Source organism: Wolffia australiana, chromosome 16, assembly GCF_029677425.1.
Source record: "Wolffia australiana isolate 7733 chromosome 16, ASM2967742v1".
In the NCBI taxonomy this organism is placed as follows: Eukaryota; Viridiplantae; Streptophyta; class Magnoliopsida; order Alismatales; family Araceae; genus Wolffia; species Wolffia australiana.
In genome coordinates, this window is record NC_135850.1 from 1,710,000 (window position 1) to 1,763,785 (window position 53,786).

Here is a 53,786-nt window from a genome sequence, read left to right on the forward strand (position 1 = left end):
ATTTGGAGAGAGAGATGGGTGGATACAGATATGGATAGTTCGAGAAAGGTTCAGCGCAATGGTAACTCATAGTCTAGAGAGAGACATGGTTGGATACAGATGGGTGTTTAGAGAAACGGTTAGCACAATAATACTTTATAGTCTAGAGAGAGACATGCTTGGATAGTAGATGGGTGGTTAGAGAAATGGTCTGCACAATGACACTTTATGATCTAGAGAGAGAGATGGGGGGATTCATATATGGGTGGCTAGAGAAACGGTCTAGAGGGAGATGGGTGAATATCGATATGGGTGATTAGTGAAATGACCCACACCGTATCGAGAACCCCAATAGCAGATGCTGATTGAATGACGCGTTCTTTTGTCGAGTTACATATGGGTAATATAGTTTAGAGAGAGAGAGATACATGTCTAGAGAGAGAAATACTTTGCAGCGAACTGAGACTCGAGACCCACAAGAGAAGATAAAAACGAATAAGAGAAGATACAAACATATGCGTATTATAATCTAGAAAGAGAGAGAGAGACTACAATAAATATGAGACTCACTCCAGTAATAGTCTAGAGAGAGAGAGAGAGTTTGCACCATATCGAGACCCGCAAGGGCAGATACTGTTACAATGACACGCCCCAGTGTCGGGTCCGACATCACACCGGCAGCACAATCTAGAGAGAGAGATAAGCGGGAGGAGAGAGAGATGGGTTATCTTGGAGGGGGGGGGTTTACCACATCTTACGCATTTCACCCAAGCCAATATAGTTAATGGATTTCACTATAATGACACGCCCCAGTGTCGGATCCGACATGACACGGCAGCACAATCTAGAGAGAGAGATAAGCGGGAGGAGAGAGAGATGGGTTATCTCGGGTGGGAGGGGTGGGTTTACCACGGCTTACGGATTTCACCCAAACCAATATAGTTTATAGATTTCATTACAATGACACGCCCCAGTGTCGGGTCCGACATCACACGGGCAGCACAATCTAGAGAGAGAGATAAGCGGGAGGAGAGAGAGATGGGTTTTCTGGGGGGTTTACCACGGGTTACGGATTTCACCCAAGGCAATATAGTTTACGGATTTCATTACAATGACACGCCCCAGTGTCGGGTCCGACATCACAGGGGCAGCACAATCTACAGAGAGAGATAAAGGGGGAGGAGAGAGAGACGGGCTATCTTATGGGGGGGGGGGGGGTTAACCAGGGCTTACGGATTTCACCCAGGCCAATATAGTTTATAGATTTCCGCAGAGACAGGGGCAGGGGGAACAGCAGCTTAGACAGGAGCAGCTCTCCTTCTTCCTCGAGCTCTGGCACCGCCTCTGCCGCCGCCTGCGACTGGCTCATAATAATAAGAGCAGACGGTGTTCAGGTGGCAGTATCACCTGCACTAGCTGACATCTGACACTTGCTAGTATATAACACTGTCCAGTCTTCATCTCTCTCTCTACTCTCTACTCTCTACTCTCTGCCCATCTCTCTCTCTACCCGTCTCTGGCAGAAGATTCCGCAGCTCTCTATTGACTGGCCCCTCTCTGCACGGAAACTTTTAAAATACAGGATAAGTACTCTCCAGTCTCCACTATATAATATATGCGGAGGGCTTCTTCGCTTATCTCCTACTCTTCTTCTAAGTGGGTCGGCTTTCTGCGTAGAGAGTAGAGAATAGAGAGTAGAGAGATGATGGGCCCGTTCACGGTGAGTCAGTGGCAGGAGTTGGAGAACCAGGCGCTTATTTTCAAGTACATGGCGGCCGGCGCTGCCATCCCCGCCGAGCTTATCCTCCCTCTCCGGCGGAGCTTCTTCCTTGAACCTCCCCCTCCTTCTCAGATCTTCCCCCACCACCCCTCAAGTAAGCTCACTTCTTCTTGCTTCTCCTGACCTCTATTCAATCAGCTTCTGTGTTTTCTTCCTTCTTCTTCCTGATTCTTCTAGCTTTTTCTAAGCTTCTTTTAATGCAGATTCTCTATTTTTTTCCTGGTTTTTCTAGCTTCTTCTTGCTCTCTGTAGCTTCATTTTCTGCGGCTCCTTCTAAGTTCTTGGTTACTTCAGGTTTTTCTAAATTCTTTTAGTTTATTCAAACTTTCTCAAGCTTCTTCTTACTCTCTGTAGCTTCTTTCTCTGCGGCTCCTTTCTCCAGGTTCTTCTAACTTCTTTTAGTTTTATTCTAACTTTCTCTGGCTTGTTCTTACTCTCTGTAGCTTCTTTTTCAGCGGTTCCTTCTGAGCTCTAGGTTTCTCCAGCTTCTTCAGACTTCTTCTAGTTCATTCTAACTTTCTCTGGCTTCTTCTTGCTCTCTGTAGCTTCTTTTTCTGCGGCTCCTTTCTCCAGCTTCTTCAAACTTCTTCTAGTTTATTCCAATTTTCTCTGGCTTCTTCTTGCTCTTTGTAGCTTCTTTTTCTGTGGCTCCTTCTAAGTTCTAGGTTTCTGCAGCTTCTTCAAACTTCTTCTAGTTTATTCTAACTTTCTCTCGCTTCTTCTTACTCTCTGTAGCTTCTTTTTCTGCGGTCCCTCTAACTTCTACGTTTCTCCACCTTCTTCTATCTTCATCTAGTTTATTCTAACTTTCTCTAGCTTCTTCTTACTCTCCGTAGCTTCTTTTTCTGCGGCTTTGTTTAAGTTCTAGGTTTCTCCAGCGTCTTCAAACTTCTTCTAGTTTATTCCAACTTTCTCTGGCTTCGTCTTATGGAGTTTCTTATAACTTGTTGCTTTCTCTCAGCTTCTTCTGCAGCTTCATCTTTCTTGTCTCTGTCTCTTAAGTTCTCCTTCTACAGTTTCTTCTAACTTTTTGCTTTCTCGAGGTTCTTCATTTGCAGATTCTTCGAACTTCTAACTTTGGACTTTCTCGAGCTCCTTCATTTACAGATTCTTTGAACTTCTAACTTTGTACTTTCTCTAGCTTCTTCATTTATTGATTCTTCGAACTTCTAACTAAATCTTGCGTCTTCTAACATCTTCTAGCGTCTTAGAACTGACTCTTTCTTCTACTTCCTCCACATTCATCTAATTTATATAGCTTCTTAACTTATTGCATACTCTTCTTCTTCTTCTCGCAAACTGTGGTCTCTACTTCTCCTTATTCTTCTACACCATCTTCTGGTTTATTCACCATACAGATTTCTCTAGCTTCATCTTTACTTTCTTTGTCTCCCTTATCTTTCCGCCAAGTAACTCTATTTTCATAGTTTTCCTCTTCTTCTTCTTCTTCAGCTCCCCTCTTATATATCTTCATCATTCTTGTTCTTCCCATGGGTCTAAAATCCAACTAGTGCCTTGACAGTGCTGGGACATGCTCTGGTTTCTACTTCTTCATTCTCTTCTACGCCATCTTCTGCTTTATTCTCCTTCCAGCTTTCTCTAGCTTCTTCTTTACTTTCTTTATCTCCCTTATCTTTCTGCAAAGTAACTCTATTTTCATCTTTTTCCTCACTTTCTTCCGCTCCCCTCTCGTATTTCTTCGTCATGCTTGTTTTTCTCATGTGTCTTAAAACCAACATGTCACTTGGCAGTGCCGGGACATGCTCTGCTTTCTACTTCTTCACTCACCATCTCCTTCTTTGTCTCCCTTATCTTTCTGCCAAGTAACTCTATTTAAATCTTTTTCCTTTGCTTCTTCTTCTATGTCTAAAAACCAACATGTCTCTTGGCAGTGCTGGGATGGGGTTGCTTTCAGATGGGCCTGGGGAGGAAGACGGAGGACCCAGAGCCAGGTAGATGCCGCAGGACTGACGGCAAGAAATGGCGCTGTTCCAAAGAAGCTTTCCCAGAGTCTAAGTACTGCGAGAGACATATGCACAGAGGCAAAAACCGTTCAAGAAAGCCCGCGGACACCGTCGCCGTGGCGAAAACATCTCCTCCTCCTCTTCAAGCTTTTAAGGACGAGAGCATACGAGGCGGCCCGTGGAGGTTCACTCCCTTGGGCACTAGCTCTCTTGGCGGCGAAGACGTCGCCAAGGAGGAGAAGAGAAAGCACTGCTTCGTTCTAGGCGCAGATCTCAAAGAGGAGAGATTTCCCATGGCTGCCGTCTCGCATTCTCGCGGCAGTCTCCCTTTCTCTCTCTAACCCTCCTCTTTTTCTCTCTCTTTGACCCCCCTCTGAAGCTGAGATAGAGATAGAGATAGAGATGGAGAGAGTTGTTCGCCGTTCAGGCTTTATTTTCTCTTCGGTTGGCTGCGGGTGGTCTTCTGGGTGGTGTGAACTTTCCTCCACCGTTCTTCTGCCAACTTTGAAATCCAAGTTTTCTGGCTCAGCATTCAAAGGACTTTCTCTCTCTAACTATCATGTTCTGTCTCCTTTGATCCCCCATTGAGACTGCATCCCGAGCCATGTACTGTTCTTTCCTGCTTGGGCTTCACGAGATAGATAGATAGATACATTGGGAGATAGCTAAATATATGCATAGAGAGGAGATATGTACAAATGGGTAGATACATAGAGACATCAAAATAGAGAGAGACATAGATACATGGAGAGATAATTACAAATAGATACGTTGGGAGATAGATAGATAGATGGAGAGATTGAGGCAGAAAGATACAGATAGATTCTTAGAGTGATAGGTACAGAGAGATCGAGAGAGATGGATAAAATACATGGAGAGGTGTACAAAGAGATAGATAGATATGCATTGAGATAGAGAGATTGAAGCAGGGAGATACAGATAGATTCTTAGAGAAATAGGTACAGAGAGATAGGGAGAGATGGATAGATACATGGAGAGAGGTACAAAGAGATAGATAGATAGATTGGGAGATAGATAGATAGAGAGATTGAGGCAGAAAGATACAGATAGATTCTTAGAGAGATAGGTACAGAGAGATGGAGTGAGATGGATAGATACATGGAGAGAGGTACAAAGGGATATTACATAGATATATACATTGGGAGATAGATAGATAGAGAGATTGAGGGAGGAAAATACAGAGAGATTCTTAGAGAGATAGGTACATAGAGATAGAAAGAGAAGGATAGATACATGGAGAGAGGTGCACAGAGATAGACATATAGATAGATAGATAGGTACGCAGCGAGCTAGAGAGATAGATTGAGGCAGGGAGATGTATAGATTCTTCGAGAGATAGGTACAGAGAGATAGAGATAGATGGATAGATAGATACATGGAGAGATAGATACAGAGTAAGAGAGAGATAAAAAGAGAGAAATAGAAAGAGATCGATAGATAGAGGGATGTATAGAGAGAGAGGTAGAGATAAATAGATAGATGAAGAGAGAAAGACAAAGCTGTTCGGCTCTCAGTCTTACTTTCCTCTTCAGTTCGCTGCGGGTGGTCTTCTGGGTCGAGTGAACTTTCTTCTCTGTTCGTAATCTAAAGTATGTAGCAGTCAGCGAGTACGTGAGATTCGTTTTGGGAAACTTGGACCGTCTACTACACTGAAACTCCTTTGCAACTCTCTCTCTCTCTCTCTCTCTAGATTCTGATGCGGACATGGAGATGAATCTCCGAAGGGAGCTGTCGAAACCCAGAAGCTCTGACTGCGTTCTGTCTTCCCTATGATGGTGCTGTACTTATGAAGCATCTCGACTCCGGACCCTTAGAGAGAGAAAGAGACAACACATCTTTACTCTTCTCCCCACGCCGTAGCTCGTCTCGAGGTATCTCTCGGCCTGAATGAATTGGTCTTAACGTAAGTAATACTGAAACAATGTTAAAGATGATCGTGGGTGGTTCATGAATATGATATATAGTTGTGGAACGGAAATGGGCTGTACGCTGGTATATACTGTATATCCTGTACAAGCCCTGTCAGAAGTATACTGTATATTCAGCGATTTTTGACTGTAGGAGACGCGGAATCAGTTTGTGCATCCTCCTTTCGGTCATATGGTGGGTCGGCTGGCATCTAAAACTAAATCAGTTCTATGTAAAGGCAGAAACTAACTGCCCTGACAAGAGACTGATGTTTGAGGAAGGACACAAGTGACACAGTAATGCTCATTCTCTTCGGTTGAACAATCGGTATCCAAAGGTTTTGAGAGGACCATTTCGATCTTTTGAAGTTTTTGCTTAATTGGAATTACAAAATTGTGTCCAATAGGTGACATTATCTTAGAGCAACAGGATGTATTCAGTGAATTATTATTAGAAATTGCTCAATGAGCATCTCTACTTTGCCAAATTAGTATTTCCTGAAAGTAATGTCTTAAATTTACATTATGGATTCAGTATGATATTCTTTGAATGATCACTATTCTACACTAAACACTATAATTTTTTTTTTCAAAGCACCTGCTCCTACTTTCAGTCTGCGTCTCGCATTTCTTCTTTCAAAGAAGCCGCACAATCCTGAATCATCAGACCCCCTTTAAACCTCCCCATTCTAGATGTCACTTACTTAAATCTTGATCCCAACTCGACTTGACCAGACACCAAGGCATAGTCTTATCATACGATGGATACTTTTCAAAGGGATGTTTGAAAACTAGGAGCATAAGATACAACCGTAACTCATAAGATGCTTCCAGAAGATACATGTTGGAATGTTTTGCACTCCACTTTATCCTTAGGTTGATATAGTTTTATGAATGTGTGTTTTTAGGGATATATTCTTTCTATAAATTTAATTTTCTTAGGGTAAGTGCATAACCAATAATTCTTAGTACATTTAAAACTGGCTCATATGATGATTAAAAATTGTTTGATAAAGCTCCAAACTTCATACCCATTTTATTATACTCAAGATGATAAGAAAATAAAAAATTTAGAGATTAAGTTTGGATACTTTGGTGTTAAATTGAATATATAATGGTTGAAAAAATCTAGAAATAGCTTCAAACATGTATGCATAACAGAGATGATCGATGATTACAAAGGAGTACTTCACTCCCTAAATAATCTGCGGACAGCTAAATTTCAAATTTACCCATTCTGACCAAAAGTGTGTATATATATTGTGATTCATATGAAGCATTCAATCATCCAATCATAAATCAAGTAAAATAATGTCAAAAAAATTTTATAGATAAAAAGGAAAATAGAGAAGAAATCTTTTGGTCTCCATGCCCTTAATATGTATCATACAATTATCTTTAGAGGATTGCACGACTAGTAAAAAAAATGTTGGATATAGCATAATAAGAGATTATGAAAGATTTGAGAAATATTATCTAACTCATTTGATTGATACCATGTGTGAAACACAATAATGTTGTATATAATAAGTAGAGAGTTACAATGATAATTTCAAAGTATGGGCGTGGATTCATTGATATCATTCATGCAAATAAAAAATACATTTATTTTTCACATTAAATACACCGTTATAAGATATTATGAATAAATGGTAATGGATTGAACCACATGGAGGTGGGAATATATTTTACTTAATTAGTTTGATGTGAAAAATAAATGAACTTTCTCATAAGGAACAAAGCAAATTTGGAGGATTTTGTGGCATGGCTTCACAATTCATGCATTAGTTAACTGATAGCTGGCACACATATAGTTCTACAAATCGTTAATAAATTGCATAATACCTCCAGAAGTTGTAGCATGGATGGGCCCATGTGCCGTAATGTCTGGTTGGTTTTCATGAGAAAAATGACAATGTCGAGGGGACAGTGAACATATGTGCAACATGGGAGGGTGAGATTTTCAAACAATGACGCACAATGGAGATGGTGAATTATGGAAGTCGAGGATGGATGGTTCTAATTGGATATGTTTGAGGTAAGTAGTGGGGAATTAAATTATGTTTTATAGAGCTGATTTAGATTTTAAAAGGTAAAAAAAGGGAAGATGGAGTATAAGTTATGAAAGTGGATAGTGAGATGATGGAAGTTGTGAAGATAAATTATATCGATAGATTTTTTTAATCTATGTTATGTTTTTAGCTAAAAGATCTCCTTGTTCAGAAATCATGCCCAAGTGTATAAATATTTTCCTCCTCTCTCACACCCCATTATGAACCTGCTGTAGAACAGGATGGCTAGCAAAAAAAAGCAATTAGCAGGATCATTGTTGATAAGCTTGGTTTTGTTGGTTCTAGGGGTCTTGATCTAGATGAAAGCTTACAATGATTCATAACAGAATACCTAAAATGAATCCTAATGATATCAACAAAAACATAAAACAAACCACCTCAACATGGATCGTATCCATGACTCTTTCAATCCTCCTGCAAGTCATGCAAAGGTCCTCATGTGTGCCGCCTCTAAAAGTATCCACATGATCTTCAGCGTGTCAAATTTCCTCTTTTGCCTTGAGAAGCTATGTTCACCCTTTGTCATCATCGTTATGCCGTCCCGATAGCATAGAGAATGGAGAGGAGCTAATTGGAGAAAATAGAAGAAGGGTAAGGGCTCTGAATAATTTTGAACTAGGCGAACTTTGTTTAGGGCCACCCCTATTTACATGGATATTTTTGCTAAAACTCCCAAACTTTAAGTATATCTTCTGACATCCAAAATACCATTTATCTATGACTCTCTAGGCCCATGTATCAGTTTAGTAAACAACTCTAGTGGCCTAATAATCTTTATTGGCCTTCCAAATAAATTAACTATATCATCATAAAAATTAACTAATCTTGGATTGATTTTATCCAATCAATAGGTTGAGTTTCTCGCACGTGGGGTACCAAGCTACACCATGTGCTCTAGACGATATAAAGGACTGTGTATCAACGCACTCATGGAACTTTTCTATCATCGGCTAACATGTATGTATAGTCCCACATGCATTTGATGCTCTGAGGATGATTTAGGTTATGGTCAACTGTCAAACCTTAATTTGTCATCCGAGTTAGTACTGATGCATTTGGGAGTAATTGGTGAATATTCTACTTGTTATTATCATTAATATTGTCATCCCCTTTCTTCTTCACTCTTCTTCTTATATCTGACTAAAAAAAATTACATTTCTCTACCTACTTATCATAATATATCCCTTCTTTATGATACTATAAATGAATTTCATTATCCACTTGCTCACTATCTCTAACATCTACTCTTCTATGATATTTCACAACTCTTCTCCAACATTTGGAAAGGACTTCATCGCATCATTTTCTTTGACCTGACTCCTCTTATACCAAGGCTAGATGATCCCTTATTGACCACTCAATTGTTCTTGTGAACCTCTTGATGCACCCAAACTAAGATTGTTTAGAATCCCATGATTACGAACTCATAGGTCATAGTTATAGTACAATCTTCCATCCACAAGATGTCTTTGGTGTCTCAGATCTAAGGACCACTTACATAACCTTTACATGAATCAAAATGATTGAAAATTTGATATTATACCATTCAGGGATTCATATGGATCAGTTTAGTGAACTCTTTCTGCTAAAGAGTCCCCACTATCTTTTCTTTGTGTCTCCATACTAATGGCTACATGACCGATCCTACTCATCATATGAGTGAGGCTAGACATTGTTATTCTATTCCGATGCTTGGATTTCCTTCTTGAGTATCCTTCAAATAGGAATATTTAGAACACATGCTTAAAGACTACTGATCTTCATATCATGATCTCATCATAGTTCACTAAGTCAGATCACGTATTCATGGTCTTCATTATAAGCATCGTACATGCATTATAATGAACACATCATATTAATGAATAGTGAACCAGTTGTGGAATGAGTGATTGGCTTGCCGGTCACATATATTTTCATCATTTATATTGTTATCTTCTTCTGAATATCCATCCATATCAATATATCTAATACTATTCATTCATATCCATGAATCAAAAATCATATTCATATCATTCACCATCATCATCATCTTCTACCCTTGCTTATTCCTTGTATATAAACATTTCATTAAGTAATACATGTATATATCCTTATCACCTCCTCATCTCACCATATTACTTATCTCAGAATAATTAAAATTTAATTAATGACTTGAAAATTTTAAAGGTTTTTGTTGTATAATATCTGTTTCCAGTAGAGATATTTTGTTCTCAACACTATGAAATCATCTTATCTAGAGTCAACGTCTTATACATTTTTTTGATGAAATCCATTATCAGTAAAAAACTAAAACCAAAACTTTGAGCTTCTTATCTGTCCAACATCAAGTTGGCAAAATGTAGACTGGCATCTAGACATGGCTGTTCTGTTATGTTCATCTAAAACTAACAACAAATTCACACAAAAAATTTGCACACGGGTCAGTGAGATATTCTGTTCGAATTTGTTTTTGTTATGTTCGGAAAAACGAACAAAACAAAAAATTTGCGCAAATTTGCACAAAGAGAAACGAACGAACATGTCTACTGACATCCAATATCTGCCACAATAGTATCATTTGGACTGATATCTAACAATGATGTGAGGCCCTAGATAACTTGCAAAATAACTTTGAAAACTAATGCATATTACATAAATATATGCGTCCTAATGTCCATATTTGCATGTTATCATGGTTAAACGGGCCAAAATAGTCTTTACTATGCTTTTACAATTTTTCCATATTTTAAAATACTTTTTACTTAATTTTTTGACCTTAGTTCTTTGAGGAATTAATTTTTCCATGTCAGAAAGTAATTCTTAAGAAGTTATACAGGTAGTTACTAATTTTTATGGAATTTCCCATATTTTTAAAAGAATTTTATGATCAGTGTTTAGTTAAGAAAATATCTTTTAGAATTAAGGGAGCATATTTATGATTATTAAATGCATTTGACAAGTATTTTTTTAAGGGTTTTAAACTTACCACCACATGTTATATTTACGTTCCCAATCTCTCGACACTTACCACCATAGAATAACTATGGCATTTCGATTCACAATGCCATAATTATCCAATTAACTCTAGCTTTTTGTTCAGGTGGCGCCTACCTCAAGATTGACATTTATTTTTTTATAATAAATGCAATCATGATGCGAACATGGCCCAATGAAAAAAAATCCTTGCTGTTTTTAGCAATAAATGCATACAGTAGAATGATGATTTTTTATAGTGAATTTGGAAGTACCTTTTTGCATTAATTATGACACAATGCCGACGCGGATTGAAACATGTGGCGCACTCTCAGGCGTCCAACTGGTATATTTTCTTTATCATTTAACGGTCCATGATTGCGTTGCTTTTAGAGCTCAAGACAGGTGGCTACACATGATCCGATGGTGGAGAAAATGAGGAAATGTACTGGGGAATCAGAATGCATTTTTTATCCGAGTGGCGCTGCGTGGCAGATAAAAAATGCATCTAACCATTGAGATTAAACTATTTTAAAATCACGATATCTAGAGATCTAACAGTCAGATTGGGCCCAAATTTTTATCTCATGTTTGTCTTTTCACTCTCTTTGATCCATATGCTTGGATCATAAAACAAACACTGGGAAGATGGGGAACATATCGAGGAAGCTCTCCCCAACTTTGTTGGCCAGGAAGGACACATCAGCTACTTTTGATGTCAAATTTGCTTGATTCTTAAGTTGATATTATAAGTTTCTGAATGAAAAATTAGGTTTCTTGTTCTCTTGATTTGACTACGTACACGTTTAGGTAATAAATAAAGAATAGAGAGAGAGATAGAGAGAGAGTGGGTAGAGCCAACTTACATAGGCCCACTTTCGGCCTTATTTGTCTCTACCCCGCAAGCTGGAGCATACAAATCAAACATGCCCAGCTTGGTGTTGATCACGTCATAGGAGATGCCCAAGAAGCTCTTGGTGAAGACATCTGCAAGCTGCTGAGACGATGTGACAAATGAGGTTGATATGATCCATGCCATTACTTTGTCATGAATATAATGGCTGTCTCCTTCAATATGCTTGTTTCGCTCGTGGAACACTTCATTTTTAGCGATGAAGATAGCAGCTTGGTTCTCATAATACATCGGCCTAGGTGTTGGAACCTCTACGTCGAGCTCTTGGAATAGAAACTGAAGCCATACCATCTCTGGCGCTGTGGAGGCCATGGCGCGATACTTCAGACTCTGCACTGGAGTAGGCGACCTTCTTTTGCTTTCTAGAGCGCCATGTAACCAGATTACCACCAATGTATGTGCAATAGCCAATCGTGGACTTGCGATCCCCTGGGTCAGCTACATATGATGCATCTGAATAAACTTCGATGCAGAGGTGATGATGTCTTCGATAAAGAAGCCCTCGTCCAGGTGCACTCTTATGTAAGCAAGTACCCGTAAAGCTCTTGCCCAATGAACTTGATGTGGTTCCTGCATGAAATGGCTGAGAACACTAATCTCATATGCAATGTCGGGACGCGTCACTGTCAGATAGATGAGCTTTCCAATGAGTCGCCGACACTGGTCAACATGAGGTAGGAGTGGTGAAGACGTGGCCCACAATGAGGGATGTGCCTTGATTTGAGAGGATGCGGGATTGCACCTCAGAAGTCCCATCTCCTGAAGTATATCTAGAGCATATTTGCGCTGGGAGAGGGAGAGTTTATCGCCCTGACAAGCAAACTCAATGCCAAGAAAATACCGAGGAGTTCCCAAGTCACGAAGACTGAGGTGCTACTGGAGATAAGCCTTGGTGGTCTGAATGCCCGTTGTGTCATTAGTTGTAATAATCATATCATCCACATAGACGACATGAATGATAATACCTGTGTTTTGTGAGCATGGTGGGATCGGCCTGACACAGAATGAAACCAAAGATTTTGAGAAGACCCCGAATTTGGCAAACCATGCTCGAGGACTCTATTTGAGACCATAAATAGCTTTTCGTAAATGACACACCTTAGATGACTCACCCGGAGCAACATATCCCAGAGGTTGCTCCATGATCACATGATCCTCCAAATCACCATAGAGGAAAGCATTAGATACATCCAGCTGATGCATACTCCATGTCTGATTGACCATCAAAGAGAGGATCACACGAGTAGAATACAGATGGACCATCGGAGAGAAAGTCTATGTGTAGTCAATCCCATAGACCTGTGTGAAGCTGGGAGTGACCAACTGAGCTTTGTGTCTGGCAATGGACCCGTCGGGGTTGTGTTTCATTGTGAACACCCACTTGCAAGTGATGATATTGACATCTTGATGGTGAGGGACTAAGGTCCATGTGCCCCAAGAGACGAGTGCATGTACTTCAAGATCCATGATGGCTTTCCACACAGGTACATGTGCAGCTTCATCATACGTATTGGGCAATGACTCAGAGGCCACAACCAAGGCAAAGGTGCGAAAGGAAGCAGAAAGGTGATCATATGCAAGGAAATTAGATGCGGGGTGATGAGTGCACGCACATATACCTTTGCGCAGGGCAATGGGAAGGTGAAGGTCATCAGCAGGAGGAGATGGATCTAAGGCTGAAGAGACAGGCACTAGGGCTGGAGAGGCCATGGTCAAGTCACCATTGAAGGTTAGAGGATCTGCATCTGGCATGGTGAAGGGGGCTGGGGCGAGAATGAACGAGAAGAAGCCGATGAAGTATAATCTGGACAGATGAGAAGAGAAGGAGTATTCGTAACATCAAATAGAGGAGAGAAGCTCAGTGGAGATGTTACGCGAATACGAGGAGGAGCCATTTGTGGAGAAAATAAGGGAGACTCCTCATGGAATGTAACATCGGTTGAAATAACTGAGGTCCAGGTATCTATCTGGGAAGAAGACCCAATACCGATGAAAATCCCCTTTTTTGCACGAGGGGCAAGATTAGAGAGAAAGGGTGAGTGATCTTGGACGAAGGCAACACATCCAAACACTCGCGGAGGTAAAGGGAAAAGAGTGGAGGTAGGATGAAGACGACAAAGTGGAATGTCACCATTGAGTGTTGAAGAGGGAAGGCAATAGATGGAGTGCAGGAAGGACCCCAGACATCGAAGTGGACAAGATCAAATGGAGAGGAGGTAGGTGGTCTGTCACAACGTGGATAGGAAGAACGATGATGTTTCCCTAGTTGGCATGACTCGCACAAGAATTTAGTGAGAGAAGGAAATATTTTTTATAATTTTCCAAAGGATGGATGTCCCAAACGTTGATGCCACAAAAGAGAAGATAACTTGGAAGAAGGGGTAGACACAAGGGCCCGAGGGCTAGAGTGAATGTCATCGGTGACGAGCTCGTATGCAGATCCTCCACACATTCTCATGGCCCAATCCAATCCTCCGCCCGGTATGCAGATCCTGTAAAGTGCAATAGGTAGATTAAAATGTGATGAAGCATTGGGGGCACAGGTGATGGTGCTAAAGGAGAGAAGATTGGTCTCAAAACTGAGAACATGAAGTATGTGGGTAAGGGGTAGACTTGATGAGGCCAGGGTATCACCATGACCTTTGATCGGGCATGTCCCACCGTCAGCAATGGTGACAGAGGGAGAGAAAGAGGTAGGAGTATAGGAGGCAAGAATAGAGGATGTACCAGACATGTATTTTGAGGCCCCTGAGTCAATAATCCATGACGATGATGAAGATGCAAGAAAGGCGTGTGTACCTAAAGTGGAGGGGGCAAATGTCTCCGAGGGAAGAGAAGATTCGGAGAGTCCTCAATATTGTTGAACTACATCCATCTCGCCTGGTGTGTGTTACTTGAAAAGCAAGTGAGGGGAGGCTTGATGCTGGATGTGCGACTAGAGCGGTTGGAGTCTCCAATGTTGCATGAGCGGATTGAGGTCACCCAAATTGCTTCCAACACTTGTTGGAAGGATGATTTTGTTTGTCGCAATTAGAACATGGTGGAAAGGAGTTGCGTCCCTCTCCACGAGGTGGTCGACTGCCATCAGTCCTTGAAGTAGACAGTGTAGACACGACCATTGCATATGGAGCAGAAGAAGTTCTTGGCGAGACTCGTGGTGCTCCGGTAGACACTTGAAGTGCAGCCGAGAAGATCTCAGTGGTATCGGAGACGCGTTCTCCAGAGATAATAGTTCCTCTGATCTGTGAGGCGATAGATGGATTTAGTCCGCCACCATACGCACCTGCAATCAAATCCTGGCGATAACGCTTCAATGTTCATACGTCTGTCGTGATTAGCTGATAGCCAAATCCTGGATTATCGCCTGAATGCATCCGAAGGGGTATTGGAGTGTCGAATTGCCCTGCTTTAATGATATGCGTGCTTTGAGGATCTCCACTATGTGACCAAAGTTACTCCGATTTGCGTACATACTCTCCAGTGTCGCCCAAAGTCGTTTGGCGGGGTGGATTTGAGCAAGGGGTTCAGAGATTGGCTGCTCAATACTCTGGAATATCCACGATAAGATAACTGAATCCAGCTGCTTCCACGCTATGTGTTCTGGTGATGTCGGACTGGGAGGCTCCATCGTCAGGTGGTGACTCAAGTTGTGAGGCATCAAGAAATGCTCAAACCCTAACACCCATGACCCGTAGTTTTTGCCACTAAAGATGTACGCTGGTCGGGTAAGTTGCACCGTGATGGGGTGTCTCGAAGCAGCTTGTCCGAGTGGAAATAGTTCATGTCAAGGGAATTGAGTCGCTCAAGTTGTCTATGCTTCAAGGCAGAAAGCTGATAAGTTAGTTGGGCCACCTTAGAGCGACGTTAAGGGATGGTAGTGCCGAGAAGGTGATTGTTAAGCAGCACCAAGGAGGGCAACCCTGAGGAGATGGCGGCGTCGAGGAGAGAGTGACGGAAGCAAATTGCGTAATTAATTTTTAATTGTCGTTGTTATTAATTTGCCTTCAATCAAATAAATTTATAAAAATAGAAACTTACTCAAAGATGTATAAGTAGGAGTAAGGTCGTCTCCACAGGGACTGGCCTTTAGGTGTAGATTTGATAATTGAGTTATTAGTTAATAATATGTAATAATAATACTAAAGATAATATTAGTAAGAAGAGATATCTAGTTAATAGGTAGAGAGGATTATACTTTAATAAGATATGTATAAAAATGGAATATTAGTTATATGGATATATCTTTAATCGCTACTAAGAATAAGAAGGAATTAAGATGCTAGGTAGCTAGTGAAGAAATATGAAGTACTTAATAAGAGTAATTAGTAATAAGAGGGTAGAGGAAAGAAAAGAGTTATATAGATGGGTATATATATGCTGAGAGAGAACAGATGGGATAGAGAAGTATTTATATATTAATAAGACAGATGGGAAGATAATAAGTGAGTATCTAACTATAATATGATAAGTAAGAACTTCTGTGTGTAGAGAGATATAAGGAGGATGTAGAGGATAATAATAGAAGTGAAAAGGTTGTTTATGATTTCTATAGTTTTTTTTGACGGAATTTTTATAATTATTTTATGAAATACAGGTAGATTTAGTCGAACACCTGAGAGGTGTTTGACCAAATGCCCTAAGGAGGGATAGAAGAGAAGCTGTTTATATAAGATTTACTTAGTAGAAAGTTTTTTTATACGTTTTTATGGATTTTATAAAGGGAGGCGGGTATTTCTGTCGAACGCCCGCAAGGTGTTCGACAGAATGCTCAAAAGAAATCGAGATATATTATTGATGTTTTATAAGATTTAATGACATAGAACTTGGGTAAATCGAATATTGTTCATCGAACACACTAGGTGTTCGATGATATGCCCCTAAGAAATCACCGAATCAAAATGAATCGAAAACACAATTATATGATGAAAATTTGAATAAAATTTCCCGTTAAGCTCAAAACGGATATATGGGGATAATCTACGAAGCTCAAACCTCACTGAACACCCTGATTCAGAGAGCAGTCGTGGCGGTGCCGGTCGTCGCCGCCTAGCTCGATTTTCTGACTCTCCTCCTCCGTCCGGGTGCGATTCGATGAAGGTAGGACCTCCGAGATCTTCTCGAGAGTCCTCTGAGCCTTAGAGGTGTGTCACGGCACCTCGCCGGCTATTGGGTCACCTGTGAGAGCTCTCCGCCGTCCCTCTATTCTTGCAGCCAGAGATGGCGAAATTGGGGCTCTCAGCCCCTTTCTAACGGCTTGGGAGGGAGCCTCGACGCCGTCTGATGGAAGGAGGCTGCTCTGGGGGGTCCTCTCGGGCCGTTGGATCGCCAAGCGGTCCCCCCCATCGGCCGAGAATCGCCTCCGGCCGGCGGAGTCTACGGCCAGGGGCTAAATTGGACGGAAATGCCCTCGCAGCCGTGGACCCCTGTATGATGTACCCCAATCTTCGCCATGTCAGCACTCCATCACCGTCCACGTGAGCAGTCCACGTTGCCTTTGCCGTCTACGATTCGTTCGCCATCAGGCCCCGCATCCTTGTCAGCTACCCTGACCAATCAAGGGCCTGCAAAATGTAAAATGAAAATGTTATATAACAAGAGGCTGATCTCGTCGTCCGATCTTCCTTGAGAAGATCGGACGGCTGAGATCTAGACCTCTTATTTTAAAAAAGCCCGAAATGATACGGGCTTCAGGCCGGGTTAGCTCGAAGCCAGGAATCAATTTCTTCTTGTTTTCTTTAAGATCGTGGCCCGTCGGGCCGCGATCATGTTTTTACTTTGCAGCCCGGCCCACAGCGGTTTAGAGATTCGCAAACCCATATGGACAATTTTAAAAATTTACATTAGTATATTTTTATTGGAGCCAATTTACTACTCATATGATATCCATACCACTTAATGTGACTTCTTCGGGCTTGCGTTCGACATGGCCTTGGATCTGTTCTCTTTGGGCTCCTCGTCCATTGTCCTCGCCAGCGGCTGGACCGGCTTTCGACCTGGCTGCTGGTATGTGGCCTGATTCTTGGGTGTGCCTCCTTAGCCGGCCTGTACAAAACCCCATTTTTATCTTTATATATATATTTTTCTCTTTTTTTCAATAGTATTTCTCTATCACTTTATGCAGATTAAATAATGATTTTTAACTGCGATTTCGTAGACAAGATGCTAAATAGAACATGAGAAAATTAAATAGGTCTTAAATTTATATTTCAACTAAAAAATATTTAAATTGTATAATGTGCATAAAATTGATATTAAAATGCATCATTTTCATCATTTGTTCTATTTAGCGCCTAACATGCAATATTTCATAAAATAGGGTGAAATACACATGAATGGATCCCAAAATGCCTTTAAAATATGAATAATTACATGACTCATTTGGGACTTATCAGGGAGCAACACCTAAGATAGTGTTGCTTGGACGTTGCTGATTGGTACTCGGCGGGCAGCACTTGGAGTAAGTGAGACGCCAAGGAGAAGTGGCGTCGAGGGAGGACAACACCCGATGGACGGTGCTTAGCGGCACTTACGCGAGGGCATTGCCTAGGCGAGTGCGATGCTGAGAAGAGAATGAGCCTAGGTAGCGCCTGGGTGAGTTCGTGAGAGTCTAGGCGATGCCCGGGCGAGTCCTAGGCAAGGGCGGTGCCTTGGACAAGACTTGGGCGGCGCCCAGGCAAGTCTGGGTGAGCTTAGGCGGCGCCTGGGCAAGCCAAGGTGAGGGTGGTGCCTTAGGCAAGACTTGGATGGCGCCTGGGCGAGTTCGGGCGAGCCTAGGCAGCATCGGGGTGAGTCCTAGGTGAGGGCAGTGCCTTGGACAAGACTGATGTCGGACGGCGTCTAGGATGTCGTCCGGTCGACACCGAATATGATGGTTTGGTGTCGATAAATGATGATGGTATCGAACATCGACGGTGTTGTCGTCCGACGGATCAAAACCCTAACGGGTTGATGTAGCTACGATGCGCAAAATGAGTGCCCTACGTGTCGTACATGCAGGCTCTGACTCGAGGGAGGTGCCGAGCTCCAAGCTGGGATGAGGTCAGCATGTGACGACGACGGTGGCCTCGCGAACCTCGTCGGAGCGACGTAGGCGACTACGATAGAACGGACTCTGTCCGTTGGGCTCGCATGTAACGGACGATCTCGTCCGTACCGGTAAGACACTCACAGAGTCGTAGTTTTCTCTCAATTCTTTCCTCTCTCACCTACCTAGCCTGAGCGCGGTGGAATCAAGACGAAAGTATACTGCATAAGGTAAAATAACAAGCGGTGGGAAGAGGGTATACCTCGTCGTCGGGCGGATCATCGTGCAAGTTGTTCATCGATGCGGCGGTCAAAGTGAGTGCGATGGAGAGGAGCCGGAGAGCGGTCGGCGGAGAGTGAAGCAGGGACCAAGGAGGAAGGCGCGAGACGAAGCTTCAGCTCAAGAGGTGAGGGACCCAGTTAGCACGTCCCTATGGACCGATGCGGACGGGGCCCGATGGTGGCCGCGAGCGATGGAAGGTCTTAATGGTGGAACGCGGGCCAAGGCGAGGACATGGCGAGGCCACCGGCACGGGGAAAACTGGCGTTAATTTGACAGCATCAATCAGACCGTCGTCGGCAGGTCGGCATCTACGGATTGGAGTTGAGTTGTCCGTTGGTGGCTGAATGGCGCAGGCTGAGAGCAGCAGATCGCTGGCGAGGTTGATGGGCTTGGCTTGGCCAGGCTTTGGCGATTGCTAGTCGAACAGAGGCCCAGATTGAGCAATTTAACCTACCGTGATTGGGCAGGAGCCTTGCCCGATACAGGTTGGCCAGGTGAGAGCCTTGCACTTATGGGGGAGTTTGTCGTGGACTCACGAGAGTCGCCGGTCGTCTTGTGCAGATTCTGTAGCTCCAAGCAATATTCCCGCCCAATCCTTGGGCAACGGAAAGAAATCCTTCACCAGAGATGATTCACTGATCCAATGGACAAGAGAAAGAACGGAAATGTCGGGATCGGAGATCAATCGAGGAGAATTAGCTCGAATGCAGTGGTTCAGCAAGAATCAATGCCCCAAATCGTGCGATGGGCAATTCCTCCGTCTGATAGAGGACATTATGTCCGCCAGACTCAACCAATAGATGCACAGCGAATCGGTGGATGCAGTCGCGAATTAGCAGGTCTATGACCAGATTCAATCGGCCTCCTCGTGCAGTCGACGGTGAATGGAGGGGTGAGGGAGAACGGCGGCTGCGGCACCTTCACCAGCGTCGCCAAAGAAATCACCCCGATCCCTCTCACTTTCTTCTCCTTCCGCCCTCCTCTTCCCTTCTTCGCCCTCCCTTCTTCCTTTGCGGGAGGGGGAGACCTGTCTTTCCTTAAGCAAAATTCCAATTTCACAAAAAAAACAAGTCTGAGCACTTAGGGCGCCCCCCTCTTCCCTTGTAATGGGGAAGAGGTCAAATCGGCCCCCTAAGTGGGTCAACAAGCGGGAAAGTCTGATCCTTTAGGGGGCCGTTATAGAATGGGCCCCATTACAAAGACAAAGGGGAAAGTGAAAATACAAAAACAAAATGGAAAGGACTAGGGGCCCCTTCCTATAACGACGAAGACGGCCATATGTGACTCGTCGTGAATGCGACAAAAACAAAACGATGCGAAAGGGAAAACACAAAATCACAAGAAAAAGAAAGATGAAAACAAAAGTGATGATCGAGCGTCTTTCACCCAGTCTTTGACGTCGATGGCGAGCGGCGCGGATGACGTCGATGACGATCCTTGATGGCATGAGCCATCAAAGACCTGGGTGATGCATGGTTGGGGAATAATACTTGGGCGAGCCTGGGCGGCACCTAGGCAAGCATGGTCGGTGCCTAGGTGTGAAGTGGCTCCTGGGCGAGCCTGGGCAGTGCCTGGGCAAGCCTGGGAGAGGAACAACGCTTGGGCAAGGCTGGGAGGTGCCTCGGCAAGCCTGGGTGGCAAAGGATGGCAACGACGAGGAGATCGGACGGAGTCAAGGCCTGATCGGAGAAGAAGGGTGGTGGAGCATATCGGGCGGAGCCTGGGAGGGGTGAGTCGGGTCGGTGGAGGAGATCGACGCTGAGGAGATGGCGACATCGAGGAGTTCCGCCAAGAACAGCATCAAGAACAGAGTTCCGCCAAGGAGATCTGGTGATCTTGTTTTGTGGAAGAGATCAGCGCTGAGAAGAACCCGCTCTGATACCATGTGAATGAAAAATTAGGTTTCTTGTTCTCTTGATTTGACTACGTACACGTCGGGGGGAATAAATAGAGAATATATATATATATATATATATATATATATATATAGAGAGAGAGAGAGAGAGAGAGAGAGAGAGAGAGAGAGTGGGTAGAGCCCACTTATATAGGCTCACTTTAGGCCTTATTTGACAAAGTTTCTTCTTCACCTTTGAATGCTTTTTGGAATGTTTCCAAAACGCCATTGCATGGGTGAGATATGCATGCCCTTGGAGGTTTTTTGAATGGTGAAGAGCATTGCATATTGATTCTGGTTCAAGATTTGAGTACAAAAATATCTTCCTATTCTATTTCTCATCTCATCTGCTATCTTAGATTCGTAGATCCAATTTTAATTAGACCTAAAACTCATTTTCTCCAATTTTATTCACTTTCTCTCTCTAGGTTATTCTCTCTATTTTCTCTCTCTTGATTTGGAAATTAATTGTTGAAAAATTCAGTTCCATATTTACTCTATCTAATCCTCAAATTTCACAAGAAAACTCATCCATCTTGATTACCAATTGTAAATTATATTGTTTCGCTTAATATTTCTCAATTAAATACCATAAAAAATTCATACAATCCTATTGTTGCAGCAGGTTGATTTCAGTTTTGCTAAAAAATATGGGTTGTCAATTTCATTTCTGACTTTGACCAAAAATTAAACTTCAAATAAAAGAATATAAATAGATTCATGTCAATACAAAACAAAACAAAGTCATAAAGAGGAATTTCACTTAAGCACATCTTTGTTTTCTAAAACTTTAGTCAAAATAAAAACTGATAATTTCTTAGAAAGTTGCCTCCCTGTGGATCTACACCTTTCTCATCCTATTTTTTTTATATTTTGATAAATGGAAATATTACAAAATTTATCGTATAAGTCTAACTCTAATGACACGTTAAATTGGGATTTTAATTACACCACTTTTTGAGGCTTATCAGTCCCATATCAACTTCTATGAATATTGGATGTATATCAGATACCAGAAAAAGATCATGATTGGAAAACTATAGGCATCAGGTGAATTCCTGTCCTTTTATTATATATCCTTCTTAAGATATAGTAATTTTTATTTATATCGTTATAACCCTTTCAAATTTAACTAGAATATAGTTTTTCCAATGCCCGTTCTATTACTTTCTCAATAAATTACTATGAAATAACATATAGGTAATCATTTGGTTTTTCCTGTTAAATATACCTTCTAAATATGATATAATAACATATTAAGTTATAAAGTTAACCTATAACTCCTTTAATTTATAATTGAACTATTCTGATATTTTTAGAAACTATAAACATATAATATTTGACTATGTTTTATTCAAAGTAAGAATGACATGTCATTAAATATTTGCCTATTAAAATGATGAAACTTTATCTCACAAGAATGTTTTGAAACTCATTAAAAATCATATCCGTTGTTGGAGTTGTGATGATATGGAGTTATATACAAGGTCTCAAATGACTTTACAAAAGCTATATTTTATGAAAAAAGATTTTCCCCTTCTGAACTCTCAAACTTTACCCTTAGCAATTATTATGAACATCTTTAAAAATGGCATCCCTCAATAAAATTCTATGATTTTTCTGCTTCATCCTAAACAGAAAAATATTTTGAATTTGATGAACTCATAAATGTACTCATCTTTTGAATACTGTTGTTTATCAAGCGATTCTAATATATGGCTTCTAGACGTATCCTCATGATCTTGAAAGAATTCAGTCTCCTTTTAACTCCATCAAACATATGCTACCATAAAATGGAACCCATCACCATCTAGTCTCACTAGACGTAACACTTGGGAAGAATATGAGAAGAGAGGGCAGGAAACCCAAGAATGACTCACATGGGCATCAAAAGTAAGTGCCCTCATTTAATTATACTCCTTCATTAGGAAATTTCCATAAATTCCATCGATAGAGAAAACTCACAAAATTATGCACCCGTACATTATATCCACCAACATTTTAAAATCTTGTGTGTGTAACCCACTAGGCCTTTGTATCTTTCTATTTAATAATTCTAATGGCCTAATAACCTATATCTACAAAGCTTACTAATGAGCTACATTTACATATATACTAATTAATCAAGATTCTATGCAATGCAATTGATAGGTTCAGTTACCAGCCCATCGGAGCCTAATTACATCTTGTCCTCTGTCACATGGAAATGAGTATGTGAACTCTCTGATGGAACCTTTACCATCATTGGTTACCATGTATTTATAATCCTTCATCTGCATCAACTTCCAATAAATTAGGTTATGATTAATCATGAAACCCTACAAAATCATTTAGTTATAAATGATGGGATAAAAATCATTGGAGAATACCTATTAATGTGTAATTTAATTTCATTCTCTGGAGATAATATCCGCTTGTACTAAATTTATCTTGACCACAAAATGGCTTCCCTAGCTTTTGTTTTCATATTTGAGCTAAGATTGATTTGAATTTCATAGCTAGAGAATTTTAAATCATAGTAAGAAAACAAAACTGTCCGTTCGCAAGGTGCCTTTGATGTATCAGGTCGAAGGACTACTTACACAAGTGTGACATAAATCAACTTGATTGATGTTAGGTATAGTACCTTTCGAGGATTCATATGCATGGGGCTAGAAAATAATATTCTTTATAGATATTTCTCTGTCCATAAAGACAAGTAATCACATACTATTATTTCATCTAAACTCATTTAGTAATATCATGCATTCATGGATTTCATTTATAAGCACACATGCATTATATTGAATAATGAACAAGGTGTGGGATGTGTGATTAGCTTGGGCACAACATAAACATACAAAAATGTTATAGCCCCACACATATGAACCCTAGAAAGATATTATATCTGATATCAATCACGATGATTCATGTCACTCTTGTGTAAGAAGTCCTTAGACCTGAGACATCAAAGACACCTTGCGATCAAACGGTTCTTTTTTTACTATGACCTAAAAGTATTTAACCATGGGATTCAAATCAATCTTGGCTTGAATATGAAAAAAAATCCAGGGAAGTTGTTTTGTGATCAAGATAAATTCATGTGTATTGATACAAATTAATTTAATTTATTTATGAAATAAATTTTCTTATAAATAAATAGGAAATGCATTGAACATAGAAGTCCAAGAATATGTGCAATGATTAGTGAGTTATGATCAGATCACACTATCATGATCACTTATCTTTAAACATGTAACTGAAACATACCTATTTATAAGATACTTGAGAACGCCAATGAAATATTCAAATGGAACAACACTTTTTATTCATGCTCATATGGTAGAACATTTGACTTGTCCATGGGCATCCTATCAAATGCTGCCATCCAAATGTTTTGGTTTTATTTTACATGTCTGATTGGATTTTTATTTCTTCTGAAGCATGAATCAAGTTTCATATCATTGTTTATTCCATAACCTGAACATAATTACATAATGATTTTGAAAACTAAACTGCTTTTAAATGTAAACACTAGACTATAATTTTGTTTTAAAAATATTTACCACTTTTAGTAATCTTTTTATGATGCCCAATCTGGGTACTCATTGTTGTTCATTTTACATCAATCTAGTAGTGCTGATTTAACCATTTACTAAGTGAAAGCCAACATTATGGGTTGTCCCACATTGACATGCCAAAATAAAAGATAAATCATGTTAGTTGTGTATGTTTTAAATATTATTAAATAAAAAGTTAATTTATTTTGAAAATTAAAATTTTAAAAATAATAATGTAATATTTTTATGCCATATTGCTAATTTTAATACTTACGATATATGTATTACGATTGAGAAATTTTTTTAAAAATATATGTTTTAATTATTATAGATTATTTGATTTATGCTCTGTCTTTAGATTTCTTAATAAACATTAAAACACTTCTCACTAGTACATAAAATTAAATTTTGTAAAAAATATGACAGCATGTGCAGGTTTTGGAGAAATATAGTAGAGTCGTCAGTTTTTGAAGCATAGTATGTTGGGGAAAACAGTGGAAGACAGAAGGATATTTGATAGTTGAAATTTCAAGAATAGGAATGTTAATATGATAGATGAGATAATAATCTTTTATATGAATTTCAAATTAGATATTATTTATTCATCATTCAAGTAATGGTAACAATATTACAAAGTACTATGGAAACATTTTAGTATCACAATACATATTCTTCTCCATTCTCTTATTCTCAGAAGTGTAATATTCATCTTTATCACTTATAAGTAGAATCAAAGCTTCATATATTTATTATTGTTTATTTTCATATTGTGTCCCAAATTGGGTTTTGGAATACCCATATTCGTTTCTAATTAGTTCAAAATAATGTAAAAAAAAGTGTTTCACAAAATATCTACAGTTAGTTTCCTTTGTGAACTTATAAGGCGCAATCAAAATTGTGTAAATAATGTAACATTCCTGATGCAACATGACGGACGAGGTCGGCGAGTCATGCCATGTCATAGAGGAGCAATCACTAAATGCGATATTATGGAAGTGAAATGATGTGTATGATTGAACCAATTGTCCAATGATCTGAGGTGTAACCAATTGTCGACACGAGAGGGATGGTATCATGATCAAGCTCCCAATGACCCGCGAGTTAAGTTCAAACAATCCAATGAAACAGAGAACAAATTTCAGCCGTATTCGTCCACAATATCACCGGGAGCGACACCAGTCCAACAGCGATTAAAATAAATAATCCTATCACGTAGTCGGTGGCTATCTCTAAATTCGTATAAAATCACTCGAGGCAGAGGAACATTCACAATGGGCACTGAATAAAGATAATTAATGCTGTAAATTAATTGGGGAGAGGAGAGAATGGGACATGTCAAATCTGATGCTCCAGTCGACGAGAATGGCGCGACAACGATGTTCTACAAGGCTGGAGTCGCGAGCTGGCCGGGCGTGTTTGACTACTTCTGATAACACAACTGCAACATGGAGAAGGCTGAGGACTGTAAATCTGGATACTCGGTCATGCTGACCGTCTTGGGACAGACATGGTAAGATTCAATGCCCCGGGCACAAACTTAAACTTCGAGGGTGAACAGCTTCGTCACAGATGAAGGTGCGGTGACGATCGGTTTGGATCGAGGCAGACTGGTCTGCGATCGACAACATGAGAAGATTCGTGGAACATGGCAAGCCTTCGCTAAAGAATGGAGCGAGTTGTTTCAGAGGCGAAGATGGATGAAAAGATACCTGAGGTGATCATTTCACCTCGCCGCTCCACATTCCCAAACGATATGGTGTGTGTATTGTCGGAAAAATTCCGCAGCAGTAAGCGGTAGTGAGAACTGGTCGAAATGTGCGACACCGCTAGAGAATGATCACGTCGAGGAGAGTTCCCGAGTGATTGATCAGGGAGGGAACTATCGAGGAAGATTCACGGTGAAAATTCTGGGTCGACCGACATCAAGAAGGAGATGCTGAACCAGAGTGGTCGATCGTCGATGAAGGCAAGCCGGATTGACACGAGGTCGTCAGGGGAAGCACAAGCAGCCAGTTGACGGTCAAGGAACAAGAGGGAAAGAGTGGAATTGGTCCAAGTGAGACCGTAGAAAATCCCTGGGCGACAGCAACGCCCACTTGATGTTCGTGGAAGCCAGATTCGACAACTACACGTGGAATATCAGATGTTCGGGGGAACCATCACCATTGAATCTTCTTCAAAGCAACTGACATTTTGGTTTTGGAGAAGAATTACTGGAGCTTGGAGAAGCCAGCGATAAGGGCAGTAATCTTCAGCTGTTTTCCTTCCCAATCAGATCTCCGAGATACAACATGAAGATCAAAAAGGTCTTCAACACAAACAGCAACTCTCTCAAAGAACAAAATAACTGCCAACTCAACGAAACAGATCTGGATTTTTTTTCTTGAAATAAGACAACCCTGCCTTCCACGTTCACCCTTCCCTCTCTTCTTATAGAATAGGGGGGACAGTTATGGACGTCCTTGTGGGTCCTTTTAAGGGGGATGCTTATTGGGCTTCCCCCTAAAAGGGTCCTTTAGGGGGGTAAGAAGTCAAATGGACTCCCCCTAAAGGTACAAAGTGAATCAATAAGACATACACATAAACATCATTCATGGGGTGGACCAAACACATACAGGGGAGCCTCCCGAAAGGAGGATGGAAATATAACAGCAGAGACTATCGTAAAACAAGTGATTATTTAAGAAAGAACCACCGGAGAAGGAACCCGTCGTCAGACCTGATACCGGAAATGTGGATTCTTCACGTCAGCGCCAGATACACGACGTGGTTGGTGACAAGACTGAGTGTGCTCCTTCATATGGTCCTCCATCAATTGTTCCTATAGAATTAAGTTCATGATGGTGCTTGGATCATTAATAATAGTATTTTGGTGGTGTGTTGTAGGGCTCCATGAAATCCTCTTCTCCATTTTCTTTTGTTGGGCTCATACATTTGGGGTTTGTTATTAACTTTGGTTGAATCATTTTATTTATGGATTTTGTGAAAATTTATTCTCAAATTTTATTATCTCAGAAAATAGTGCGCCCTCATTTTAGGAGCAAAGGCTTTTTAAAACATAAGGTCACCTTACCCCAAAACTCAGTTTACTGTTTTAGAAATAATCCTTATTTTTCATATTTTTTTCATTTTAATACCTCCATCTTTCATCTATGATCCTTTAAGTTCATCTATTTTGTTGTGCATATATTATTCATGTCATAGTAATAGCATGTGTGTTTGAACATGTTACTGTCTCATGTTTATATATACTGCTTGATTCTCACTTTATAATCCATTAATATTTTAATATAACATAAATAAATATGATTCATGTCATTATAATAATAAATATAACCTTAAGGTAGGCTGATATCAGATAAATAAAATAATTGTAACTTTAATTATTTGAAATTTAATTTTTCTAGTCTAATCACATGATTAGTGCATATTTAGGGTTTGAATTCTTTCGTAGAAAAAATTAATCATTCATGTTAATATAATTAAATTATTAATAGCACCATCATATATCAACATAACATATGATTTATATGAGTTAAATATTTCTAGTTATCATGGTACCATTAATAATATTTTATTACCTTTTATCTAAAAGAATGAATTTATCGTTCTTTAAACAAAAGGCCTTGAAGGATTTTATATTATTGGGTTACACACTAGATTGTCCTTTTCCTTTTTTTCCACCTTTGATACTTTAGGTTCAGCTATGAAGTACCCATTTTTCGTATAGGGGTAACATGTCATAATGGTTTTGATGTCGGGCATCATCAATGTCATCATCTGACGGGTAACTTGCTAACAAAAATGCAACTACGTGAGTGCAAATGACCTAGGTGGAGTGTAGGTGCAGGTCCGATTTGTAGGAATTTGCTGAATTCTGAGCTCTGGGACCGGCGAACGGTGACGACGATGGTGACCTTCCGACCATCGTCGGAGAAACAATGGTGTCTACGGCGCCGAACAAAATAATTCCATAGGGGCTCGCACGTAATGGACGGGCTCGGCCCGTGCCTAGGGAAATAATCAATTCGTAGTTCTTGAAGTAATCTCTCACCTATTCTAACCCGAGCACGGTGGAGTGCAGCCAAAAGTATACTGTAAGACGTAATTTAACAAACGAGCAAGGGGACGGCGTACCTCTTCGGTGGTGGTGTTTGTTGTCGGCATCTTCGTCAATGCTAGGCCGGTGCGGGCATATACGATGAGAACCATACTGTAGCTAGATACGGCTGGGCTCGACTGGCGATGATGACGCGGTGCAGGAGCATAGCGACGGAGGTGGGAGGTGAAGATGGGAATAAGGTAACGTAGAAGGCGGCATCACAGTAGTGCGACCTGGAATAGCACAGTGGGCAACTCGGAACGTCTGTCTGCGCGTCAGTGGTTAATGCGGCAAGTGCGACTCGATTGCGCGGTCGGCACGACCTTTTAGTTGACGCATTTGCGCGACTGACTGCATGGCTGGACGCTCAGCGACATGCTCCGTGCGGCCACGATTGGCGTGGTAGCGCTATGGGCCACACGGCTATGTGACAAGGCCGTGCGATCGGTGTGGCAAATTGTGTTGCTCTGGGTTGCTTGATCGAATGATCGCTTGAGGCTTGAGGAGGGCAACGTGTCAATTGTTGGGTTCTAGGGGCCTTGACTTGGATGAATAAATCTAAAACGATGTGCAGCAGAAGTCTCTTTGCGAATCAAACGGCATCAACAAAAACATTGAAACGACGTAACTTGCACGAATATCATTTGTGATTTCTTCGATCCCGGAGCGAGACGAGTCGAGCTGCTCAAGTGTGCAGCCTCTAGATGTATCCACGCGGTCCTCGGCGCGTCGGATCTCCTCCTTCTTGTTGACGAGCCCCGTTATTTCTCCGTCGGCGTCGTTACATCGTCCTGATCACATCAGGGATGGAGAGGGGGTGTGGGGAGAGTGGAGAAGAAGGGGAAAGGCCCCTGAACAATTCTGGCCTGGGTGAATTTCATTCAGGGCCTTCCCCTATTTATACTAAGTGGGTATTTTTCATAAAAACCCTCAAAAGTTAAGTATATCTTCTGACGTCCAAAAGACCATTTGCGTGTGACCCTCTAGGCCCATGTATCAGTCCAGTTAATGACTCCAGCGGCCCAATAACCTTTATTGGCCTTCCAAATTAATTAACTATATAATCATATAGATTAATTAATGTCGGATTGATTTAACCCAATCGATAGGTCGAGTCTCTGACACGTGGGGTGCCAAGCTACACCTCGTGTTCTAGAAGATCCAAAGGAGTGTGTATCGACTCACTCATGGAACCTGTTCATCATCAGTTACCGTGTATGTATAATCCCTCATCCACTTGACGCTCCTTGGACGACTTAGGGTATGGTCAACTGTCAAACCCTAATCGGTCATCCGAGTTAGTACTGATGCATTCGGAAATCATCAGACTACTCTTCTCCGATATTTCACTGCCTTGGCCAAGGACTTCATTGCATCGTCTTCCTTGAGCTATCACCTCTTATACCGAGGGTGGACGATCCCATCTTGACCACTCAATCGCCTTCGTGTACTTCTTGATGCACCCGAACTAAGACCGTTTAGAATCCCATGATTAGAGACTCTTTAGCCATAACCAAAGTACAACCGTCCGTCCACAAGACGTCTTTGGTGTCTCAGGTCTAAGGAGCACTTACACAACCGTGATGTGAATCAACCTGATTGACAGTTCGGTATAATACCATTCAGGGATTCGTACGGATCAATTCAGTGAACTCTTTCCACTAAAGAGCACCCACTATCTATCCTTAGTGTCGCCACACTAATGGCTACGAGACCGGCCATACTCATCATATGAGTGAGGCTAGATAGTGCTATTCTATCCGGATACTTTGATGTCCTTCTCGCGTATCCTTTGAATAGGAATGTTTAGAACACATACTTAAAGACTAGTGATCTCCGTATTACGATCTCATCATAATTCACTAAGTCCGATCATGTATTCATGGACTTCATTATAAGCATCACACATGCAGTATAATGAATTTATTCTATTAATGAACATGGAACGAGATGTGGAATGTGTGATTGGCATTCCGGCCACATATATTTCCATCAGAGGGATGCAAGTAGAAGATCAACACAGAGCTCAGTTGAAGGCTTGACACCGTGCAGGGACACTCGAATGGCTGAAGGTGTCTTCTCCACTTGGAAATGGAGAAATCACGCGTGAATCTGAATTGTTGAGTGCGTTACAAGGAGCGTAGTTGATTGTCGTGCGTCCGTGGTCAGTCAAAGAAATGGTTCCTGTTAGGGCTGCATGAATGCAACCTACGTTTGCGCGACACTACGGTTCAGGCCTCGGAGAGTGGAACAATACAGGGTTCCATTGCTGGAGTGTTGAATGGCGAGAGTAGACGTTGACGGACTGGCGCAATGGGAAACACAGGTTCGAGAACGACTCCAACGGGTAAAAGAACCCATTAACATCCTGCTTTGCCCTTCCTTCTTCACTCTTCCTTCTACTCTTCCCTATCTCCTTCTTCTTCTTCTTCTCTTCTTCCTCCTCTTCCTTCTTCAAGCGTGAGATCTGATAACTAAAAAAAATAACTTCCACAAAACAGATCAGAACATGGTTGTGCTCCATCATGGCCTTATATAGGGCCATGATGGGCCCATTCCAAACATCTAGACAAAGGGTCCAACAAGGGACCCCCTTTTACAACACATAAACTAAACAAAGGGGAAATTTTAAATGGCTCGAAAATGAAAACGATAGATAAAGCACAATGAGTACGGTGAACTCATCATGATGAACACAAAACATAAATTTGATGAACAAAAATGGAGAATTAAAACTCGAGCACGTGTGTGGATGTGTTTTAACCGGGGTATTTAAATCCGGGCGTCTTCACGGACGCTTTGGTGTGCCAGTCGGGCTGGACACAGACCAGCGGTGATGCTGATGACGGCGAGGGCGGCTCCAATGACATAACCTTGGTGTCATCTAGGCGCGCTCCATCAGGTTTGAATGGAGAGTTACTTACCAGTATTAATCTATAATAGGGGAAACCTATTTATTTCAAGATAATATATTTTCCATGGTTAAATGATCCTATTTTTTCAAGGAAACCTATTTTTCTATCTCCTTGTTTGGGATGATAGGATATGCTTGTTCTCTTGAATCCATCTCCTTCGTCCTCTCCATGTTCATCTATGCTCAGACCCGATTAAAATAAATTAGGAAAACATTAAAAATCTATATATAATCGATCATAATATGATAATAATATAATTTACATATAACTTTCAGAATCATTATTGGCTATCCAAAGATAAAGGAGGTCTAATAGAGGAACTGATCCAATATAGATCAGGGTTTATGATCATCAATGACCAAAATTTAGATTATAAGAACATAAATTTATACTATATATTTTTTAATGAATATAGAAATGATTGTTTCTGCATATTGTAACAATATGTGTTAATCCTTTAAAAAGGCATCATACATTTTGATCTTATATCCTAATTATTGGAGATTTATTTAACTCTAAGTGTATCTTCTACAAACCTAGTTGAATTCATAGACTTCATATACTTATTTTATAACTTTATTTTGAGTTGTAATGATGTTAAGGACCTAGGTAGTCCGTTATAAATCAAGTACAAATGTAGAAGAAGGAGATAGGTGAATAAAGGTGCAAATGCTACGTCTGAATGTTTCTAGGAAGGAGCTGAGCCCAGAGAAAAATTTCGGGGAATTTCCAGTTAATTTTTACCTAAAAGATTTGCCATTTTCCCTCTTAAGTGGAGGCAATTAAATTCAACGCAAAGGAGGTTTGGTTTCTTAGATATATTGGAAGGAAAAACAACCATATTGTGGATATGTAAGTCTGGTGTATGAACCTATATTTATTCTGTTTCTCCTGAATTTAGATTTAGGTTTCAAAATTTTATGGATGATTGAAATAGGTATAAAAATATCTGAATTTTATTTTTCTTCTTAGGTTAAGAAAGTTTAAAAAATTTTCTTGGCGAATAATTTATGCTTAAGCTCCCATGTTATGAATCAAAATTAGGGTAAAATTTACGTTGTTGTGAATTTTAATTTAATCAATATTATTTATAGACCTTTATAAATGAAGACAGAATAGAAGCGATGGAATGAAACATGATGAAAGTAGGAATATAATAATGGAGAAAATGGGAGAAGTTAGTGATTTAATTTTTATTAAATAAATAGAGAGGGAATACTTTAAGAGATTGTGACGATGTAGGTAATATGTGAAGTGGATGGTAGAAGACGGTAGATAGGGATCGGTGATGGATATTTATAGATATGAGTGACAGATAATATCGATAGATGATCAGCCTAAATGTGTTGAAAAATGACAAAGGCACCTCCAAAACCTTAGATCCATATGTTTCGCTGATATCAAGGCATCGTCATGATGTAGATTAGCTTCCCCATTTCTCTGTTGATCTTCTCCAAGCACTAAAAACTCCAAGAACACCCTTGATGGACCTTCAAACTTCACTTTCTTTCAATCTGCCTCTCTAGGAGGAAGTGATCATAAAGATGTTTTTACAAAGATTGGGAGCCCAATTTATACATCCAACCATGGATGGATAGAGTATACAAATTCGAAGCTATCCTTAAAATTTCAGCTCAATTGAAGTTTTGGATCGGTAGACATGTAGCTTGGAAGTTGGACGATCCTCAGCCGTTGAGTTAATCTAAATGTTTTCTCTCCTCCTCACAGTCGATGTTGATGCGCCACATCTAGGGTTGCCATTATTAAATGCTTGAGATCTGATGCGATGAACGACTCAGATTTTTACACATCATTCCCAATCCATGGTTGTTGTGGAGCGAAGTGTCCTTGAAAGAAAAAGACAAGAGCGAATAATATAAATAAATAAAGGAAAACGCGTGAGACGTGGCAATGTGTCAGTGCTCCCTTCAACAACCAATAACAAGTTGGTACACACACGCCACACATATATGTAAGCGCCATGTGTACATGTGGTGCCTTGTGCCTTGTGACACACTGGTCAAGCCGTAACTTTTGACTGGTCAAAAGTGTTAAAAATCATTTTTTGAAATTCAAGCCTCAGCTTTTGCATCACGTTTATTACAAATAAACTTGTCTTTTTATTGGGCCACATCATCCTGTGCTTAAAAATCTAATAAAAGAAACTTTTAATCATTAAATGCCATTATGGCATCACTAATCGCGATGCCAAAACTATATGTAATCAATGATTGGCTGATGCCAATCATTAATGAAGATTAATGATTAAATAAAAGAGCCTAAAACTATTCCAAAAATCATATAAATTAAATATTTTCCAAGACATATAAATGCATTTGTATTTTGACTTAGAAAAAACATATATTTACAAATGTAATGTCAAAAACTTCAGTAAAATTATGTTTTTTCAGAATTTAATGTCCTAAAAATCATTAAAAGTACTTAAAATTCATAAAATTCAAAATATCAGTCTAAAAAAAAATCTAATCATTTAAGCTTGATAACCCATTTATATAATTGATTTAATGCAAATAAACATGTATGGTCAGATTAACCTACTAAAAATATGTGTTATCATCTTGCTTTTTGGATGCAAAGAATTTTGTTTGAACTGTGGATACAAACCCTAGTGTGACACTCTTTTTAAAAAGCATCATTACTTCATAAACCTTTAAAATATGAAGCCCACATACTCTTAATTACCTTTTTTTGGTTTTCAGTTCCTTTGTATCTCTCTTCCTTGAAACTTCATCAAATATTTATTTGAATCCAGCCTTTACTCATTTCTCCAAATTCCTTCCTGGCCATTTCAATCTCTTAGTCACCATCTTATTCTCTCTACTACAGACTCATCTCAATACTGTACGTAATCACTCAGTTTGGTCCAATCCTTTTCTTGACATATATCTTATACTAGAGTAATGAAGGTGAAAAAATATAAATTTATTGTTCTGCAAGATAAAAATGAAAATATTATAACTATTTTTGGACTAACCAGATATCATAAGAGACTATAAATATAATAAAAGGGAGAATATTATAGATTAGAATTATTGAAAAGTGTCAATTGAATGTGTTCTGATAGACATTTATTGGTTTTCGTATGGAGATATAGTAAACAATATGCATATATTAAGGATGATTGCATCGTGTATTGTCATAATCCAAACCCTTTTTTTTAATGCATATATCTTGGGAAAAAAATGTTGGGAATTTTTTAGGCTTCAATCAAGATGACCTGATCTCAGTTGTGTAGTCAAATATTAAATAAAAATTTGATCTGAAAACCAAAACATAGTAAAACTAAAAATATCACCTCTACATGGATTGAATCATTGATTTCTTAGTTCATTGAGTAAACATCTTCAAGCCGTTCAGATGTCAACCTTAGACATATCCACACAATCTTCAGTGTGTTAGATCTCCTCTTATTTCTATGAACGCTACTACTGGATATCTGATTTCCTGTCCATCTAGTCCTTATTCGAAGCAACACTAAGGGGAGAAGAAGATGAGAAAGGGGGGGCATTCAAACTAACTCACATGGGTATCAAATGAGGGTGAGCCTGTGTATTTATATTATTTAAAGAAATTCTCATAAAAGTTACTGTCCTCAAGAAATAATTTGTAAAGGGTATTAAACTTTGAGTATATCCTTCAACGTCCAAAAACCTTGGACATATGAGCCTCTAGGCCCTTTTATCAGTTTAGTTAATAACTTCAATGGCCCAATAATGATTAGTGGTTTGATCTTACTAAATAATGATAACACATATAGAATAATTAATCACAAATTGATTTAACTCAATCAAAAGGTTGATTCTTTAGCCAGTGGGGTGCCAAGCTATGCCTAATGCCATAGAGGATACAAAGGAGTATGCCAACTCTCTCATGGAAGCTTTAAGGTCATCAGTTACCGTGTATGTATAGTCCATCATCCGCATGAGACTCTCGAATGACTTATGGTACGGTTAATCATGAAACCCTAATCAGTCATTCTAGTTAGTACTAATGCTTGGTAAAATACTAGAAAATGCATAATTCCATTGACTCAGTCTCCTCAAGTACTGAGTGCAAACGATCCCATGTTGACCACACCTTCTTGGATTTGTTGTGTTTGAGCTTGGATGGTTTAGAATTCCTTGATTAGGGACTCATAAGTCATAATCAAGTTACAACTTTCTACCCATTAGGCATCTTTGGTGTCTTAGGTTTGAGGACCACTTACACAATCGTGACATGAGTCAACCTGATTGATGATATGTATAATACCATTCAAAGATTCACAGATCAATTCAATGAACTCTTTCTAAAAGAGTACCCACTATATGTTCTTATCGTCCCCACAAGAATACCAAGGGGATTGCCCATGCTCAGTGAGACTAGACAGTGCTATTCATCTGGATAATTCAATGTCCTTACTGAGTACCTTTTGTTTATGACATGTGTTTAAAAACCAGTGATCTCTGTATTATGATATCACCATAATTCTCTTAGTCATTGCATACATTCATGGACTTCCATTATAAGTATTGCATGTGTATTATAATGAATATTGAATGAGATGTCGAATGTTGTATTGGCTTGCATGCCACTTATATTTCCAAGAAATATTACATATTTAACAAAAAAATCATCTAGGTTTTGTCCCAACTTACCAATGGGAAATATTTAAAATTTCTTGAGTAAGTTAGATCATACCCTCCAATCTAGAATGCTTCCCCCTTGCCCCAAAAGATGATAGATTTAGAGTTCTGATATCATATATGGGTATTCCTTGCTTGGAACCCCTTGGGAGCTTAGGGAAGCTAGGGATGATTGAGGCATAACTATTTAAAAGGGGATACACTCTAGACTTGATCATTTCCTAAACTTAACCCAGATCATCCCTACAACTATATGACCTCTCCTCAGCCTGATAAAGCTCTAAAGCAAGGTTAGCTCTAAAAGTGCCCCTCAATTTTCTTGGGAGGCAGTGTTGGTGATCATTAAATAGTTAATAATGTATAGAATTGATTACAACTAATAGTTTCATGATACCTAACAATGTCATATTACTTAGTATTAAATAAATGTTTTTTTGTCAATATGTTCATTTTTTTGTTCAAATTGTTGAGATCCCTCTGAATGAACACTAAGCTTAAAATCATTAATTTTCATCATAAAATTCCCCAGCATCGTCTTAAAACACAAGAAAATCAAAAAGAGAATATAACTGTTAAGTCCGACCTGTGTAACATCGAAAAACCTATTTCGTAATGTCCTAACCAATCACACTATACAAAAATAACATCGGTATCTATAAAGCTCCAATGATATTTTTTTACCCAGCTTAACCAGTAATATGGCGGAATGTCTATCCTGGGCAGAGATGAGATCTTGAGACAGTCTTTCCAAGAGACCATCTGCTGACATCACCTTTCACGGGGGGAAAGGCTCAGGAGTCATCTACTGTCCACAGCTGTCGCCGTCAAATCCTTGGTACAATTTCCCTCAATTTCAGAAAAGAAAAAGTAGTCTGAACAAGATCGATATCCACAACGTGAAGAAGATCATTCCACTGTAACTAAGTTCATCGCTGGAGAAGGGATGGCGCCTACGAAGACGGTGAGGCGTTTGGAGGTGATCTCCCCCGTGCCGGCCGACATAGACATCGCCAACGCCGTAGAGCCGCTACCCATCTCAGAGATCGCCCTCTCGCTCGGCCTCAACCCCAGCCACTACGATCTCTACGGCAAATACAAGGCCAAGGTCCTCTACAAAAGCATATCCTATCTTGTCTAGAATTACCCATCTTATCCGTTGGTTTTCCCAGGTGCTGCTCTCTGCATTTGATGAACTCCAAGAATCAGTCGACGGGTACTACGTAGTCGTCGGTGGAATCACACCGACGCCGCTGGGAGAAGGGAAATCTACTACCACTGTTGGTCTCTGCCAAGCTCTTGGGGCCTTTCTAGACAAGAAGGTTTGTTAGCTCCGGCAATTCCACAAATTATCGATCTTTTTTAGAATGTCAAGAAGAATTCGATCGGTTCCCTTCTCACAATCCAAGATCTACTTGATCGAGGATCCATTCATCAAGATCTTGAGGGATACTCTTTTTCTAATCTTAGACCCAGTTTTGAAAATCGCTGAATTGGAACGTGGACAGGTTATAACATGTCTCCGTCAACCATCTCAAGGGCCAACCTTCGGGATCAAAGGCGGCGCCGCTGGGGGAGGCTACAGCCAAGTGATCCCCATGGACGAGTTCAACCTTCATCTCACCGGCGACATCCACGCCATTACCGCCGCCAATAACCTCCTCGCTGCGGCCATCGATACTCGAATCTTCCACGAAGCTTCCCAATCGGACAAGGCTCTTTTCAACCGGCTCTGCCCACCAAACAAGCAAGGAAAACGAAGATTCGCAGACGTTATGCGCCGCCGCCTGAAGAATCTCAACATAAACAAGACCGACCCAGATGATCTCACCCCGGATGAAATCAGAGCCTTCGCTCGGCTCGATATCGACCCAGATTCCGTCACTTGGAGGAGAGTGATGGACGTTAACGACCGTTTCCTGAGGAAGATAACCATCGGTCAGGGCCCAGAGGAGAAGGGGATGTTGAGAGAGACTGGTTTCGACATCTCTGTGGCCAGTGAAATCATGGCGGTTCTCGCTCTTACTACTTCTCTCTCTGACATGAGAGAGAGACTGGGGAGAATGGTGATAGGGAACAGCCGCGCAGGGAAGCCCATTACAGCTGATGATTTGGGCCTTGGAGGGGCTCTTACTGTCCTTATGAAGGACGCTATCAACCCTACACTCATGCAGACTTTAGAAGGGACGCCTGTTCTTGTTCACGCAGGCCCTTTTGCCAACATTGCCCATGGGAATTCTTCGGTGGTGGCGGACAAGATTGGGCTTAAGCTCGTTGGCCCGGGTGGGTTCGTCGTGACTGAGGCAGGGTTTGGAGCGGACATTGGCGCAGAGAAGTTTATGAATATCAAGTGTCGATACAGTGGCCTGTCGGCTCAGTGTGCGGTTATAGTGGCCACCGTTAGAGCTCTGAAGATGCATGGAGGAGGGCCGGAGGTGGTGGCGGGAAGGCCATTGGATCACGCTTATCTATCTGAAAACGTCGGTTTGGTGGAAGCCGGTTGCGTTAACTTGGTTAGACATATCTCTAATACCAAGGCTTATGGAGTTAACGTAGTGGTGGCGATTAATGCGTTTGCTTCGGATACTGAGGCGGAGCTGAACTTAGTAAGAAGTGTTTCGGTGGCCGCTGGCGCTTTTGATGCCGTCGTCTGTACCCACCATGCCTACGGAGGAAAGGGCGCGGTAAATACCACGGAACCCTCTATCTTTGATTTCATTTCGTTTTTTTGTGTAATCGGCATATGATTTCATTTGGTTACATGTAAATTATCATATTTTTCTGATCCTTTGCAGGTTGATCTGGGGATTGCGGTACAAAGGGCGTGCGAAAGCCACACTGGTCCCTTGAAGTTTCTGTATCCTCTCGACGTTGGTATCAAGGACAAGATTGAGGCCATCGCCAAGTCATATGGAGCTGCCGGCGTTGAGTATTCTGATCAGGTCTCTCTCTCTTTCTCTCTCCCTCTCTCTCTCTCTCTCACCCTCTCTCTCTCTCCCTCTCTCTCTCACCCTCTCTCTCTCTCCCTCTCTCTCTCACCCTCTCTCTCTCTCCCTCTCTCTCCTCTCTCTCTCTCTCTTCTTTCACTCCCTCTCTCACTCTCTCTCTCCCTCTCTCCCCTCTCTTTCTCCCTCTCTCTCCTCTCTCGCTCTCTTCTTTCACTCCCTCTCTCACTCTCTCCCTCTCTCTCCCTCTATCTCTCTCCCTTTCCCTCCCCTTCTCTCCTGTCTCTCTCTCCTCTCTCTCGTCTCTCTCTCTCTCTCTCCTCTCTCATATATATATATTTATATCCATATATTTCTACTGGGTTAATGTTGAGTTTTTGTCTCTGAAAGGCGGAGAAGCAGATCGACATGTACAGGACGCAGGGTTTCTCCGGGCTGCCAATATGCATGGCCAAGACGCAGTACTCCTTCTCTCATGTGCCTTCACAGAAAGGCGCTCCCTCGGGCTTCGTCCTCCCCATCCGAGACGTCAGAGCCAGCATCGGCGCCGGCTTCCTCTATCCTCTGGTCGGCACCATGAGCACGATGCCCGGCCTTCCCACCCGCCCCTGCTTCTTTGACATCGACGTTGATTTTTCCACCGGCAAGGTTCTTGGCCTCTCATAATCTCTGTACCCTTTTACTTTCTCTTTCTTTCCTGTCTTCTACCTCCAGAGATCACGGGTTGTTCTCTGCTCCCATAATAAGCCAGCTTCCGGATAGTGTTTGACCTAAAAATGAAATATGTCTCATGTTTTTCTTATCTGCCACATTGTGTCATATCGTAAACTTGAATGCCACATTGATCAAAAGATTGAGTGTCGTTAAGCTAAACAAATGTATGATAACTGACAGTCGACTAATTGGTGTACCTAAGATAAAAAAGCATAGCTCATCGTTGAAGCGAAAGATTAACTATTCGGCGCGTAATAAGAGACGAATAAAAAAGTATGAAAAATATGATTGTAGGGAAATAAGGATAATGCAAAGAGTTATTGCTGGTTTACACCTACGGAAAGACCTAAGGGGTGTGTGAATGAGGTTCTTAAAAAACCATCCACCACAAATTTTAATTTACAAACCAATGATCTGCGAACTATATATGTTATAATCTAAAGAACGGAGCTATAAGGTACGGATGGACACCAGTGTTAAAGTTTTCCCAATGCCCTCACAGTTACTTCGGTCTACCCATGTTTCCCACTCTGGGTTCACCACCTAGATAGTCTGGTTCGTCTGACCCTTCTAGCTTTTCGGGCTAGTATCTGTATGTCTATATCCGTTACCACCCACCTTATGTAGCATGCAATATTTGACTCTCCTGGAGAAGATATTCAAGATAGATTTAATCACATAATGGATGAAGTTTTTGATATCTTAAAAACTATTCTTGAAAATATATATCAAGATTAGTAAAATCTTCATCGTGCTGATAACTCTAGACAATCTGTTAATTTTTTTTGGTGAAAATCATTGTAATGGGAATGCTCAGGATCAAATTGATTTACGTATTTTAACCAGCTCTAGAGGTATACTTAGGGATGTTGAAAGGCATACTTTTTGTATGAAGTTAGATTATAATGTTTACATGCAGAACATAAAAGAATGTTGATTTTCTGGCTGAAGTAAAGAGATTATTTCATGATCTTAAGATCCCTGATTAAACCCAAGCTAAATTTTTGGCGTAAACGCTAAAGGGTTTTTCTTCTTCATGGTGTTAGAAATTCCAAATTTCCTGATCTATACTCTCCAAAAAATTGCTCTGTACTTGGATTAAGTTTAAAATACGTTGAAATATTTTATTGTTACTCCTGTAAATTGAAATGTTTGAGGTGTTTTTATGTTAGTAATATATTAAAGATTGCTATCAATTAAAGGTTCACCTTGATTTGAATATTTCTGAATTATATTATATATTTCATTATAAATATGTGATGAAATGGAAGATTGTGGAGATGCTTGATGTTTAATATTTTCACAAGTTAGATGTGCAACATAGTGAAAAACTACAAATAGGAAAACCAAAATTTCATGAGTCGCAATGTTCCCCAGTTAAGAAAACCGGTTGTGCAATGATATGCATCTCAGAATGCATGTGATTTATCAACTGAGTGCATACGTGGATTGTCAAATAATTTCAACGGATCTCCAAAGGGAAACCAAAGCAGACTAATAATCAAACAAGTATTACATATTTAATGAATAAAATAAATGTTATGTCCTAGGAGCAATATAGTCTATTCTTTTGATACTGTGATTCATCTGATGCAATCTCGTTTAGGGTGTCAAAAAATTAAAAAGGAGCATCATAGTGGAAATCCTAAGGCGTCAAATATAATCATCAAATATTACAGATGTAATGATGAAGGTCACAAATCAAATGCATGTCATATGCACAATATGTGAAATGTCATTGAACAGGAGGAGCATGCCCATGAATACATAAATGCCAAAAAGGAACAGGAGCATGTCATAACTTATGCTGCTGTTAAATCAGTGTCCTAGGTGCTTCATAATATTATACGTAACTCATAGCAACAAAAGAACATCCAAATCATCATTTACACTTACAGTTCAAGTGCACACTCTGAGGAAGGTATGCCACCCCCTTATTCATCGAAGTTGATAGAAAAATGGTTTTCATATAATTTTATAACCTGAAATCCAATCACACTCATATGTCTCATTTGAGTTCACTCAAAAGAATCTTGTTCATTAATATTCAGTTGTGATGTTTATAATGAAGAGCCTAAGAATCTATGCAATGATTAGTGAATTACGCTGAGACCATAATGTGATGTTCTCTCATTGTTAAACAGATTATAAACATTCATATTCATAGAATATCCAAAAAAGACATTAAAATATCCAAAAAAATAAAACTATCATATCCCACTTATATGATGAGTGTAGAATACCCTGAGTGAACCACCTTACCAAGAAGTTCCTCATTAAGAAATTAATGTAAGCTGTCCTCATTCATATTTTTCAGATGAAGTGGCTTGTTGAGTAAATAGATAATCATACATTAATACTAATACATGGAAATATTGGAGGCATGGGAGACCAGATGAAGTCGTGGGCTAGAAAATACAACTTCCCAGCGAGTTATGAATTCAAATAAATACTGATAAAGTGCTAATGTTCCACGTTTAAATCACAATAAATTAAAATGTTTTGAAAAATAAATATCAAATTTAGATATTTATACCTAATTTAAGTTTTATATTTATAAACCAATTTCCACCATTAATAATCGAATGTTTTATGTAAATTGTTATTGGAATTTAATAAGTTGTATATCATATTATTACTCTTAATTTTGAACAAAACTCATTAATTTTGTTCATTTCTTCAAATTTTGAATTTTATAAAATTATTGAATTATGCATCCTCTTTTTGAGCCTTTAACTGACCAATGGCTTATTAATTAGCCCATTGAAGGTAACACTTGATCTTCATGGGCTATGCAAGTCCTACATCATTGATGGATCATGAATAAATGTTGTGGGTGAACTCTAAATTTAAGAAATGATTTTCATCATACCCAAAGGGGAGGGAGTTCAAGAAGATATGGAGAAGGCATACAAAAAGAAAGATAGACACTCTGAATATATCCTCATATTTTGTATGGGAACTTCAAGGGAAATTATCATAAAAGCCATGTACTCTAGATATATAATTTGACATTGGATAAACCTTATGTATGTGATCCTTTTGATTCACGTAATAGTAAAGTTAATGAATCCACATTCTCAATCACAATTTATTGGCTAAAAAGTAGTTAGTTGTGTCCTACATATATATTAGTAATTCATGGAACAATTTAACTTGATTGATGGCTCGACACATACATATGAGGTGCCAAGCTAAACATCATTATCTTGAAGGCAGAAGGGCCATCAATTCCTTCACTGAACATTTATGTCAAAAATTATCATTTGGGTATTATCCCTCATTCATGTTAATCTCATAGATTTACTTAGGGTTTGGTCAAATGTCAAATCAAGATTGGTCATCTCATCTAGGACTGATGAATTGTGAAATATCATATAAATATTTCCACTACCAAGATCATCGATTTTATCGCATCTTCTTATTTGATTATTTCCTTTTATACCAAAGGTGGAAAATCTAATCCTGACAACTCAATATCTTTCCTTAACTTTTTCTACACCCAACCTAAGCCTATTTATAATCCCTTGATTAGGGTCTCATTGGTCGTATTTAAAAATATGTCTGACCATGAGGTGTTTGGTGTATAAGGACTGCTTACACAACTGTAACATGAATAGATAAGTTAAAAAGTAGGTATAATACAATCTATGGATTCATGCAGATCAATTTATTGAAATACTTTTCTAGGAAGAAAAATAATATCTCTCTCTTTAGTGTCTCAACACCTAATGTTTAAAAAAAAACACTCATGTGAGCAGGAACTTTTCATATGGTTGGTGCTATTTTATCCAGATATTTTAATGCCCTTTTTAAATATCCTAAAATAGGAATGCTTATGACTTTATTTTAAATATTCGAGATCACCTCCTTGTGATTATATCATAATTTACTACTCATTGAGCATATTCTTGGATCTTATTACATGCATAACAAATCTGTAATAGTGAATATATTTTTAGTAATGAATGCTCAACAAGATGTTGAATGTCAGACTATCTTGGAGGTCATAAATATATCCATCATCATATACCTAGAATTAACTCGTAGTGTTTTTTTTAAGGAATATTATTTAAGAATATAATAAATCACAACGGGACCTCATATAACTCCCATAATATGGAGTTTCATCTTAATTAGATATTCCTTTTCTGCATTATTTTTAAAAAACTAAACTTGATTAAATTTATCATATGGATAATAAATATATTTTGCTAAGATATTATACTCAAAGGGAGTCATGAAATTTTTGAAAACCTGATAAAGTTATCCATCTGGACACATAGAAATGGTAGTGATATAAATTTGGGATACATACATTTCAAAATTATAAATCTACAATATATTGTTTGAATGGTTTCCTACCCTAATAGTCTCACAATATACAAAATCTTCATCTGTAAACCACAAGCCAAAGTCTGTTATGATTTTATGATGTCCCTATATAAGACTAAAAATGATGAATCATATCATATCCCAACTAAAATAATAAATCTAAATGATTTGATCGATTGATTCAAATATATATTTTTTGGATCTTTAACCAAAAACATTTAATTTTCAATCAGATCAATTATTTCCATAGCATCTTGATAAATTTTGAAATATATACTTAACTCAGTTTTAGTTAAAAGCAGAGATAATTTCCATTTCCAATAATATCATTTTTAAAGAACATTACTATGTGTTTTTTTGAAATTAATACCTTAATATTGAATAAACGCTTTCTGATGCTTAAAAATCTGTATCTATTGATATTACATGTTGGATAGCTAATTTATTTTTTAAAAATTGACAGTACTACGTGTTCGCCTCTTATAAAAATGAAACACAGACAAAGAAGTTATTTCTACTCCAAATTTACATTTATCCTTTCATTTTTTACCCATCGTTAATATTTCTAAAATCAAAGTTATTATGCATTGAAATATTTTAAAATTTATTTATTTAAAAATATATACTAATCCATTCATCTTATTTTACTGACTTTATGCATTACATCATCTTTCCTATTTCTGCGTCCCAGTTTTGAAATCCAATTATAAAGAAGTTGAACAATTACTTGAACAATTACCATTAAGGTGCATATTTTGGGATACTTAGTAACAATGACATTCCAAAATTTTGTTTCTCATGTACTTTGTAGAAAAAATTGAGAAAAATATCTATTTGTTCCATATAATGTTTTTCATTCAGCTTGTACGATTTAGCATCTAATGGGGCATACGAGACATAAATATGTATTAAGAAATTCTACTTAGACATTAGTATTCTTGAGGTGATCTTAATTGGTTTAGAAATCTAAAATCTATTTTTGATGCATTCCCTCAGAAGTATTGGTGAAATGATGACCAAAAAATCTCCAATATCTCCTTAAATTTAACTTTAACATTTATTTATTCATCAAAATAATTCATTTTATTTAAAAATTTACTTTATCTTTATTTTTATTTATTATTCCCATTAGGGATATAATTTTATTAATATGATTTGCCTTTTATAGCATTTAACAAAAAGTTTTTGCCCTGCCATGAATATAGTTTTATATGTGTTTGTTATATTATTTTGTGACTTGTCAAATTCATTGTTTCCTAGTTTATATTAATCTTAACCATCCACATATATGATATACAACCGGTAAATATAACTAACTACTTTTTTCCACTCAAAGTTGGTAGTGTGAAGTGGTCCTCAAATAAATTTTATCTTTTGAGTTTCAATACATCTAAAGTTTTACTGAACTTAATTTACTCTATATGCGTATTTCATATTTAAGCCATTGCAGAATTCTTATGCATACAAGTCTTCAGATCTACTTTTTTAGAAAATTAAAATCTGCTTTTTCCTTAATTTAATAGATTTATTATTAAAATTTATTTTATATTTAAAAAATATTTAATTTTGTAACAATGTAACAGTAATGTTTAAAATATGTTTAAAATTCTATATGAAGGTTGTAAGATCGAATTTATTTTTTATTAAATATTGAGATGACAATCGTTTGACGGAAAAAATTCTACATTAGAGACAAATATTAGATCTCATGAAAACAAAAACATAAAATTTTCATCAGGATAAAAAAAAAATAGTTTTTAATACACTATTTAAAACTTTAAGTATGCTTTTAAGTGAAGATTACATATTGTGTTGTACATCATTTCTCCCCATGTTATGAGGGCAGTGCCACTTTAGAAAATAGGTAGGTTGAATCCTGAAAAGTTTACCCTCATGTCCAAACTGACACATAAGCTTAAGTTAAAATCATATAATCATACATATGGATTTATTTTCATCATGGGATTCAATTTTAAAATTGCTTAGTTTTATTTGTCTATCTACAAAAGAAATGTAACTTTTCTCATGTTTTCTTCTTATGTAGATTTGATACATCTTGATACAACTTCCCCAATATAATAAATATCCTTATGGAATTTATTGAATAAAAATACATACTAAAACAAATATAGAGTAATATTATTATGCTGATCCAAATTTTTATTAAAGGCAATATCACATCATTCTTAATTTTATTTTCTATCTCTAGATCCCTTCATAAAACAATCTTCCTTGGAGTTAATCTATAAGTCACCAAAGATAAAAATTGTTTTTATTCAAATATCAAATTGATGTCATATGCTTAAAATCTAATGAATATCGTTCGATGTCTATAATCTCCCCCATTTATTATGTCCTCTTATATTTCCGCATATAAAATCACAAATGAAATATTTAAAAACTAAAATTTTGTATATGAGTTATTCTTTCACGAAGTCCACAAATTTTCTCTCTATAAATCCCAAAAATTATGAGATATTTTTACACTATTTGATGAGAAGAGATAAAGATAAACTTTTAAATAATTTAAAGTAATAAATAGTGTCATATTTAAAGCAAAACACTAGGTTTCCCGCCAACATTTTCATCACATGCTTCCATAATAGATAATTTTCATATCCACAATCGGGATTTATTTTGCTTTCAGATATTTTTTATTTTTTATTTTTATTCAAAACTAGATCTTGACATTTTTAACCCTTTGCTGAGCAAATAAAATTGACTCCTCTATTTATCAAAACATCTGAGATAGATTAGAAATCATAAAATAAATAGCACATAATACTGGGAGAGAGAAATACCAGAATAGAGTTAAAGAAAAGAAGTTACAGAATAGAGAGGGTGAAAGAACGAGAACCAAACTGTAGAGGATAAGAGAGCTGTGAAACTGGACAGAAGTGGATGAAAAATACAAAGAAATGATAGATAATGAAATATGGATTTGTTAATGATTGAAAAACTAATACATGATATATAAAAGAGAGCTAGGCATATGTCACAAAGTAAGAAATTAATAGAGATTAGATATAGAATGATGGGGAGAAAACAATTACAGATGTCAGGAGATAAATTGACAAGCTTATATATGCATGTTATCAAGCTTAAAATGATTAAATATATCTTTAAAATGATATTCATATTTTTTGGATTTTGGTATTTCTTTGGCATTTTGGACATCATGTTTGGGAATAAAAGAATTTCAAAATTAGAATATTGATGAGGAGAGAGAAAATTGTAATCTTTAAAAAATCAAACCTTCTTAATTTGATCAATTATTTACAACATCCTCATTATCACAATCTAAATTATAATCTCAACCAATGCTAAACAAAGGCATCAATTAAACATGACACATTGCGTGTTTTGATTTGCTGAAAGAGAATAAATGCAGATTACAAAATGGACTTTGTAAAGAATAGAAAGAAGGATTTCTGCTAACAGGTACACATCAATTCTTGTATACACATCTGGATATTGATGGAGAATCTTAAAATTTCACAGGATTGCATGACATGTTGGCGATTCAACTTGTGGACTAATTAGGAGAGAGAAAATTCCAATGTTTGAAAATTATTCAGCTTTAAATTGTGTTATCTAACAATGTAGAAGGGTTTCAGGCTGAACTTTTGAGTTCCTGCTAAATTTATAGCTTGAATGAAATAAAGTGATTTTCAGATCTGTTAAGTGATGGAGAGCATCCAGATGATGCCAACGAGCCATCAGCGGAGCCATCATCGTCGACACTAGCATCACCGCCGGTCCGTGTCCAGCCCGACCGGCTCGCCAAAGCGTCCGTGAAGACGCCCGGGTTTAAGTACCCTGGGTAGAGCACGTGTTCGCATCTTCCGTTATCTGTTTTCCGTTGTTTTATTTCTGTTTTTGTGTTCATCACGATGATTACCCCTACTCGTCGTTACACGTCCATATCATTTTAATTCCGTATTGTTTTCTTTCTCTTTCTTAGTTTTCTTAATTATGTTGTAAAATGGGGTCCTCATTGGGCCCCTTGTTGGACCCTTTGTAAGGGGCCCATCATGGCCCTATATAAGGCCATGATGGCCCCACATTCTCTTTTCAGATCTGAAGTTTTCATTTGGCAGTTACCAGCGTCAGATCTCACCAAGAAGAAGAGGAGTAGGAGGAAAGGGAGAGAAGAAGAAGAGAGGGAAGAGGGGAACAGGATCAAGAAGGGGGGGGGGGGGGGGGTTACTACATCGTCGTCCCTCCTCCGCTAACTTTCCCAAGAGGGGGTGGTCGTCAACCGCCAACCAGAAGTCTCGCTCGCTTGGGTCAGTGCCATCCCTGCACGGCGGTGAAATTCCACAGCCGCGAACCTGCCAGCCCACCGCTGGTCTACATGGAAATCGTGCGCCCCCCAAGACTTATCAGCATCCAACAGGGCAAGTCCGTCGTCCAGTTGCCAGCGCCAATTCAGCGTGACGTGCTGATCCTCCAGTGCACAACGACGGTCCACAGGAGATTCTGGGTTGTCACACATCCGTAGAACCAAAATCCCACATGCCGGCCAGCGCCGAATGCAGTCACGTCCGACTCGCGGGCACGAAGACACCGGCACAGTTTGTCACCCAATGCGCGTGTGCAACTCATGCTTCGTCAGAACTGCATTCGAGTAACCGGCTCCGTGCGAACGCTTTGCTTGGTCCTCTCAGCGGCCAAAGTCCCTCACGGGATCTTGGTGTAACCCGCCAGGTTTCCCGAAGTTAGTACCTGTGAGACGGGCTGCTGCGCGGACCTTGTCGCCCAACATCTTTGGGTTCGGACGTAGCGTTGTCCGCTGACACGCATGCGCCTAGCCGTCGGTTTCGTTGCTCCTACAGACCGACGGACACCTTATGCTCAAGACCAAATCCGCCCCTGCAACCGCGTCGTGCCCTGTCTTGACTGCCGGTGCCGCCATCGCTGGCTAAAGTTGCTCTTGCCGTCGCTCGCCCCTGTGCTCGCGCCACGACGCACGCAGGCCGATTCGCTTTGACCCGTCGACTCAGCGATACGGGCGCGCCTGTTGAGTCTGGACCGTCGCTCGTATTGCGTTGACTCCGGAATTCTCTCTCCCTCTGTCTCGCCTCCTCCCCAACCTCAGACGATTGCTCCTGCGCCTATCGCCAGTCGAGCCACGCCTTTCCTCTCCGGCTCCCCTCCACCACACCCGCACCGGTTGCCACAACTAACGAAGAATCTGCACGACGACGAATGCCACCATCGACGAGGTACGCTGTTCCTCTTGCTCGTCAGTTATATTACCTTCTACAGTGTATTGTCGACTGCACTCCACCGCGCTCGGGCTAGATTAGGTGATAGATTATTGAGAAAACTACCAGTTGAGCGTCTTCCTAGGCACGGGCCGAGCCCGTCCGTTACGTGCGAGCCCCTACGGACTTGTTCCGTTCGGCACCGTAGTTGCTATCGTCGCTCCGACGTGGGTCGGAAGGTCACCGTCACCGTCACCGGTCATCTGTTTCGGAGCTTGGAGTTCAGCGAATCATCACGAGTCGGGGCCTGCACGTACTTCCTCCTAGGTCACATCGCATCATATAGTTACCTTCACCTAGTGATTTTACCCGTCGGACGACGCCTTCGACGACGTGCGACATCATTAAGTTTTATCGATGTACATCATTGATCAAATTTTGCAAAGGATCAGCTCTCCTGCTTTTCTGAATCTCATTGGTCCTAGAATAATAATAGGACCTACAATGAGCATCTTTGCACCTACATTGGCATCTTCTTCTCAACACCCGTTCATCCACATCTATCTATACAGAACTACCCATCAACATATATCTATTCATACACAACATCCATTCAGAACTAATTTACTTCTCATTATCCATCGTCTCCTCCTCATTTCAATTTTTAAAACCATGTGTACTCATTAATTGTTAAATATATTTATCCTTATCATTCTTCCCATTTTTCCATATTTCTCACTTTATAAAATATTTATTTTGATCTCCTAATTACCATTTTAAAGGCACTAAATTCCTCTTATATTTTCCCTGTGATATCATTACTTGCTAGTCATCATAAGTCATTTGTGATCTTATTCTTATAAAATTTATTGATTTAATCAAATATCAACAAAAAATTAATACTCTAAATTTGAGTTCATCATTATGAAGATCATACTAGAGTAAAGTTGGCATTCATTAAGTAGAAAACAAGGAGATTCGACACGCCGAAAATTGTGTAGAAACATCTAGAGGCCAGACATTTATGTAGGTAGTGGTGATTCATTTACAGAATCAAGAAGATAACACATTCAGTTCCATAAAAAGTGATAAGTTCATCATGTTTTTATTTATTTTAAAATTTATGTTAGAATTCATTTTAATTTCCACAGCACTAATCATCTTCAGATAGTCCATAATGGTCCAAAACTCAACATGAAATACAATTACAAATTACATACACTAGAAAAATTTATGATCATTTAGTTATATTATCTTTATTATAAAATATTTAATATTTATAAATATATATTTTCATAATCCTCACTAATTTCCAAAATATGATATCATCTTCCCTTAAGATTTTTTATCTAATATCCTACCTACTCCCGGTTCTTATAAGAGTCCTTTGTGATCATCCTAACTATATAATAGTTATTTTTCAGTCATATTTGGAAAAAGTATTTTTGATATTTGCACGTGAGAATCTTATACGAAGACCTATAAAATTTTATGTTTAACCTACAAGAAATTGCATGGGAAAAGTAAGGTGTATTAAAAAAGAGATAAATCTCGATGAAGTCTGTTATGTATTGAGAACACATATATATTAAGAAGATATGTGTCATTCATATGTTTTAAAAAATGATCTACATGATGTCCTTGATATGTTTGACGATGAAATCTAGGAGCAAATAAATAATCCTAGCAACATTAAAAGAAAATTTTGGTTATATTCAATGCCCACAATAACTTTAAAAAGTCAGAAATGTAAAAGGTGATATACACAAAGTAATTTATATCACCAACTTAAGAAAAAGTCATTTATTGAGACATATGAAACTTTATGAAAGTTTGATACTTTATCATTTGGAGTACATATAGCTTTTTAATCTGACACTCCAATATTTTATAATAAAACTAATATATTGTTCTTTTAGAATTAGTAGGCGTCCAAATTGCCCCCTTCAACTAAAGTATGCTTATGAAAGTCTTTTGTATTAATTTTATTTCTCAATCATGTTTCTCAGTTGAGAACATTTCTTATTGAGGAACTATGTGATTCAGTTTTTATATTTTTCTCTTGTACTCAATCGTAATAAACATGTCTTTTGGATAAGATAAATTATCCATCAATGGTAAATATCCCTCATGAAAACCGGTTGAGAGTTCATGTTTACATCAGATTGAAACGAAATTAATGTATATTGTCAATGCATCGATATTATGTCGATACTGATAAATTGTGTATTGAATAATACGACAAAGCCTACTTTTACTGTAAGGTAATTGTATGTTGGAGAATATTTATATATGTGCATGCGCATAAAGTAACCAAATGTCTTTGCAGGACCACATGAGCTGTCCATTCTGGCGATTATTGGATATTATTCACGTACAATTTACTACTCTTATGGGCCGTACGATGCTCACTTTTGTAAAGTTCTAATCTCACACTAACAGGTCTATAAAAAATGGGATGACGACATTATTTAAAATGATGGCCTAACTATGACCTAAATGAGATTATTTAACCTATGATTAACTCGATGAAAAAATTAGAATCTGATTAACTCATTCTTCTCCACAAATTTAGGTCCAAGCGTCCCGTTGTCTGACATCCACGACACCCATTCGCCCGGGAAGTTGTCTCTCGTGTGAAGATCCAAAATATTACAGTATATTTCCATGTCGGTTGCAAGAAATGTGGGTTCAAGTATGTTCTCTTCTTTACTGTAGAAATATCCATAGTCATTCTTGATTGATTCATATCGAAATCCTCATTGTCATCGACCTACCGGAGTTCTTTCATCCCTTGCTTCTCTCGCGCGATCTCTCTCCTCTCTCTCTCTCCTATTTCTCCCCCTCGCTCTCTCTCCTATTTCTCCCCCTCGCTCTCTCTCTCTCTCTCTGCCTCGCTCTCTCTCCTCTCTCTCTCCCTCGCTCTCTCTCCTCTCTCTCTCCCTCGCTCTCTCTCCTCTTTCTCTCCCTCGCTCTTTCTCCTCTCTCCCGCGCTCTCTCTCTCTCTCTTTGCCTCGCTATCTCTCCTCTTTCTCTCTGCCTCGCTCTCTCTCCTCTCTCTCGTTCGCTCTTTCTCCTCTCTCCCGCGCTCTCTCTCTCTCTCTGCCTCTCTCTGCCTCGCTCTCTCTCCTCTTTCTCTCCCTCGCTCTTTCTCCTTGATAAGGAAGGAGTTTTACTCGGCGAGGATCGCGCCAGGGATCTCGCCATCAACATTCTGTTAGGACTTTAAACAAGATTAGTTAGTAAAACTCATGAATATTCTATACTCGTTAGAGGATTAGAAAATAAGATGAAATATAGGATTAAACATAGTTAGGATGAAACGTAGAAGAATTAGGATCAAAGATAGAGTAGGATGAAAGATAGACGGCTAGGATCAAAGATAGGAAGTTGTAACGGCTCAGATTAAAACGTGGGCTGACCATTATAAGAGATGGGTCTACGGCACCGATCAACGGCTCGGATCGGTGCACCCCACTCATTATAACGGTCGAGATTCAAATAGGAAGTATCCGTTATAACAGATGAGTCTCAGCACCGATCGACGGCTGCGATCGGTGCACTCTTCCTGTTATAACGGTTCGGATTAGAACAAATTTGAACCGTTGGAAACCAACGCAACGGAAATACAAACTACGCTATATGTAATATAAATACCAACCGATGTGTAGAGAAAATTTTTTGGGGAATAAGCAACGATCTTTCTTGCTTCTTGTGTCTACATCTCTTCTTCTCTTCTTCTTCTTCTCATTCATTCTATCTCTCTCTTCTCCCTCATTCTTGAGACATCATGAATTTTAACATGGTATCAGAGCAGGCGATCACCAGGGCTGAAAATGCATCCGCTGGAGGGACAACCACGGCGGCGCCCGGAACTGCAAGAATCGCTATCACCGATGGACAAGTCCAGGTGAATATTCCGCCAGGAGCCTCTGTACTTGTCAGGCTCACAGATGAAAATTACCAAGCATGGCGAAGCTTGGTTATCCCAATTCTAAATGGGTACGATTTAATTTATTTTGTTCAAGATGATCCTCCTCCTCTGTCTCTAGTTGACTCTCAGGGTAATTCGGTGGAGAACCCGGATTACAAAGGTTGGTGGAGAAACGATCAAAAGGTGCTTGGATTCTTATTATCAACGCTGTCCGAACCAGTTATTTCGTGCATCAGCAAGGCTCGGACTACAAAAGAAGCTTGGGGCTTGCTTGAAGTCACGTTCTCAAGCAAAATTAAAGCAAGAGTGATGGATCTTCATCGTCAGTTTCACACAGTCACAAAAGGTACAAAAACGATAAACGAATATGTGAAACATTTTCGATTTATCGTGGATTCACTAGAAGCAGCTGGAGCAAAAATTGACGAAGATACAAAGAACTACACGTTTCTGAGGGGACTTGGCACTGAATACAGTCAGTTTGTTCTTTGTGTTAATGCTAATCTGGCTGACATGAGTTTTGAAGAAATCGTCACTAACCTGAAGGCACATGAAGTCTATCTTGATTATCAAGAAAAATCAAGTTCCAGCGGCTTTCCACCAATGGCTAACAATAGCCAATTCCAGAAACATTCAGAACAGAATCAACGCCGAGACAACT

At 39.2% G+C, this 53,786-nt stretch overlaps 2 protein-coding genes across 2 annotated transcripts; both read left to right on the forward strand.

The window, feature by feature from the left end:
* The first annotated feature begins 1,592 nt into the window (after positions 1-1,592).
* LOC144713944 (growth-regulating factor 1-like) lies at positions 1,593-4,264 on the forward strand. Its single transcript, XM_078588687.1, has 2 exons — positions 1,593-1,853; positions 3,652-4,264. The coding sequence occupies exons 1-2, from the start codon at positions 1,682-1,684 to the stop codon at positions 4,062-4,064; spliced, it is 585 nt and encodes a 194-aa protein (XP_078444813.1). The 5' UTR covers positions 1,593-1,681; the 3' UTR covers positions 4,065-4,264.
* Positions 4,265-36,861: 32,597 nt separating this feature from the next.
* Positions 36,862-39,736, forward strand: THFS (10-formyltetrahydrofolate synthetase). The gene is made up of 5 exons (XM_078588074.1): positions 36,862-37,095; positions 37,160-37,309; positions 37,496-38,671; positions 38,783-38,929; positions 39,323-39,736. Exons 1-5 carry the CDS (start codon positions 36,934-36,936, stop codon positions 39,596-39,598), a joined length of 1,911 nt encoding a protein of 636 aa, XP_078444200.1. The 5' UTR covers positions 36,862-36,933; the 3' UTR covers positions 39,599-39,736.
* The last annotated feature ends 14,050 nt before the right edge of the window (positions 39,737-53,786 follow it).

Excerpts from the sequence above, each read along its gene's own strand:
- LOC144713944 (XM_078588687.1), top strand. The coding sequence starts at position 1,682 with ATGATGGGCCCGTTCACGGTGAGTCAGTGGCAGGAGTTGGAGAACCAG. Across the intron at positions 1,854-3,651 it reads CTTCCCCCACCACCCCTCAA|TGCTGGGATGGGGTTGCTTT; the intron begins GTAAGCTCACTT and ends GTCTCTTGGCAG.
- THFS (XM_078588074.1), top strand. The coding sequence starts at position 36,934 with ATGGCGCCTACGAAGACGGTGAGGCGTTTGGAGGTGATCTCCCCCGTG. Across the intron at positions 38,672-38,782 it reads CCTACGGAGGAAAGGGCGCG|GTTGATCTGGGGATTGCGGT; the intron begins GTAAATACCACG and ends GATCCTTTGCAG. Across the intron at positions 38,930-39,322 it reads GCGTTGAGTATTCTGATCAG|GCGGAGAAGCAGATCGACAT; the intron begins GTCTCTCTCTCT and ends TGTCTCTGAAAG.